This window comes from Periophthalmus magnuspinnatus, chromosome 21 (assembly GCF_009829125.3).
Source record: "Periophthalmus magnuspinnatus isolate fPerMag1 chromosome 21, fPerMag1.2.pri, whole genome shotgun sequence".
Taxonomy (NCBI): Eukaryota; Metazoa; Chordata; class Actinopteri; order Gobiiformes; family Gobiidae; genus Periophthalmus; species Periophthalmus magnuspinnatus.
Genome location: NC_047146.1, coordinates 9,918,880 through 9,990,968, shown reverse-complemented (window position 1 = coordinate 9,990,968; position 72,089 = coordinate 9,918,880). Strand labels below are relative to the sequence as shown.

Sequence of the window (72,089 nt, the reverse complement as noted above, 5' to 3'; positions counted from 1 at the left end):
TAAAGTCAGCTGATGGCCTCACCTGCTTGTCTTCATGGAAATAGGGAGACAGTAGCTCAGTTGGTAGGTTGTTTGTCCACTGATCAGAAGGTTTGCTGTTCGAATCCCACTCTCAACATCAACATCATTGGTAGCGCTATATAAAATGTGACCACTTAATGCCATATTGTTGAACATTCCAACATCTCCATGGGAACTAGCAGGTTGCACGCCCTCACCAGAAAAAGTTACTTAGAGTTTAAAGAAAGGTCAAAAGTGTTGAAATTTCTGGCTCCTAAAATGTCACCTACACCTTCAGATAACCAGAGATCTGTCTATGCAAATACAACGCATGAGTGAGTCTGTAAAATGGTAATAACAAGTGCTCATAAATCATTTATGAGCTCCCACGACATATAAACAGAGTCTATAGTGGTTGGAAAATGTACTCTGTGGTAAATACTTATTTGGCTAGAGTAACGGGATGCCATTGTTTCCAAATGCAATGTGTTGGGGACACGTTTTATCATTCATTTTGTGACCCACTTTTTACAAAAACTGTTATCTTACATTTTCAATCCACCTAGTTGCAAGAACCCTTAGTAAAGGCATCTGACATAAAACACATACAAAATCAGTATGTAATTCAAGCTAGAAGGTGACAGTGACGATCCCAGAAGATAAAACGAAATGATGTAGCTGTGACTTTTTCATACATGCATTTTCTGCTTCACCATTTCAATCATTTACAATCATCAAAGAATCTTTATGCTCCAAAAAGAGTGAAAATTTAAACTATATCCAACCTCTTCATGACCCACTTTGGAGTCCTTGGGGTCTGCAACTGAAAATCCCGTGTAGTCTGCTTAGCTCTTGGATCTGTCAGGGTTTATTGTGGTATTTTTATCACAGGACCAAATGACTAAAGCTTTTATTTGGGGACATGAGATGATGAAATCAAAATCGTATTGGTAGCAATCTTAATGTGCATGATTTATTTGTTGTTCCTGAAAGCAGCTGGCCTCTTCATCTTACGCTGTGCGCTTTAATCTGGTCACATGATTGGTGCATTGCATGTTGTATTTTGTCCAAATCTCCAGTGAACCGTACCAGTGTTCAGGGTAGCCCCACCTTTTCATGGGGTATTGGCGCCGATGTTTAGTGGACCATGATAACAGGGAAACCACGCCCCTGTCATTTCAACCCCATCCCTAAAACACTTGCTTTCTAAAGGTCAAGGCCTTATCCTTGAAATCAACATATTTCCGCTTGGTCAACTCAGACTGGCAGATATTGAGTGCTTAAACAGCTGTCTTTCATACTTACAAATGCCATATTCCATTATAAAGATTGTATGGCAACTGTATGGCATTCTGCAGTAACACATCACATGTACAAGCCACTATACATTCATAAATGTATTAATTCTGTATTCATATAGATAATTCTGACTATTATGTGTAATTAAGTGATGGAAGATGGTTAAACTGCTTCTTAACTTGCTAATGGCACATATAAGTGTGTTGATTAGAGGCCAGTATAAAAAGACGAAGAAATATATTTGGCTAATCTTCCTTATAGTAATTTTAATATTAATATTACTCACTGTTTTGCTTTATTAGGCCAGGCGAGTTGTGAGAAGTACTTAATGATACTTTTCTTATTGGTATGCCATTGGTAGTATTAAAAGTTGTACCAAAAAGTTTGAAAAAGACTTTCTTGGTATGGAAATTGTAGTTTCTTGTAGATAACAGCCTTTACCGCAAAAAGTATTTGTCAGAATTGAGACTAGAAATCAAAACAACCCAAAACATGTTATCTAGTGAGACATAAGGTCCAACTTTTTCATACTTAGAGGTGGGCGATATATGGTATTCTCTACTGGATAAAATCAAAATAGCTGTTTTGAAGGAGTAAAATACTGTAAGAATGCAAAAAAGCTGCAGAAATAGTTGATGAAAAATAAAATCCAAGCGTTATTTCTATATAGAGCATAAACAGAAGTATTTGCAGGACCATCTGAGCACATTTCTTATAGATGGATTGTATGTGCGATGTGATTATGATTGTAGTGAGAATACAAATGATATCATTCTTCATATTCATTCTTGTCAATATCGCCCTCCATCATTCTTAACATTCTTGCATTTTCTTATTGTACATATTCACACCCAGTTCCAGACACGGATTGGCCAAAATGTTAAGGCTAGTAACTATTTATACCCGCTACTTCTTTGCCACTGAGGTCAGATTGTATATACTCAACAACAGACATAGAGAAAAAAAACTTATCCAATAAATGCAGTATAAATTCAAAATTCAAACCACATTTGTCCTCGCGGTTAATGAGCTTCTGCCTACATTCGTATCCACTGTCACAACATCTATAATCACATTTTTTTCATAACCAGTGCCCTTTAACTGCGCTTCTCCAAAAGGCTCTATCAAAGCAACCTTGAGTCTATCATTAAGAGTTAGCTGTGCCTCTTCACATATCATAAACCTGGGTCTAGACATTAGCGATTACGTACCGCACCTTGTAATACTATTTGCTTCTACATTAGCGTGAGTCACAGCTGTGTTCCGATGGGCGACATGAAGGACCTGGTTGTGCAATAGCGAGATATTCGTCGAGGAGGATAAAAGGGTCCATTGGCTTAAGGTAGAATCTTCAAACATCTCATGTCTGATTTAACCATCAAAAGGCCCCCCTCATATGCATGCCAAAGTGTGCCTCCATCTGCCCGCCTTTTGATCATGTCTTTATTTGAACACCCCTTTTCGCCGCTACTCTAAGACGACTATGGCAAGACAAGGAAAAGCATGGCAGGCTCTTTGCGCAATGACAGGTATTTCTGGCTAGATACATGACACCAGATTTCCAAGCGTTTTGCCGCCGGTTGAAAATAGACAGGTTCGTTTTTTATTAATCACGGGATAGCTGTCAGTCAGATGCAAGACGCTAGCTGACCTGGCAGAGGCCTGTTATATTTAGCCTGCCTGGATATATAAAAAAAAACACTCTTGAAAGCATGTCTCTCAGGTATGATAAAAGATAATGGCAGGACTTGAGTGTGGAGTGGAGATGTCTTTCATTTCCGCGTGCGAGAATAGCTGTGGTCATCCAATCCCAGCGCGCTACTTTCCACACCATTTACATTGCTATGAAGTGTTTGTTTGTGGCTAGCTCTTGGGGAGGGCAGAGATGGGAACACTCTTGCAGTTTGCCAGAGAGGATGTGCGAATCGCGTGTGTCTGTGCCGCTAGGAATTATGGCAGACCAAACTTGACTCTGTAGGAGGTGTAAATTCAATCACTTCGTCTTCTTTTTTTTTTTTTTTCTTCCACTGCCGGCCAAACATTTTCAGAATGCAGGCCGAGTCTTTAAACGCCAATCACAAGGATAGATATTGAAAGCGATGTCTTGTAGCATGCAACAGTGAACATCCACATGGACGGATGGAGCGGGTGAGAGAAGGGAAAGAAGGAATGCGAGTTAATTTATAAACCTGCATTGGTAAGATAAGAAGAATGCAAAGACGACGTAGTGAGGCATTGCATTTAATATTAATGGGATGTGGTAATGCTTTGCCGTTCATTACATATGGGGACGGTAGTTAAAAATAAGTCCGATTGTATTGGATAGGAAATGGTGACAGCAATGTTGAAATCTACATTATGCACTGATGAGATAACCTTGCATCCCACGCAATCCTTCTGTTCACATGCAGATTATGAAAATTGATTAAAAAGTCACATTTTTAGATCTGCATTCAAGCTATTTGGATGGAAGTTCCACCGCTTTTATGTCTTTTTACCTTGCACTTCCTTCTAGTCTGTTGGCTGCTTTGATACAGGTAATGTATGCACCTGTGCAGCTTCCTCCATCACGCACATGGAATATTTATTTATTCTTGCAGACAACAGATGCACACACTGGGTTATGTTGCTAGGCTTTCTCCCTCTTTCAGTCTGTCTATAATGGGCAGACACACTTTGTATCCGCCAGTCCATAAGATCACAGCCATTATGTCAGATTGTCATGCTTCTTTCATGCTAATATGTAAATGCTGAGTTTAAGAGCTATTATTCCTGGAAATTGAAAATGGAAATGCAAAGCTAATGGCATTAACAATAACAGAAAGCTCTCATGCGTCGCTCCACTCCTACAGCTTTTGTTTTTATAATATTGTTTACTACGGAGCGCCTATAAGGAAAGCGCTTAACAAAATTCTACTCAGGAAATTGTTCTTTAACACAATATGTGATTACTGGGCTGTGTCAGACACCCACTAAGGTAACATACATGTTGTTCCTTGCAATCGTGGAAAATTGCACTTTATGTAAGCCCGTAGCCACAATGTTTAAATTACCCAGTGACACAGAATGGCAACAAAGGCAAAAATACCAAGTGTGTTTTCACTAGACCTTCTGAGACCCACGCATCTCTTTACATCAACATCACGAGCCGCTTCCTCTACGCCGGTGATAGGTACCATGGAAATGCATTCAACATCTCCACTGCTTCTCGCTTTTCCTGGATCCATTGTTCTGGTCTTGTTTAGCTTAAAAACGTACCCAGAATATAAAACACATATAACTGTAATCTGGGTGTAGATTCTTCAAAGCGCGACATTTTTAGTGTAATTCTGTATTACGTCCCTGCCAAATCAAAGCCGTCGTTTAGTTCCCCCTTCTTTTGATGTAAAATGCGTAGATTCTCTTGATCCTAGGCCTGACAAAGATAGCACAAAATGAGTTTATACAAGAATAGAAATGGTGTAAGTGTGCATAATAGGGAACATTACAGGAATAAATAGCAACAGCAAATTACGCTAGCAAAATACCAACCAATCTCACATCTTTTATCGGACTGTAATGGGTGAAGCTAAAAATGTAAATCACATCCTGGCTTTTTCGGTTGTTATTAGCAGACAGACTCATCAACTTATCAAATAAAAATAAAAAAAATCATGTAATCTAGTTTTCCTATGCAGCTCCATACTTCTTGCGTTGATATACAAAAGCGTATGCAAATATCTGAATCCTTGATAAGTTAATTGTGTCATTATCAAGATAGTAATTGTCATGCCTTTCTAATGATAGTGTTATCTTGAGACAACAAGCGTCCTTATCAGCAGATAGGAGGGAGTGATTGTCACATGAGACAAAACAGCAGGCCTCTTATCACATGTTTATCAGTGATACAGGGACACCGGCGTGCTGCTATATAAGGTCTGCGTGTACTGTATACGGGGCATGTGTTCAGGCCACATTCCAAAATCCATTCAGTGCAATCAATTATGTTTTGTTATTTGTCTCCTTTAAAAAACATTTCTTTATTAACTGGCATCAGAAGCTTGAGATTTTTTTTTGGAATAAGTTCAAAATCTATACTGTCAGAATAATTTTTTCACAGCCCACAAGCCTCTACATAGTTTTGGTCTTTCATTGTTTTATAGTGTATTGGTGAATTTGACAAAACAAGAATTTTAAAGCATGTAGTTAGGGTTAGGGGTTAGCGGTTAGGAAACAAACGGAAATACACAAATATCCCAAAGCCTCTCTTGTGAAAATATTAGTTTTCTAGTTTAAAGGTGCACTGAGTAGCTTACGCCTGGAATTTTCCTCAGACATATTACATTGCATTCATCTATCTTACATTTATTCAATTAAGTGTGTTTTATGCTCAAAAACATGCATTCTTACTGTAATTGTGACTCCACAGATCTGACCTGTAACTTGGCCCAGTGACAAACCCTTCATCATCAAATTTTGTTTTAACTTTAGGGTGCTCTTTGTTTGTGTGTGGTGACCTATATTTCACCTGACCAGTGGTGGCAGTGTTGCGTGACATGTTCTGTGGTGTATAGTGATGTTTGAGACAGTCTACAGGCTTTTGGAGTGACAGGGGGAGCTCGCTCTTTTTAGCACTGCTCCTTCACTCGTCTGTCTCACTGGATTCAAACACTTAGCCTATAAAGTACAAGTAAAGATGAGCCTTGTAACTCTTTGCTGCATTGAAAAGGATATGGACACTCAGCCAATACCGATATCCAATATTTGTCTTGCTACTATGGCTGATAACCAGTATTTGCAAATTCCGATATTAAGATTTTAAGATTTATATAGCAAGGCCAACACATTTATGGAAGTTTAAAGTTCAACGTTTACAAAATAACTTTTCACTTTTGTAATCATTAGTTGCTTGCGTAAACACACAAACATATTTGAATCCTAATTGTTCTTCTATTTTCATTTTTGTTCATTAGTTCAAAAAGACAAACTGGGAATGACACAAGGGGCAGCTTAGAAATGAAACCACTGCCAACTGTTGGCTGCATTTTCAAAATCAAACCAATGCCAGTATCTCTGAAGACCCTCCGATCTCACCGGCATCCATACTGGAGCCTCAACACCACAGCGAGTTGTAGCTTCCACTTGATGGAAAGTAACATGTATTTCATTGAAATTGAAGTGCAAATGTTGTTTTATTGATCAAATGTGCTGGCATTTTAGTTTGACACCAACTAGTTCATCATGTTTCATAACCAGCAGATCTGTAGAGATATCAATGGCTTCTCTCCATTTCTGTCAGTCTCTTGTTGCCTCTGAGTATTTCTTGATGTTTGCTTCACATATTTTCCTCTTTAATTAGCTGAAATATCCCCAAAACAGCAACCTTCCCAAAACAAACAAACAAACATAAAACTTGAATTCAAAAAGTACAACTAGATGTGTATCTGATATGAGCAGGAGTGGTTCAGTGACACAAAGTTCAATCCCAGCTCCGTCCAGGGCCTGTGTTGTTGTGTCCTTGGGCAATACACATTCCATTTTTCCTCCAGTATAGGAATGTGTAAATGTGCAAGTGAGTGGGTGAATGTTTCCTTGATGTAAAGCGCTTTGAGAAGTCCATGGAGGTAGAAAAGTGGTATATATAAGTGAGGCATTTTTTTACATACATTCACCTTTTAATGATTTCAAACACAAATGGCATTCAGCTGGAAAACACTTACCTGGTTGTGTGAATGCATTCTCTTCTTATGTGACCTTGTCTATATCTCGTTTTCTTTCACCATCTGAGCGTCGGACAAGGTCAAACTGCAGTGACTTGGGTATTGGAAGCTGGTCTATAGCAGAGTAATGTCAGGAAAGTGCAGCTAGCATAAACCCACCCCCTTTTGTCAGTATTTGCAGCAAATATGCTTGTCTATTACTGATATAAAAAGGGCTCATATGCAAAATTTACTTTTTTGAGCTTTTAACCATGTTAGAACATTTGCTACAGTCATGCTGGTTTCAGTAATCCTCTGTAAAAAACTATGTACTATGTACTATGTGGCTTGAATTTTCACAAAATTGTTACATCAGAGGTAAACTCTCTGGGCTGTTTTTAAGTCAGTAAATCATCGCTAGACTTGTTCAGATGATTTCTTTCAGATGATTTCTTTTCTTTTTCTCAAATCGCATTGATTACAACTGCTACTACTACTACTACTACTACTACTACTACTACTACTACTACATATGTCTGGGCATGTTGGTTATCAGCTGGTTTAAATTGTTTTACTATGGCAATTCCCTCTGCTGCCTATAGATGGCAAGTTGCACCAAGCTCCGAGCTGGGTTATAATATATGGTTATGTTCTAAAATATAAAATGCCAATACAATGCAATCCTTTATCCTTTAAATATTGTTAAAATGGCTCGCGGTTATTGAAAGGTTTGTCGGTGTCTGAAACATGACAACACTTTGAAACTTGATTGACTTAATGATATTTATTCACTTTTTAATAAACAGTTTTATCTGCTGACAGCTTCTGCTCTTGAAACACCAGCAATAACGTATACGGCACCACCTCGAGCCATTCTCCCCTCTCTGTATGTATCACGTGTATATAGTTTAAAACGAACAGGCAGCTTGAACTTGGGCCAGTCCAGTCGGGGAATAATTAACAGCGGCTGCGTGGCCCGTGGGTGTTTGTGTGGGCTGCGTGTTTATAGACTGGAGCAGCGGTTTGTAGATAGCAAACGCATCTATTTTACAAATGAACTACAAATGCGTCTCAGGGGGCTTGTGGCACGGAGAACTTTCTTTCTCCTCTCTCGCTCCTCGCACCGGGCGTCCTACATGATGCCTATTAGATGTTTGCACACAAGGGCTTTTCCTGGAAGAGTCTTGGTGTTCCCCATCATTGTTTCTCCGTGAGATAAAGTGTCTAGCTCCCTCAGTTCTGTTGTCTTTGATATGCCAATATGACACGATCCACACAAGCTTTTATTTATAGACCAAAGCTACGCTAGGATATTAGCCTAGTATCGAGTTGTGGAGTAATTGGACACATGTCTCCATAAATAACAGCTGTAATGGTAGTGGAAGGTGAGACGACAGAGCAGGGAGGTGATAATGCACTGCCGAATCCAGATTTGCAAGTTTTTGTGTCCTAATATTTTGAGAGAAGCATTTGTCACTAGGTAAAAAAAAGAACTGTCGCTAGGCTATGGCACAGCGGCAATAGATATGCAGCCCCTAAACAAATTACCAATTCCATTATTTCATTTGGTGCCATATCTAGGTAAAGAATGACATTACAAGCTGGTGTTGATGACAGCAGAGGAAGAAAACACATTTGTTAACAATGAAGGAGTCAAAAGCGCAAGAGAGAGATTACGTGGTGATAAATGGCACATATAAGGAATGCAAAGGGGCTCGTCATTTACAAGCAATTTGCAGGAGACAGTTTTGACATTTGGCGCTGTGCCCTTACACATTAAGTGCTTTAGTATAACTTTGTCACACTCGTTTTGATTGCGCGCAGTAATGATTTGGGAGAAAATAGGAAGTGGAAATTGGCTTGTACGTTTGGTATATTATGTGATGTATTAACACCCTGAAAAGCAGATGTAAGACTTGATGATGGAGGGCGATATAGGAGCAAATAGACATGTTTATGCACGCTTTTGTTTTTGGTATTTCTGTGTTTTTTGCCGTATCTAACAAGGTGTAAAGGGAGTATCAGATCTGGTTTATACTCGGCAAACTGTAATCTGAGCTGCTACAAGCTAAACAAGCCACATGCTCAAACGCAGACCATAGCTTAAAATATCTTCTGAGGATCCATACTACAGACCTGACACTGCTGGTATATTCTATCGGCACTAAATGCAATTAGAATCAGTTGCTAATAAACCCTGGTAGTCTTTGGAGATGTGCTAGTACTTGAGAGAAGAACATACCTTGAGCTGTTTTCTTACAAAAGCGGGAAAAGTAGTAAATTAGCAGCCCTATTGTTCAAAAAATGCCCTTCAATGCCTTTCAGATAAAAAAAAAGCAATTCTGCCCATGTAGTTTTGACAGTGAATAACATTACTGAGGTGTGTTCTCATACTGCATGCACTTACTGACTGAAATAAAAGGTGTGGTAATAAAAGCGATGAAAAACTATAGCGCTTTATCTTGGTATTCAATAGGATTCATGTTGCCTTTCTTAATACATTTTTAACTTAAGAGATTTCAGTAGCCTAATTCATGGGGCTACTTTTAGTCCTATTCTAGTTCTATTATCTTTTTTTGTTAACATAAAGCAGAAAATGACTTTATGTGCTTTTGATAATAATGGAACAGATAAAATCGGGGTTTGGAGGTGGGGGAGCGAAAAAATAGGTATTGTGAGTGGGTAGTGAAAAGAGAACATTGAAACATTGTTGCTAATACGAGTCTGTAAAGAGCTACAGGTTGAAGGCTCCAGTGGTCTATATGTACAAGGTCCTCTGACAATGGCCAAAGCAGAGCAAAGTGCCCATCAATCCTTTCAATCCTTCACAAAGAACCCCCCACCGCCAGCTCCTTACACCACTTACGCTGGACACGAGGGAGTTAACACAGTCTTACAATGTTAAAGTATCACTTTTAATAATGGCTTTTACAATATAAGCTTTAAACCAAGGGGATTACAAAGACTACAATCCTTTGCTCATTCTCACTGAGGAACACTGATCCGTGGCTAGTTTGTGCTGGAGATGTTTTGGGGGAGTGGTCCTGCTCCCAAACTTCCATTAACGTATTAACATCTTTAACTGAAGTTATGATAGCCTTAGCTTGGAGAAATATGACAATAATGCGATGTGATTTGGGTAAAGCATCCCACAAACTTTCAATACAACTCCATAATAATATTCTGTAAGATTTGAACATGTCAAATGTTAACACATCTATCAAGTGGGAAGATTATTTGGCAGAAGCCCTCACCACGAACTCCCTTCAGCAGCTATGTCTACCATTGCGCTCTCGCTCTGGACACATATCTGGCCTCTGAGCTCTTGTTTCTGTTGGTCCCATATTCTCCCTGTGTCATTCAACCCCTAGTCCACAGCAGCTGTACACTTGTGCATCAGTGAGTCATCATACATCCATCACACAGTAATGAGGGGTGCACTCCTGTCTCCTGTCCACGGCTTTATTAGTGCCATATTCTAGCTCCACTCCCTTCACCGCGTGCTGTGGCTGCTTCACTAACCAAACTGCAAGAAAAGCTCACCGCCTCGACTGTAAACAAGGTCCTCGGGTGGCAGGGACAGGCTCTTTTCACCAGTCGGGAACCCTTTTAGAACACCGTAAATCTTGGTTAATCTCTCCTACATAATGCATTAACTACCTGTTTTTAAACGCTGTAAGTGTGTGTTTCTCTGCTTTTAATTGGCACTGGGAAGAAGGAGATGTACCATATTGTGAGGAGTCTAACTGGCTTATATCTCTGCGCTCTAATCAAAAAAGCGTGAACATCTCACTTGTTTTGCTGTTTATTCCACACAAACTGCTGCTCGCTGCAGCAGCTACAAATGCAAAACACTTGTGCTTCCTCTGCACCAGATGATATTTTGCTGAAAACACCTACACAGGTTGTTGAGAATAGCAGAGGGGAAAGCAGGGTTTTATGAATAGGTTAACGCGTTGTTGTAATGCATTGACCACAGATTTAACTAAAGCAGAAAATGATCAGCTTCTCTGTGTGTGTTTTATTGTGGGCATTGCTGTGTGGTGATATTAAGGTTACGCCACGTGGAAGGCACGGACATACTCCCGAGGAACCAAAACAACACCGTTAAATTTACACTCTCTTGCTTGTTGAAAACGTGCTTGGTTCATCTTTTATTCTGAAGGTCCTGAGGATGCATAATAAATCTCTCCTTTCAGAGGGGGATAGAATCATTGGGTTTTTAAGGCAGGGGCCAAAATTGGAGTTTGTCTCATTACTGAAATGTGATTTACATCTTTTGTGCTGTGTATCTTTACACTGCCGCTGTCCAGGCCAATAACAAGTGTCATTTTGTGTTTTTTTGTAGAGCAAGACAAATCAGTCCACTGCACGGATGAATGTCGCGCACTGGGACATTCTGACAGATGCTGGATGCCAAAGTTACGGGTAGGAAGCCAAGCAGACAGCGGCGATAATCGCACCAACCTTTTCATCCCTGTGGGAATGGATGCCATGGTAGAGACAGAGATTTATGGCACCATCAGCTGCGGCAGCGGGAGCAGCGGCAGAAAAACCCTCAGCACGTTTGGGAAGGAGCAGCGGGACAGTACAATCCAAGTGGCCAATGTCAAACCATACTTCAAATCTCAGCGCGCTCTGAGCCCGCCGCTGCAGGAGACCCAGTCCAGTACTAGTCCTACTAAGACAGAGCCCTCTCCCCGGGACCATGAGGCCAAGCACGAGCCCAAAGAGGAGCGGGAGGGGGGTTCTGACAGCAGTGCCTATGGCCCTCCGGACGGCCAGTGCTCTCCTCTGCACACGGTGCTGGAGGAGCCGGCCTACGTCACCTCTGAGCTCAGGCCCAAGTCTCTGTCCAGCAATCTGATTCACAGCCCTGTCATCAGCCAGGAGTGCCCTGTGGACCCACGGGACTCCGGGAACTGACCAATCATGTGCAGCGCTGCCACCTGTGTGAAGTTATGACCACACATTGATGACCAACAAGTGTTTTCTTTTGTCCAGACACGCATTGTATAACCAAAAACCATCAGCTCTGTCTGTTTTCTTTACTCTGTGACTTGTCGTGTTTGGGTGAACCGTGTCCTTGACTGCTGTGACAGTGGGGGAGGGGAGAAAAAACAGTGCTTAAACTGGGCTTCAAGTGTGTTTCCATGGTGTACTGTACCTGTCAATTTAGATGTCTGTATTTTGCACATTTCAAGCTCCAACTTTGTGAGGCTGTTGAACAAATTGCTACTGTTAAGCTATTGAGTCCCGTCTGCTTTTGTACAGTGAAGCTTTCTGTCTCCACTTAGTGTATAAGGTCCATCTCTCCAGTCTCATGACCACACCGATACATATCAGTGACCATACAAAAGTGAAGTGTCTTATGAACTGTTTAACGGTGGTGCAACAGGGAATGTCCCTTTTCATAAACATGTTGAGTTTCTTACAAACGTTTTTTAAGAATGTATTTGTATTTTATTGTTGTCCTCCTCCCGCGGTTTCTGTGAAAATAAGCTGAGCTTACACGTGAATGTGGGCTACTGTAACTGTTGTGATTTTATTAAATTTGTATACACTGTGTGCATGGATGCTGTTCTTTTCACTAGACTTCACAAGCTGTCTGTTCATGTGTGAAAGAGGTACGTTTATGTCTACAGGTGCTTATTACATGTGATGAACAAAAGAAGCGCTAAAACCTTTAGCTCCACTGTAGACAGTAGAGAGTGGATTGTGGATCGCTATGCTGCTACAAAACATTTTAATTTCTACTTTTTCAAAATAACATTAAAGATGGAACTGTCTCCAGTCGATGTGTTAGCGCCATTTTTGACAACACACTGTGAAGCACACTGCGGGTGCTTCACGGGCTTAGCATCAATATCTACCATCAGCTAACATTGTCACGCTTCATTGTCCCTGCTCTGTGACCTGTGACCTTTATGACCTTTTGCACTCATCCAGCTAATGGCCACCAAGAATAGCATTCCCAAATTAAAAACAGCTTAAGGTTTCCAACCAATCTCTTCATCTGCATGAGTAGCCAGGAGTTTCCCAGGAGGCCATTTTATACTTTATGATGAAACAAGCTGAAATGATCTAAGTTGTAGTGCAAAAACGTCGGACTTAACATAAAAAAAAAACTATTTTCAATTGAAATAACTGTCCATTGCAGAGTTTAGTCTCATTTAAAATTGTAGCACCACCAAGTAAGGCAGATGTTGTGGAATTTGAAGTTCTGTAGTCAACAGGCAATACAGCATATGTGGGGAAAAGACTCCAAAATGTACCTAGTCAATCTGCATTCCTGTCATCAATTCATTCAATTTTGGCAGGATCAAGCATTCCTGGATGTTCTAAACCAAATATCATGTGTGAAAAGTACTACAAAATAAGCTGAGAAGAACATACTAAATACTAGAGAAGAAGAGATAAAACGTTGTGGTCTCTTGGCCGACTCGTTTTACTGTCTATAAAGTGCAGTAATGTAAACCAGCACGATTTCAAATTTCAAGGAGACGCCTCAAATCATACAAAAGACAAACCAGCTTATGCTTCCAACCAGTGACGCAAAAAGTAATTTAATTCTACAAAATGTTCAAATTTTTGAAACTTTAATGAATGTGATGCTGTGTTGTTCACTGCCAAATTGCAAGTTACAAATGCAATGCTACAAGGTTACAGAAGCGAAGGAAAAAAAAAAAAAATCACTGCCATTCTCCCAAGGTTGTGCGGCAGAGGGACTTAATAAAGTGGGAATTTTACAGCATTGCAACCTGCCCTCCTTTCTAATAACAGTCAGAAAGAGCCAAATGTGCTGCGTTTGCTTTGATTCAGCGCAGTGACACGGGGCAGACACATTAGAGTAGCGCACATCATTTTAGCGCCTTAATGTTTATTTATCCCAACCCAAGACGCACGCACAAATGTTGCAACCGCTGCGTAATAGAGTTCTGAAAAAATTTCCGTCCTATTTGCAAGACACAGTGTCATTTAGCATAACCACACATTTGCTTAATATGTATTTGCCATCTCAAAAACAATCACACTAAAGCTTTTCTTACTTTAGTTTCCCATTTTGGAGAGGCTGACTTCTGTGCCCTAGTCTTTGTTTTTTGTAGGCCTCTAACTGAACGCTGTCATCTACACAGAGCTGATTCTAGTGCGCGTGCAGTTCTTCCTCAGGGAAAACACATTAATTTGGATTTTGATTTGCATTTGTTTTGGTGGCAGTATTGACACAATTCCAGACCTAGATGTCTCATCTCAGCAGGCTGCTCTGATGAGCTCATCTGCATAAGTTGAAATACTCTTTGAGAGAGCGCAGGCTGCGTGGGTCACAGCCACTCATTCCATTCAAACGCACACACTAGAAACATCAGGATTTTACATGGGGATGTGTCCTTTAACAGCACCTGACATGGAGACGAGGCAGGTGACGAGACAGGCGAACACAATGTCAAGTACATCAGAGGAGGCCTAGTCACAGGTTCAGTTCCTTTAACACCACATCAATTAGACATGTAAAACATCTTACATTTGTGTCGCGGGTTGAAGCAAAAGTCTTGCTTAATTAACACTACAGTACGGCGGCACCACACAAAAAGTGCAGTGTTTTTGAATGCAGATTAAGGACTGGCAGCCCGTCGCATGAATATGACTTGTCTCTCCGAATGATTACAGTCACACTGAAAGGGAATTACAGACAATGAAAGTGATCTGCGTAATACCTCCATTCTTCTTGCATTTTACATACACAAATGATGTATTCAGATGAAAATGGAATGAGCAGTGTAGCATTCACTTGTGAAAAATTGACACGCTCACCCTGAGTACTTAAGCTTTTAATTCAATAATTCAATATTGCAGGCGATTAAGAGCTTGTCTTCCCTACCTCCGCCCCAGTGCTACGGGTTCTGCTCTGACAGTCCCCATCCAAGTCAAACAACAAGAGTAAACAACTGCACGGCAAAAAAGCATTGAGTTTGGAGATGTCATTGAACGCAGCGTCAAAGCCTTAAGGGCAGAAATATTAAAATTCAGCTCCCAGGTCTATTTGCATATTTGTTTATGGCTCTGGAAACAAGCGCTCATAAAAATACATAAACTGAAACCAATTAGCAAGGAGCAAACCTCAATACGTAGCTAAATACTCATTACTATTACATTCACCCGTAAATGTACTAGTTTCATTAAGGAATCTTAGAAAAACATGCTCAAACATGATACATCGAGCGGCTAAAAATGACTTTGCACCAATGCGTTTTTAAATAATTAAGTAATTACCAAAAGTATCACCCGAAGGCTACAAATTTAGCAGTGTTCCTTGGAGGTGTGGGTGATTTATCCTAACATAAACACAAAGCAAAGCGTGAATGAAGGAAACTACTTTGAAGTACAAAAACCTACAACGGCATGTCTAAATTAACGCTCCTAACTCATATTCAAATTATTCATTAAAGGCAAAGTCAATTTGTGCATGGAAGATTACACCGCAGTGACAATAAGACAATTTTAATGAAAAGTCAGAATTAAGGGTTTAAACATGCGCTTACAGAATGGAATAAGCTATGGTTGTGTTCAGTCAAGGGTAGCAATTGTGCTGTAACCAATATAGACAACCTGCCATTCAGTAGGTCGCAATTGTTGGTGGAGAATAAATTATACAATGAATGGGATTTGCATTCTCTGCTCCTATCCACCAGCCCATGACCTTTTTAACACTCGTCTTAACATCTAGAGAGAAGTAAATGAATGTTTAATCTATGCACAGGTCTATTATAGTTCATAAAAGAGAATAAAAGCACACTGATCATGATCGCGGCTGACCTTAAGGCAGATGATAAACAAATGGCCGTTTAAATATAGAAAAGTACTGTAATCTCAACAGCAGGGCATCGCTTTGTCTGCACTTTGTAGATTTGATTGGTCAGTACCGCAATGTCATTTCAGATTTCTTTATAGAAGCTTCAAAGTCTCTTGCAAAGTGCAGAATGTACTTTTATGAGCTCTTGACCATGCTGTAATTGTTCCTCTTCACCATTATGTTACTCAGAGGTGTATTTTTACTGACATATGTGTGTTTGAGTTAGGGCTGTGGTCGACTAAAGACAATCTGCCCATCGATTTGTGGATTAAAACAGAGGTGTGGCAAAAGCTTTCAAAACTATTACATATCTCGTGTGCCCGCACTCACAACTCACTACACTTGCACAAGAGTTCATGCGAAAACATTTTGTTATGCAGAAAAATGTACTAGAAAACAATGCATTTATATAAAGACAGATTAAACTTGTGAGTCATGAGTTGAATCTGCCTTTTCACATATAAATACCAAAAAATGTCAAGTTTTCAGCTAACTTCTCCTTTCTTCTTCTTCTCCTGTTGCCCCATCAACCGATTAATCGACTTAATGACTAAAGGCCTACAGCACTAGTTTGAGTAATCTTGTATTATCCTGAATTTGAGGCTTGGGTGTCCAGAAAAAAAACCTGTTTGCATTTCTGTCTCCATCCACATCCCTCACTCACATTATTTTTGTTTAAATCATTTCAGGTCATATACAAATGTTCAAAAACCTCAGAACATAATGCTAGTACACTTTGTTCTTATTCAGATTAACATTAATAGTGCCTTCGGTGTCGAAGCGCCAAAGCTTAGTCAGCAAGAATCATTTGATGTCTCCAAATGAAATAGCCCAATACAATTGTATGATTGTGCATCGTTAGAAATGATTCGCCGAGATAATTTCAACTCGGGGACAAAGGAAATTAAAACATTATTCATTGTCCACAAAATTATATACGCTACTTTGGCAACGACAAACATGAGCAAACTCTATAATCAACAAAGCCAGGCAGATGTACTTACTGAATGTTGTTTGTGCCTGTTACTTTTCAATATTTAAAGACTCTGTAATGAAGTTCAACAAATAGAACGTTGTTGATTCATTGGTCTGATAGACTCTTTAACTTCTTGCCAATTATGGTTGTGCTTAAGTCGTCTTAAAACCTTTTTAAACCTTCAAAACATGTTATACTGATTATAAATAAAACCAAAAATGTGCTTGAATGTTCTCAGACACTTCCAAAGCTTTGCAGTACAACCGTAACAACGTATGGAACATAAAACCAACAAGATCAAGTGGCACAATACGTGAACGCTAAACTTATAACCGTGTCATCCAAGCATCAATGTACGGAAAGATAGATGGTCCAAAAAGGCTTGCAGATGTCTACCAAGACGGATTCTCCAACCAACCAATGGAAGGATGATTGCCTCCATTACAAGAATATCTCCAAAGCCTTGAAATAAAAGCCGCAGTCATTGATCCAACAGCTTTGTCACAAAATATTTCAAAGTGACAACGACAGAAAATTGAATTATTACAACCCTCAAACCTTCAAAATTTCAATGTTTTAACTCTATGTCCAACCCGTAAACAGTTTGTATGCTAGACTCCGGCGCCGCAAGGTCGTCAGAAGCATTATTTAGATTACCATGCCAGGTTCTCCATAAATACTGGGTGTCATGTTTCCGTGGTGATAATGAGGTATAGTCGGATGGCCTCTTGTAGCATAGTATTCCCGTGCACGGCTTGAAAGCTTAGACGGGCTCCAGTGTGTTTTTTGAAAATGAAAACAGAGCCGTTGTATTGACTCACCTCAGAATACCCCGCCGGTCAAGAGAAGAGGGGGATGATGGCAAGAAGAAAGAAAAAAATCCCCCAAAACAAAAGACAGAAGAGAGTAAACGCTTTAACCAAATTGATTAATGTATTTTTAAATTCCAAGTGAGCACTGTGACATGGGAATAAATGTAAATGCCAGCTTTCACTTTTCAGTAATGATTTTCTTAATACGGACACAAAGTAGGACTGTAATGATATGCAATGGCACTTTCACAATTTATTCTTTCCTTTGTGACTGGAGACAGACTTGACAAGGCGTTAGTGGGAAGTCTTTTTTTGCGTCTCTTTAGTCAAACACTGGCCCTTTTTAAACATTGTTCTCGTTCTGTCGGCTTTGAAAAGTGCTATGCTGTTGACTGCGTTTACAACTCCCATTTCTGAAAAGTTGGGACATCACGTAAAATGAGAAAAAACGCAACTGGGATTATTCACAATATTACGCAGTAATTCACAACATAGTGGCAGTAACACACCTCAAATTGAAGGGAATTTGTTCCAAGCAGAGTAGAAAACTGTTAGTCATGTGAACCAAAATGTCAGAAATAGAATCCAAGTTGTTTCGAGAGAAGACAGCAATTTATATGGATCATGTTCACAAATTGATCTTTGGTGAATGATACAGCCATTCCAGAAAGAGAGACTTCACCAGACGCAGACAAGGTTCACAAGAATTGTTTATAGAATACAAAACTTTGGAGCTTCAACCTTTTGCAACAAGAGTTCAGCAAAGTTATTAGAGGAAAGAATGGATTTGTTATGAAAGGTATCAGAAACTCGGTATCAGAAACTCTGGGCCTGGGTTTAGTGAGGAAGGAAAGAAAATACGAGGGTGAGGAGGCTAAAGGTTTTACTGCTGGGGTTGAGGTTGAGGTGGGGGGAAGGAAGGAGATGAGGTTGACAAAACTGACATGGTACGATGGAGGTATGAGAAAGTGAAGTATATGGATTATTTTAGAAGTAGTCAGTTGAGAGGTAGTGAGCTGGCACTGGCTGACAGCAACAGATAGGCGTGGTCTTATGGATTGAATCAATAACTGTGTTCGAAACAAAGACTGGAGCAATTAGTTAAAGTCAAAGTTTTATGTAAAGGACTTCTGTGTTTTAAATTATCTCACCTTAAGGTCTTGACGATTCTTGGGACCAATCATCATACAGCTTACTTAAGTTACCAACTATTTTTCTTGGCGAACGTTGTTATTTTTGTCAGATGATCAGAGTCTTTTTTTCAGAACTTTTGCATTTGGGTCTGCTTTATAGTTATAATCTATGACACTCATGGATCAGTATGTTATAATTTCTATATTTTAACTCACAATATTGATGTAAAACGACTTAATAAAAGAGACAAGATGGCTGACTTCCGTGTTAGCAGACGGCGCCATAAATGTCAGCACAACAAAAAGCAACGCAGATCGCGTCATTTGTACCAAAATGACTATGCAACACTACCAAAACTCATGAGTATCACATATTAACAAAATAAAATTGGAAAGTAAAGTAAGTAGAGAGCAGTGGCAGTGAAAACAGGGGTTGATCTTAAAATGGCGTCTGGAACATAAGCGATTAAAGATTGCTCAAAACATGCACGAATCACTCCAAATACAACTTCGGGTGAGTAAATGTTGACGGGAAACAACTACGACATGGTTAAAAGCTCTGAAAAGTTGAGTTTGCGTAATAGGCCTGCTTTAACCCGGAGAGGAGCTAGCTACGAGCGACTGTACGAGCACAGAAACAAATAACCATTCATCCAACATAGTCAATATCAAACCAACAATTCACCAAAAACAGGCATGTTTTTGGATAGTGGGAGGAAGACAAATTACCAGGTTCGGATTCTCAGTAACGCAGTGAGGACACGCACAGACTCCAGTTAGATGGATTGTGTAACAGTGACCTAAATTCAAATGAGATATTCTTTTTCATGACAAAACTTCTCAACACCTGTTCAACACTTTGTAAACATGGATGGCACGGTTTCGGTTACTGTTTCCTTTCCAATTTATATAATACCCCAATATTTCTTCTTGGGGTTGAAGTTTCTGCAGGCCCACCGGAATTAACAGCTCTTTTGTTGACCTTCTCTTGATATCAAAACTTAGACAAGCGTCGGCGTGCTTGTTAAAAACATGTCACTTATGGCGCTCTCCGCTGGGACAGGTTCAAATGGGCTCCGATCTGTCAATCAAACTCATTCATGTGCGACGCAGAAACAAGAGATGATAGCACTGGCACCGAAAGAGGGGGCTTATCCGGCAGGACTTCACAGGTTTTCGCTACATGTTACTAGGTCATGACACACTTTCTTTCCTCTTTTGCATCGGGCAAAAATAGTCGTACTTTTTTCTGTTCTTTTCTCTCGTTTTTTTATAAGTGACAAAGTGGGCCAATAGCTGCATAAAGTGGCAAAGCTAATGTGGTCTGTCATGTGCTCTGAAAAGGTTTAAAAAGCGCTTCACCCTTTAAGTGCTTTTGTCTGCCGTTGCAAATAAGATGGAAAATTTGAAGGTGAGACGGAGCATAAAAGGGAACACAGGGGAGAGAGCGGGGGTATAAAAAACATAGCCGGCCTTTGAGGATCGATACAGAGTTTATTGAATCAATGCACAGTTTGGCGCGGCACAAAGGCAGGGCTCTTTATGAAATAGCACATGTTGGACAGGACGGGCCTATTATGTGTCATGTAGCCAGTGTGAGAACCTGCTATCCTTATGCCTTTCACACACGCGCCCAGACAGTTGAGTTGTCTGACTGTCTGAAGGTTATATGCTAACACCATTACATAGCTCCAAGTGAATGTTCCGCTTCGGGTTTGCACCTTGACTGAAGGATATCTGCTGTGTTTTTTTTCCTTCTTCTTTTTTAAGCACATAAGCTAGTAGGACCTTTGATTCCGCCTTCCTCTAGGCTTCAATCTATATCAATTCATTCCTCTAATCACTTTGCAAAGAGGCTCTCAGAAGATGAGTGGCAGAATTTCATTGTCATTGTCTGCAGACGTCGCTTCAAAACAATCCTTTGTTTACCATCTGCGGCTTCGATCCATGGAAGATGTACCGACATCAAGCACAACAGTATGCATGCTCCTTATAGCGAGGCCATTGTAATTAGACAGGACATGTGCAACAAAATCCACATGGTAAAAGCAGGAAAATATCAAAGGTCGAAGTATCTTCAGAAGGTCTCTTTTGATTGTGGTGAGGGATACGGACAGTCGGTACTTTTTTTATGACAAAAGTGGTTCAAGAAAGGAACAGTGTGAAATAATGATTCGACTATTGAACAGAAGCTTGTTGTTATGGTTTAATCCAAAGACCAAAAAGTCACCCAAATGCACCTCCATGATATCAAAATGAGGCTGTGTAGACACTTCACCTGCTCTGGTGCTGGTTGCCAACTTAGTTCTTTGTCACATTTTGATGGTTTGATAGGGTGTGTCCATGTGTGAACGTGGCCAATGTGTCACAGTTACTACGTCTTTGAAGATATATTTAATATGTTTGGCCTTTTAATTGAATTCAAAGTTTTGACATTTTACATAAACTTCTTTGTTTTTTAACCCTACTTTGAATTTAAAAATGTTAGATACGTGTTGGCATTCTTCTTCTGCAGCTCGTGTTCACTTTGCTGGATTTCTTACATTTTTTATACACTTAAATTATACTGTGTGAACTCATGCAATGCAGGTGGTTAAAAAATTCTAAGATATAATATAAAAAACATCCCCATGGATGGCAGTGCTTTGCCCTTATAGAGGCCTGACGCCCTCACACTCCACTTACCACCAATGCAGGTGTTGTTTTAGTAGATTAAAGCACTTTTCTGAGGACTGCGTGGGCCGTGTACAAACCATTGCTCAACTGACATCTCATCTTCACTCTCCCGTTTAGTTTTATTGCACCTGCTCGGGTCAGTCGATTTACACCTTGATGATTATTAGTACACGGAGTTTTGGGAACCCGAAAATGGCCGTTTGCTGTAAAACTCCAAAGTGTAAATACAAGCCAAGCAAACATGAGAAAGTGGAGGGGAGTGCTGAACCCTTTTAAATGTGAACTTGAATGGAGGCTCAGTTCTGCATAGGGAAGTGTAGGGCGCGTTCTCTTAAATTGCATCAGTGAGCACACGGTGTTTCCTTACCTGCTGCTTCTAATGAACTCAAGGTAAGAAGCAGGGAACAGCTTTAATGCCTTGTTGAGGATGGAGGCTGGAGGTAGCTCTCTTTTTAATATCACTCAGGAACACTGCCTTTTGCTGAGATTCCATATCTCAAAGGGAAGTAATATACATGTTTGGTTTACTGCGTTCAGGTCCAGTGAGTCATATAATGACTAGGCCTCCTAAAAAAAGCTCAGGTGTTTATTTGAACAAACAAAGAAATAATTACCTGGTGGGTTGTGTTAAAAAATGCCAACCAACTGTTCCAATATGAGCAGTTTCCTCTCGTTTAGGTCAATTCTATTTTAGTTTTGAAACAACACATACTTTTATTCTAAATCATAATTATAATCATTGAAGGAAATGTATATGGCTGATTGATTTGAAGATGTGCTTTGTACTTTTCTGGTGAGGGTTCCACCACCTGTCTGTGAAGATATTACTGCTTTGCATGAAATGCTCCACAGTATGGCATTAAACTAATCTTGCATTTATTTAAAAAATAAAATAAAATCATATATTCTTCATGTGAGCATTCCACAAATCTTTACCTGATGGTGTCACTTACCTGTCTCCATGAGATAAATGAGTTTAATGCCATACTATGGAATATTACAGGCAGAGCAATAACATTACACAGTTACATAGTGACATTGTACCTGCTTTTCTTATAAATATGGAACAGAAATAGTTAATTTTAAACAGTTTGCAGCAATTTACGTTTATTGCTTTCTTTCCATTTGCATTCTCAGCATCATAATTATTCACCACGATGAGTTTATAAGCACTTTTCACAACTTTCAAAGACCAGTGAGTAAAGTTTACCATCACGGTAAAACTAACAAACATTAGCATTCTAAGGGTGCCGTATTAGATGCACACACTGGTCTTATTTTCACCCTACTTTTACAGTAGAGTTGCACCGAGGCACAACACAGTTTACTGTATTTCATTAATTTTAAGACACACCCACTGATTTAATCAGAAACTGAGTGCTGCTCAAGTAGGAAGCAGATCAGATGTATAGTTTTCAAAAACAACCTTGTGAAGAGGCATCATTACTGGGAACTACAGACATGTTCCATAGGAGTTTGACTATGGCGCTATATTGGGGTGATACATTATCTTGTTATCGTATTAGCTTCACTCTGCATTAATTTGCCATCAGTCAGTCTCAGCAGTTCATTATTCACATCAACATCAAATCCTGAATATCTAATGTAGTCCTCTGGGTCTGTCATAACCATCAGAAAGCAAAGGTGTAATTTATGTAAGTGGCAGAAAAGTAACCCGGTTGTACAGAAGTGCATATTGTCTCACACTGCGACTGGGTTTGTGCTCATATAATGTGTCTGTTAGAGATATGCCGCCTCGGGTACCCAGGTTAAGCTGTTTTCACGCAACTTTGATATCCCCCCAAATGAGTCGAGCAGTCGCATCCTACATAAATGAAGCCATAATAACCGTATCCACCTATGGTTGTGCTGCTGTAGATATAAACAACCCTTTTGGCATGTGAGGAATATGAAAAGCAGCTGCCAGCAACAGCTACCCCCCTTAACCATATGTATCCAGCCCCTACCCCCCTCATACTAGCGAAAAGTAGGTTAACATAACACCGTGCCAGAAAATATTCATACAAGTCAAGTCTCTTAACCTCATAATGATAGAATTTGGCTATTTAAATGATTATGGCCCTGTTGACACCACAAGGCAGGTTACGCAAAAACATAAGGAGAAGTCAAACAGCACTCTGGCATTGGCCCACATTTAAATATATGGCCGATGCTAATAAAGTAGAGCATTTTTAATGGGCCGGGACTCGTGTTGTAGCTGCTCAGCTTTCCCAGGCGCAGGGCACTCAGGAGTCTAAACCTGACAGGACAACAACTGTTTAAACATCAATATGGTTGATTAGATGGCGGGAACATTGGACAGAAGGAACATTGCTCATTTCTACTCTAGGTGTTGGGCATAGTTTTTGGCTTTCGGCAGCCTGGCACTGGGATAAGAAAAATGACAAATAAAAATGTGTGCTACTTAAGTTTAAGTGGATGTACCTCATCACTCAAGCGTGCACAACAAAGGTTTAACAGCAGAATAGTGGAAGAAGATTAGACATCCAACCACCAACCGAAGAGTCAGAGGTTCAAACAGATACGTTCTTTGTGGCTCGAGGCAAGACACTTCACTCCCACCGCCTACTGAATTATTGCATCTGACATAATGAACTGTAAAAATCACAGCATGACTTGGTTAGTATGGAATCTGCCAGGAAAAAGAAAAACTGCATTAATGAATAAATAATAATAATACAGTGCGCTATAATTCTATACTATGGCTTTGGATGCTGGTGTCAATATTGTGAGGTGACAGTAGCTCAGTTGGTCGTGTTTGTCACTGTTCAAAAGGTTGATGGTTCAAATCCCGCTGTCGACATAAACATCATTGGTTGGTTGTGCGATTCCAGCTCCCACAGATGAATGCTATCGTTGCTGTGTTCTTGGGCATGACGCTTAAACCACCTCACCCCCAGTGTTTGCATACACTGTTGTAAGAATGAGTGAGGTTTGATATAAAGCGCTTTGACTGCCTTTAACGTTGAAAAGCGCTATATAAAAATGTGACCATGATTACTACCACTTTTACCGTCATTGCAAATTATGGGTTGTGTTAGTTTATGGTGTTTTCCTATGTGTGTCTATGAGCAAAACCTGGTGTAAAAACCTGGATAGAAACTTCAAATGGTTATTTTAGTCATATCTGGATGTAACTACTGAAAAAACACTGGTCAAATGTTTGTCCGCAGCTAAGGACCTACTTCACCAGCACTACCACTCTATCCTTGAAGTTCTCAATAGCCATTAGGAGCTCTCTTGTCTTTGTTTCCTGCACTTTTTAACAAATGCGTTCTCACCAATCAACATTTTGTATTGCCTCAAGAGCCCATGTAATTACACCCGTCTGTTGTCCATCATACGCTTGTGTTTTAGTCATGTCTGCGCCAGCCCAGAATTGATGTGCATGTATTGATGGATGCGTTCATTGACCACGCTTTTTTCCTACCCTTCTCTCTTCATTTTTAAACAGCTCCTTAATTACGACCTCTTGCAAAATACATTCATCAACTTCCAGCGTCTTCCTTAGCGCGCCTAGCCTTAATAATGCTTGTGTTGTGCTTTTGCAAACATTTATGCCCGGATTGATTACAAATGCATTGTGAGTGATTGTGGCCAGGCCTGTGAGAGGTATACCAACAATGCAAGCAACAAAACAGCTATTGCATACAAACACTACGACCTTAGCGGCATATAAAATTATGATTTGTTTAAAGAAGTGCGTGACAAGGTGCTATGCTTCTTCACTGGATTAGTGTACCCCTCCTGGGAAATCAGCCATTTTCAGCTCTTGTATTGGTCCCTGTCTAATTGCGTGCCATGTTATTATATCTTTCTCTCCTTTGTCATTCTATCATCAACCCAAAAGCATTGAGGACAGATTTTTTTTTTGTTATCAAACTTGAGTGCCCTTGGAATGAGACGATAGTGGGCAGTGAATACAGAGTCTGAGTTTCTCTTTATTGCATTCATTTTGCTCCATGGTCTAATATTTAATAGCAGCGAGACAATGCAAGGTGTGGCGATAGGAAAGATACTTAGAACAAATTCTCCGTGGATATAAAAAGAGACAGGCGAATGAAGACAAATTGTGTGGGGGCAGAGATTTGGTGACCTTAGTGTTTATCTAAAATGGTAATAATAGCTGATAATTAAACTCAGGGCCCAGAGTGCTTATGCAATGCTACATTTATTCTGATAGGAGGTTAAAAAGGTCTCATTTGTGACCTGCATCTACAATGAGCTGGCAGCAGATAGAATAAAATTACAGTATCGACAGGAATGCTTAATAAATGCTACCTGATCAATAGCACGAGAAGCTTCACAGTGCCTCGTCCCAGCTGGTGGTTGGTTGGGGCCATCTTTTTCGGCGGGGACAGGAAGTGAATGCGGTTAAGTAAATGTTTGGATCAGTGGGAGCGCTCGGATCAAAATTGTTTGTGTTAGAGTGGAGGCCTTGTTTGCATTATTGACCTCCAGAGCCGTGACTACAGTGAGAAGCAGCGCGGACACTTCCTCAGCAGAGCACAAGGGCCGAGTCTGGACAAACACTTCTTTCTAGAACAACAGGGATGTAACGATATGAAACGGGATGTACCGATATCAAATTCAACAATTATTTACAATTAGTGGAATTATAACAGTGACATTTTTAATACTTACTTTCATTCACATTAGCATTGCACCAGCTTTATGAAATCCAACTTTCTAAATGTTAAAGTAGAACTAATGTGACAAAAACAGATAAAAAGCACTGCACATTTTGGAGTACAATTAATATTAAAATGGCTCTTTAACATTCTCATGAATATAATTTTTTTAGTTTTCGCAAATTTTTAACCAAATAATCTTGATGACGGGATGCATTTTGCTTAAGTTTAAGTTATGCAAATCAGTCTTGGTCATTTTAGCACAACCTTTGTAATAGTAAAAAAAGCACATTTTTGCCATATATTCAAGGTTTTCGGTGATGATGTCATACTCCCAGATTGAGGGCAAGAGTCAGTTTAGTTTTCCCTTTTTGATTACATTTTACCCTCATCAAGCTGATCATTTCTATCAGTAACCTCCGTGTGGTAAAACCTCTTTGTCAAAGCTTCGTCGGCTCTCAGAAGCTATGCAGGGTTGGGCCTTGTTAGTACTTGGATGGATGACCGCTGGGAGTACTAGGTGCCATTATGGAGCATCAGAGGCAAAATCTCTTCACTCCTACATTGCCTAGTGTGAAAGTGACGTTTGCATGAGTGCAGGGAGGGACCGATGGCGCAGATTGGCAGTTTCACTTCCATCATTCTACCCCAGGGCAGCTGTGGAATTGTCAGGATTCCTGTTTTTTTTCCCTTGTGTTCTCCTGTCCTTTCTCTCCTTTTTCATCTGTGTCTTTGTGCCTGGAGCTGGGCGGAGAGTCTGACACCACCCTCACCGATGGTTTCCACCCACTCTTCACCTGCAGCTCATTGCCAATCAGCTACAACCTTTGCGGTACAAAGACTCGGCTCATTCACCCACACGTTGTCAGATCCATCATGGTTTTGTACTGCTTGGCCTAGTTCACCTCTTTACATTTATCCAACTACTTTGTTTGTTTTTTTCATGTTTTCTTCAGACCCGGTTTTTGGACTTGGACCAGAACCACACCCACAAAGCACCTCAGCCTCCGACCCAGCTCCCAGCACCTGCTTTTGTCTTTTGATAATAAACCCTGTTAATTTTTTAGTTCACTTGTCTGCACTTTTTTTGATTCACCAGTCATTTGAACAGGAATGAAAGAACAATGCATTATAAGAATCACTATATCACAACAGAAATCCGCAATAACAACACATATCTGCAAAACTATTCATTTGACCCGCCCCCCATCTGTATAATCTAAACATCATTGGTCTACAAAATGTTCTGATGCCATCTCAAATCCAGCAATTGTGTGTTGTAATGAAACAAAACATAACTCAGATGACAAAACCTCGCAACAAGCAATGACAGAATTCCATTTCAATACCAATTCCATTTGACTGCAGTTCCGGTGAAGAAAATGGAAGCAGAGGGTGAACAGTTTTGTGGTTGGAGGGAAAATGGGCAGCTTGAGTCTGAGCTTGATTTATGGCACATCAGTTTGAAGACACTTTTGGACATATGGCTGGTTATATTTAAAATAGCCAACAGAGGAATTCTACAGTCTCAAAATCTTAGACATTTCATAGTTTCATTTTTGGTCTCTGGTCTTTTTGCTTCCATAAATACCTAACTTTTTTGAGAGCTTTGAGGCGTGAAGAAGAAAAAATGATCTAAAACCAACTTTACTTGTTTGAAAAATGTGTTTTTTTTTTAAATATATATATATATGAATAGAATACACTGCTAACAAGGTGTTTTTGTGTCAAGACTTGAATAAATGATACAACTTGTGCATGCATCCATTAATGATCAAAAACACAATCTGTCATTGCTCACTAATCACAATAGGTTGCGTTCATATGACTTCACACCATTCAAAACTGTCCATAGTTTGAAGGTGAGCTAGAGGGCACATTTTTAACTTTTACTATTCAGAGACAAACACACGATTGTTGTCAATTGAAGGGTCTTTAAAGAGCACATATTATGCATTCCTGTGGGTTTAAATCTCTTTGAACATGCTTTGGGTCACCTTGGCAAAAGTATTTCAATTTTCGAACTTATGGAAAATGCACTTCATAACCTTCACCGCAGATCTGACCGCAGAGCAAGTACAGTAATGGTTATTTGTGGGCTTAAGACAATGGGTTTTATCTATGACGTAACAAAATGACCAATATGTGAACAGAGCGTTTTTGAATGCTCAGAGAAGACGACTTTGGATTAATGAAAAAGCGTAAACTAAAAATACAACTCCAGGTAAGGCGAGGCAAGTGTATTTGTACAGCACAATTCATACACAAAGAAATTCAAAGTGCTTTACTTAATAAGAAAGGCATTAAAATCACAATACAGTAAATCAAAACATAAATAATCATCATAAAAACAACATTAAAAGCGAAGACTGCAGAATAAAAACCTTTCAGTCATATGCACAGCTAAATAGAAGCATTTTGAGCCTGATTTAAACATTGTCAAAGTCGACACTTTTAGCTGCATAAAACTGAAACGCTGATTTTTCATGTTTAGTCCTGACTCTGGCACCAGCTGGAGGCCGGTCCCTGAAGTCCTGAAAGTCCGAGAAGGTTCAGATGGCACTAACATGTCGGAGGTATATTTTTGATGAAGGGACAACATTGCCCATAGAGTTTTGTGGGCTCACCCTCTCTTTCTGAAATTAAAACATAATTGAACTGTATAGAATTTACATTAATTTTAGGTGTTAAAAAAATGAGATTGCTTGAAAGTTCCAAAATACTTTCACACTTGCTCACCTTGGAAGAATTTTTTCGTCAGGTTCTGTTCTCATTAGATTTAACCAACGTGAGATTCGGGTTGTTTTAGCAATCAGCCTTCAAATCAGTGCTAACAACTTGATGGTGTTAGAATGAATAAATAACCTTGCTAACTCATCAGTCAGTCTGTGAACAGTCAAATGAACAGCCACACTTTGGGAACAAAACGCACACGCACACACACACTCTCCACGTTTCCCGTCTCCCGGCTCCAGCCAAGTGAAAATGATTAAAAGTGAGATATTTACTTAAAGTCTCAACAAAGCCTTGCGTAAAAAAATCAGCGTCAGACCCATGTGCTTAAACTGCCGGTGACTAGCGACTCCACCTAACTCCGTGATGCAATATCCCTCCTGCCCGTTCCTCTTCTCATTTCAATTCTCATCGCAGCCTGTCTGCAACAAGGACGCAGCCACTACCCCACAAAAACACCACCTCCCCGGCTCCTCTCTCTCACTGCTACCGCTTATAATTAGACAACTGCCAATTCAAGGTCATTTATTTCGACAGATGGAAAAAAAATCCCTCCAAAATTCGTATCATCTGAATCACAATGGAAAGATTTAGCGTGCTTTCGACCAGCTAGCACCTATTTCCTTGTGTATCAAACTCCACGTGTGCTAGAGGAAATTGCAGCCAAAGTGGAGTTTCATTCTGGCTTAGAGGAGGTGAGAGAGCATTTACATTCCCTTGATCCCAGTATTTTTTCTCTATTTTTTTCTGTCTCTGCGAGTGAGGGGTATCCGTGCTGCATGACGTGGTTTGAAATCCCACATCCAAACAGTTCTGGCCGGTAATCTCCACAAACAAATGGCAGCATTGATTAAAACCAAATGGAAAGATATTAATACAGGACAAATTAAAAAGTATAATTATTCCAAGTTTAATTACATGGGAAGGCCTTGGTAGCAAAGAGGCAGCAATTACAGTGAGCCATGCTGCAGACCTGTTTCCCGGTATGTGATTGGTGTTGGAAGTGCACCCATGGTACAATAAATGAGAAAGAGAACAGCCTTGAACAAATTGAATGTTTATGAGCAAGTTTCCTTTGGGGATTTAGTTCTTGCACCAGAGGGTGGAGTGATTGCGTGGGCTTGCGTGATCTTTTATTTTTTTTCTCCAATTCAATATAAAGACCTCTCCGTCATACGTGATCTGTCGGCCATGCGGTCATCTTGGAAAAAGAAAAGATTAGAGTCAGGATCTGAATTTGGCCGTGTCCTTGTTGTTGTTGTTGTTTTATAGCAAGGGGAATCTTCTTCTTCTTCTTCTTCTTCTTGACCTTGACGGGAATGACACTCGGGAGGTCAAGAAACACGGAAAGACATGGCAACAGGAGCGTAGAAATTACCGAGATAAATGAAGGATGTGCACGTAATGTGACATTGTGTGTGATGATACATGAATGTCAAACCTGCATAGACTTTCAAAACAGTCATGGAAGGACATACTGCTCAAGTCTTGACCGCTTTTTATTATAAGCAAATAGATGTGTGCTTTGATAATATTTCAGACATAACATTGCCACCAGCAGATGAAGGGCATTGGTTTCTTTCTTCCATCACATCAGTCCTTAGTGGGTTCATTAATATATCGACAGAAAATGCATTTATTTTTGAATAGCACAAAATCACAACAGCAGCCGCCTCACAGGACTTATTTTTATATAGCGCTTTTCCACCTTCAAGGCACTCAAATTGCTTTATGCTTTTACATGCACATTTATACACCGGTGTACTTGGACACAATGACAGAATTCATCTGTGGGAGCTTGAATCACACCTGTTGGTCTGTGGATGTTTATGTTGAGAGCGAGATTCGAACCGTCAACCTGACCAGTGGACAAACTAACTGTTGTTTATTTAAAAGTCCTATATCACACAAAATGTACTCTTGTGAGCTTTAAACCATGTTATAATGTAGTTACCTCATAAAAACATACCCGGAGTTACGTTTTGTTTCATTCACACCTGTTTGAGTAACCCTTTATTTTTAGTCTGACTACATCTCCAAAGCTCAAAATGCTCTGTTCGACTTTGTGATGTCATGTAGTGGTAGTTTTCAAGATAACAGCTATTTTTTTTAACCTTTTGTTCAGTAGAGATTGGAAGTTTCAGGGAAGAAATTGTCCAAAAAAACACAGTGGAGCACTTCCTGTATCACCACATGACATCACAAGGTGGAACAGAGTGTTTTCTCAGCCTAAATATGCCGGGTTTGTGTGTTAAAAATGTGTGAATGAAACAAAAAAAAAAAAAACTCTGTGTATATTTTTGATGAGGAAACAACATTATAACATAAATCAGAAAATTGGTCAATAACAGATTAACGAACAGTCACAGTAAACAAGCAGATGGATAAGTGTCCCAGGCCCTCCCCTGTCCTTGGACCCTGCTTCTCGGCAAGAAAAAGCTTGACGAGAATCACAGTGAAAGGCTGTAAATGTGACTGCCACGCATACGAAAGCGAACATGTATACTCAAAGTTCATGTTAGAAGATAAATTACAGCAGTAAGAGGATTTGAGAACCTCTGATGAAGGTCAAATTGTTGTGGCTAGACGAGGGGTCAAAGGAGAGCACCTGCCTCTTCAGTGGTCGGGATCTATGGTCCAAGAGCAGAGGGGAACAGTCGATGGGTGAGCCCTGAGTGGATCAAAGGCTGGCTTTTGTTCAAGATGCAAATTCAATAGACATACTGCAGCTGAAATGCTAAAGAATATAAAGCTGGTTCTGACAGAAAGGTGTCAGAATGCACGGCGCACTGCAGTTTATAGTGTGCAGGGCAGCATTTTGAGCAGGCAGTCATATATAACATTATACTGCCGTCTATACTAGTCATAGTGCAGTGCCTGATTGATGTAAAGGGCTGCACTGATTTTTACTTCAATAAAGCTTCAAAAAGCCACCTTAAGAACTTTATCTGAAGGCAGTTTAGCATGGAGTACAGAAGTCCCAGCTTTGCCTCAGCCCCGTAATCCATTTTCTTTTATCGGCTTTCGGAAAAAATAAAAAGGGGCGCAATGTGATACTGCTGTTTCTCTGTCAAATATTCCACTCTGAATTTAGTCTTAGCCCCGATTGCATCACTTCATCTCGGTAACTCAACAATAAAGCAGTGATTATTTTGTCAGCGTTCAACAAATGGTTCTCCCATGAGGCTTTGATCGCGGAGCAGTCCTTGACGCGTGCAACTCTCCTCCCCCTCCCTCCCTCCCTCCCTATAGACCACAAACGTATATCAGCAACACACTTAAATTGCCATTCCAGTGGATAGAAATATCATTTATTTGCGTCACTAGATTCACTCTAACCAGATCTGTCAATCTACGGCAAAAGCATACTGTTATAACCCTCACGTTGATAGCTGGCTGCTCTGAGAATTCCATTTTTAAGCACTAACGGTTATGGTAGTGTAAATGCTGACCTGAAAATATCAGATAAAACTGGCCAATTTTATGAAAAAGATTACTCATCTCAGCTGTTAAATAAAAAGGGCCATATGGAACAAGAAATAGCCAGGTATCGATGACAGGTTCGCGCACATAGAAATATTTTAGATACCGGTACTGTTATGTAGATTGAAGCAGCACAGAAGAACACACTGTACTATTTATTTCAGAATGAGCTGGTTAGAGTCTGAGAGAGTGCAAGAAACCAGCCTGGAGATGGACAGTGTTTCTCTCTAGCCAGAAAATTCACACTAGAAAACTCAAGATATTTCAAGTTGGAAAATTTGGAGAAGTTGGACTTTTTTTGGTGTTTTGGTCTTTTGCAAAAATCCTTATCTTCAAAAATCCTCATCTCCAAATCTGTGGGATGAGTGATTGCTTTTGAGTGTTAACACGTGGTTAGGTTCATAAAAATAAAGTGTTTTGTGTGTCCATGCAGGGAAAATGTGCTATAAATAACTGTAGGAAACACCATGTATTGGACATTTTATCGTATTTAACTGCTAATGTTAATGATGAACTGATAACTTATAATGTAACTGTAATGAAATGTGTATTTTTAATGTGTGTTCACCTGCCCATGGACTGCAGGTGGAAAGTAGCAGTAGCTAATCTGGTACAAATCAGCTTTTCTTTTGTAAGACTAATGAATTTGCACATGGTCCCTGACAAATAAAGAATAAAGAAAGAAAGAAATGTGGCTCCCGTTTTAACGTGAAAAACTCTTCATTTAGGTTCCAGCGCTGATTGGAACATTGACCAGTAATATTCAGAAGCTACACCTCAATGTCATTTCACAGAGCACATAAGCCGTGTGTGGGTTGAATATGGATTTATATAATGTCCATGATGTTTATTATATATTTTACCTTAATCTTGGCTTATAGGCTTTTGAGATATTTTTGCAAACCAGTGAGTCCTCAGATCAAATTTACTGCAAAATACTCTTTTCTGCCTATATACCACCGTCTCTTTGTATAGGAATGGGGATGCATGTTGATGTAGTTTTGCGTGAGTTTTGGTAAAGTGAAAGTGAAGTTTTTTATTTGTCATTTGCACAATAAAATGACTTGGAGCAGATGGGTGTTTAGTCCTGAGCTGCTGTGACTCTGCGTGCCTCTACTGCGGGCCAGCACTGCCTCTACCAGCCTGACCGGCAACTTTTTAACTCACTGCTTATGTTGCTGTAACAAGAGCATACTGCATTTTGATACTGAAATAGCCTCTCCACAGATCTGACTTGTAACTTGCCTCATTGGAAATAGATACGAAACATTTCAGGCAAAGCAGTAACAAGTAGGTGATGAACCCAGCACCATAAAAATTACAGGGCACAGCTTTAAAAATCTAGCACACTGTTTTGTTGTTGTTTTATATTTTAAAAAATAATAAAAATTTCACGTTTTGCCAATGTTTTCCCATGTTCCAACAAAAGACAGATACGAAAACACATTGACTGAAAATTTCCAAATATAATTTTCAACACTTCACCAAATCCAAAAAGTCATTGTAATTAAAAGTGTGTCTTAAAAGCAATATAATTAAACTGAGACTTTCATACACTCTGCATGATCCGCAGCGGCACACGACAGAACCAACATTTTCAGCACTAAAACGCGACATCACTCCCTCCTCATTAAGACCACCCAATCCCCACATTACACTTGTAGTACACTGCACTATTAGCCATGTTAAAAGACTGTATATGTGAGGATTATATATGTGAGCTGTAACATCTTTAATTCTGCATCAAATGTAGATGAATGCCATGCAACGTTGATCTCCTTTGATTGCAATGTCATGTGATGGATGATCCAGCTCTCCACTTGGGCTGTTTGCGTTTCCTTTTCCCTGGTGAAGTGCAGGAAACAACAGAGAATAAATTAGCCGCAGTTCAGAGACAAGATCTTTGCTGAATTGTACTCTATTTATCTGTCATGCTTCGTGTGAGAATTCCCGAGCTCCTCTTTGAAACACAGTCGCAAAATAAAGGCATAAAGGAGTACTTCAAACCTTATATGTCAAAGTTATTGTGTTTGACAGTGGTTAATGGACCAACATGCGGCATAAGTCAGCAGCAGTTTCGACGACAATTTTATGTACTTTGGAAATCTTTACGTATAGCCTAAAGTCAAAATGATTAAAAGGTGTAGCGCTTGAGGAGTCCGGATGCTACTGTTACCGTCTGCCATTGCTGCACAAAATATGGCACAGTCCGCACTGCACTGTGAATAGAGCAGAAAGTTTCGCCGCGACCCGATCTCTCTGATGTGTGACCTTGGCCCGTCTGAACGATCTTTGCTGACAAACCCGATATGACATTTTGAGTGTCTTGGCTTATTCTGTGAATTAGAGTTCAATCATCACATCATTAATAGCTTTGGAGTGGGGCCAGTCATTCATGACACTGTGCTTTATAGCGCGGCCAGAAAATTCCTCCGTCGAAATGAGAAGGTTGTAGATATTTTTTTCTATGGAGCTATTTCCTGACCAGAGGGGGGCTTTGATTAATGGCTTTTTCTCACCAAAGCCATTTAAGTAATCCAGAAGAATAATCTTCTCATGTCGCGTGAGTGGAAATGGAGCAGGTTGACCAGGGCTGGCCATCCCCTCCTGGTTAATTACTGGGCTAATTAGCTGTTTTTGTCATTTCCAGTTAATTATTTAGTCTTTTGAGTCTCTTGAAGCTCTTTCCAACACAAGCCACATATGAAGCGATAACCGCTCGACGCCAGAGATGAGCCAGAGCAAAATGTTCTGGGGGTGTATGCCGCAAAGCAATTTACATGCATAATAACAATAACGGTTACGGAAAGTATAAAACTCTATGGTTTCTATCTCACCAATGATGACAAACAGCAGCATATTCACTTTATAGTCGTTTCTAAAGTAGGTTCTTATGATACAAGAATGTTTAGAGGAAGTCTGTGGTCGTAACCTGCCAAAAGTTGGATATCATTTCAAGAAACTCAGTCATACATTTGATTTATAGTAGAACTATAGTGAATTTGAACTTTATATTTTATTATAATGCCAAATAATTTACGAGTTTTACCAGATTTGATCTGATAAAATATTGTTTAACTGTGAGAATGTATTTTGGTCTTTTAAACTGACCGATTTGACCTCTCAGTTGTATGGCTTGTCTACAACTGGGACTTGGGTTTGTTTAAAAATGTATTTATCCCCATAAGGAAGATAAAACTTTTAACAGCGAGCTGTCCTGTGTGTTCACTACATCTCAACACTGCTCTCACCCACTAATATTTTAGGGCAGGAGTTCCCAAAATGTGGGCCAAGACCTAAAAGAAGGTTGTGAGGATTCAAGCGTAAAATTGCGTGTCAGAATCCGATGAGATGAAACCACTGTTCTAGAGTAATAGTCACAGAAGTCAGCTGGAATATTGTCTGGCAAGCTGTGTGACATCAGCTTTGCTTATTCCATTCTCATTAAAACAGATCTCAACTAACAAACTGGCACCTTCAGGCCACGAGGTGTTGATTCTGAAACATATAAATCTAATTAGCTAGTTAATGTTACTTTCCAAGCAACTTAATGATGATGTTAAGTCAAAAGGGGAATGTTGTCAATAATACAATTTCTACAGCTCTTCTACACTTTGCAATGATATTACACTGGAAAACTCTTTACCACTGATTAACGCTGCACAATATATTGGAATCAAATCAAAATCTCAATTGGCTTCGTGCACGATAGCGCCCGGCAACCTCACTGTTAGCGTCACTACTTCCTGTCTAATTTGATCTCTATGAGGTTTTTGCTGAATCATATAAATAATTAAAGATCAGGCAGCCGACACGGAAGCTGTGTATGGATGTCATTGACAACATGTTAAACAGCACACAAATAAACTCAATATTTCACTGGAGGACACTTGTGTTTAGAAAGAATGATGTTTGTGTCTCAATGCTAAGGCTAATGCTAATTTTTGGGCATAATACATATCAAAACATCACAAACTGAAGTATTCTACATTTAAAAACAGTCGGGTAGTTTTTATTTTAACTAATTTGAATGCGAATAAGTTGTTTATTTTATATTTTACTCTTATAATAAAAGTTAGCATTAGAGATGGGACTTTCGGCTTGTTTATGGTATCTGAATCTTTTGGATCTGTTCATTTCAAAGAGCAGTTCAAAGGCTTTTTTTAACTATTTATTTATATGAGAGAAGCCAATGTGAGAACTCATTTTATCTGCAAACTAATCACAGAGAGAAATGACCAAGGCAAAGATTGGTTTAAAATGGTTCAACTGTTATTATGATGGGGTTTTTTTTTGCACAAAGCTCTCATTCGTGTCGCCTGCTCTGCTTCTGTGATGATTCTTGTGTTGATTCAGCGTTAATCAGGATAAAAACGCGTAAAAATTAGAAAGAAAAGATCCGGTTCCAACAGTTTGCGTTAAAGAACCGTTCAAAAGAGCCGACTCACTCATCACTAGTTTACATAAGCTTTGAGACACAGCGAGCTAGCTACTGTGCACAGCGCCAATTTGAGTTGCTACAATTATCAAATCGCAAAGGCATCAACTATTTCAATAATATGTTCTCTGTGAGGAACAAACTATCCTGTATTTTAATTAAAAAATCTTGCTGTGCCTGTTTAGACTTCGACAAATATGTTCTGAAATTCATGGTGTTCAGTACTTATTGTCTCAAATTTACAACTTACACTCTGAATCAAACTGAATCCTACTTTTTTAAACGTAAACCGCAAATCAAATTACAAAACTTGTCAGAAAAATCATGCAGCTCTACCTCATAATATCTCTTTTGAGTATGGCACATTCTGTAGTCCAAGTGTTGACGGATCCGGAGAAGTATTTATACCGTCGCTTGGATCTTTCCTGTAGTCCATGGCTGCTATCACTCTCCAAATTGCTCGGAGGCCTTTATCGGACTAGGGCGCCCCTCCCCCCAAACCCCATCTGGGTAAGTAAACACAACTGCTTCCCTTCAAAGCCTGTTGAGTGGCTTCTCTTGACTCGTACTGATCGGACTGGTGCCTGCGAGATCCTTACAGAGCGGACCACTGTTAACGCCAATTAAACCCACCGGCACTCTGGCCCTGTCACTCCGCACGCTGGGAGACATATGAGTGATACCACGCACACACACACAAACACACACCTTTTCCCCTCATCTGACGCACATTAAATGGCATTGGACCCGTACGTTTCCTGACATTTTGCACCAATCGATTGCAATTTAATCAGTGTTGAGCGCGTGCTGCGTGGAGCCGTGCACACACCAGCTGCTTTTTACTGTTTGGCTCTGGACGGTTTTAGATTGATCAAATTTAACCAAAATGAATTTCTCATTAAGTAAAACCCTGAAAAAACGTCAAGATCGCTGCGTCAAACTTGATCATAGTAATCCCACATTTGATGTTCTTTTGAAAGCGCATTTCCATTCAATTTGCACGCTATTAGATTTATTGTCTACTTTGAGTGCTCATTACTCCCCTCTCTTTGCTTCTATTTTCCCGGTTCACTGTCTCTTCCCCTCTGGTGGTAAGTGCAATAATTATCCTATTATTCTTTGAAGTCTCAGTAAAAAAACGATCAAAAATTCCCCCTGCAACGATCCCTAAACATTTGAATTCAAGGAGGTTTTGAGTGTAGCAAGTCTGTGAGGTAGCCCACAGCTGCAGTCTTTGATAGCGCCAGGTCAAAAAGGAATACAATGTTTCTAAGGGAGGGTTCTCGCCTTGCTAATGATACACACCTCGTTATAGAGCAAAGGGTGTTTTAAAAGACATCTATTTGAACAAGAAACGTCGTCTCTTTGTGCGTCACATCACAAACAACCCAACATGCCCTTATCCTTGTCGAGTGCGCGCAGACGCCTTAAGCTAAGCATGAATTACTAAGAAAAGAAACAAGCTAGTATATGGAGTTCCGATGAGGAAGTTTGCATTTCTAAATGACTTAATGGGCTCATAAAGTGCTCAAATTAAAAATCTCTGTCTCTATTTTTGGAAGGCCTTGACGAGGATTGCTTACACTTTTGCACACGCAGTTTCATCCCTGCTTACGCGTTTGGCAATCAGGCATGCGGCACCGTTTCAAAGTGTTTTCGGCCTCACATCCAAACGCACGCGGCGGCTATGTCTGCTCAGGTGTGATGCTATGAATATCCAAATGAACTATTGATTATGAGCAGCAGAAAGAAAACCCAGACTTATTACCTTAAATAACGGTCGGGCAAAACGCACTCTGGCCCTAATTGAGCGGGGTCCATTAATACTGCAGTGATGTACAGGCATGTGGGTCCTGTCTGCCACTAGGTATTACAGCGAGTTAGCGCCGAAGGCTATACAAATATGAGCAGAAAATGAAAAGCATAACAGTTTGGATGGAGGATGGACTGGTAAACGTGAGAGAAATACTAGTGATGTTGTTAAGGCCACATTAGACCAGACTGGAGCCAAAACTTCAGGGTTATGCAGTGAGGAAACGTGGTACACAGTAAACTGTTTACGGGTGAGCTAGGGTGAAAGTGAGTGAAAGTAGTGTGGCCAAGTAAAATATGTCAAGTAAAAGTAAAAGTACTGCTAGTGGTAAACGTGAGAGAAATACTAGTGTTGTTGTTAAGGCCACGTTAGACCAGACTGGAGCCAAAACAGAACGTGGTACCCAGGAACTTGTTTACAGGTTAGCTAGGGTGAAAGTGAGTCAAACTAGGGTGGAAAAGTAAAATATGTCAAGTAGAAGTAAGAGTACTGCTACAAAAAATACATCCACATATTACACCTATGGTCATGAGCTTTGGGTAATGACCTAAAGGACGAGATCACAGATACAAGTGGCCGAAATGGGCTTCCTCCTCAAGGTGGCTGGGCACTCCCTAGGTAGGGTGAGGAGCTCGGTCACACAGGAAGAGCTCAGAGTAGAGTCTCTGCTCCTTCACGTCGAGAGGGGCCAGCTGAGGTGACCCGGATGCCTCCCTACAGAGGTGTTCCAGGCATGTCCCACCGGGAGGAGGCCCCAGGGAAGACCGAGGACACGCTGGAGGGTCTATGTCTCTTGGCTGGCTTGGGAACGCCTTGGGGTCCCGTCGGAAGAGCTGGAGGGCGCGTCTGGGGTGAGGGAAGTCTGAGAGTCTCTGCTTAGACTGCTGCCCTCACAACCTGGCCCTGGATAAGCGGAAGGAAATGGATGGATGGATGGATATGTAACTACCAAGCATATTGTGTCTGAGATGTGTTGGGGGGCTGCTTTATGTGTCTCCATGGAGATAAGAAATAAGTTCCATGTTAAATTTTGCATTCACTTAATTACAGGTATTGTTGTCAGAGATGGAAGAAGTACTCAGTTTTGTTGCTTAAGCAGAGGTACAAATACTTGAAAATGAAAAAAAAAAAACAAACAACAATAAAAGTATTAAAGTACCTGTTTAAAAATGTACTTAAAGTGTAAAACATAAAAGCATTTTGCGCAGATTTTGTAGAGTTATAATGAAGCTTCAAATGCAGAGGTTTTGATACAGGCTTGTGCTGAATATTGTTCAACAGAAACAACTGAATCAATAGTTTTTTGTATATTTTGTTTGCTCAAACAATGAACTTGATAAAAATAAACCCGCAGCCTTTTCAGCAGGTCTCACACAATCATGAAAAATACTTTTATTTTCCAACCCTGTTCAAAACTGTAGCGGAGTAGAAAGTACAGATACTGCTCTCAAATGTAGCGAAGTAAAAGTAAAACTACAGATAGCTAAACTTTCAACCCAGGCTCAAAACAGTTCTGATTAGCCGTGCATATGACTGAACGGTTGTTATTCTGCATTGTTCTCGTTTAATGTTAATTTTATGATGATTATTTATGCTTTGATTTGTTTGTATTGTGATTTTAATGCTTTTTCTTATTCTGTAAAGCACTTTGAATCACAGCACCGATATACAAATAAACTTGCCTTGCCTACACCCTCCACCAGAAATACTATTCACCTTATTCCAGAAGTTGCCGTGGGCGCCGCCATCGTCATTTGGTTTGTATTATTTCGTATGGGGCTGGCGATTTTGACAGCAAATAAGTTCTGTTCGGACTACAAAGACATTTTAAAGCCTCCAGAGAATCGGTGAGGTGTTGACTTGTTGGCGCACATGAGCGTACAACATTTTACACAAATCAACCCTACTTTATATCATATTTTTGAGTTGGCATGTAGCGATGGCCAGCTGCTTAGTATTAGATAGAATTCTCAACTATTGTAATGCATCCAATTTGATCTCTGACAACAGTTATTAGATACAAGAATCCAGGAAATGAAAGCCTATTTTATTTGATCTGATAATACGCACAGTTTTTCCTTTTCTGGTCAAAACGTAAGAGCTCATGTAATTGTAATTCAAGGTAACACAATCTTTTTCAATTTTTAATTTCATTTTTGATCACACAAAAATAAAAACAAACCACGGCCTTATGAGAGGTATTCATTCAGTGTTGTAGACATGGATGCTAAATCATATCTTCAGACAATTCAATTCACCAAACTTTATTTATCCTTGAGGGAAAATTCAATATTTTCAACAGCATTGTTTGTGTGTGCCACATCGTCGGCCAAAGTGGACCAAGGCCAAAACTGGGCTGAGGGGCTGACTCAAAAGAAACAGTAAATAAATAAAATATGTGCTGTTGCCGGGTAAGATATCCCGGTTAGTTATATGGGTTTTCACGAGCCAACTAATCTAACAATGGTAGACATGACGAACTTTTAATCAGCACTGACTTTGAACGTGATAATTATTTTTCAGTATTTTTCTTTTGAAGGTTATCTGTTGAGAGGAATCTAAATAATCAAAATAATAGTTCCAGATATGCATGATCACACAGGAGCACATGGACAAGTGCTTTCATTAAAACCTGGTAAGTGCTGGATGGATGCAGTCAGTTTCTCCAAGTGTGTTATTGGGTAAATGTGGTGCAGTCTGCTAGTGTTTGCCCACCACCACCTGGCTCAGACCTTACCTGTCAAAAGACATTAACCACAAAGCCAACTCATGCAGTATGTGAGTTGACGTAACAAGAAGGGTACATGGCATCAAACCCTGTTGCCTATAAGGATATACTCAAATATTTGACACCTCTCCTCATTAAATGTTTATGTTCAGTATTTATGTATTTTGTTTTTTTTATTTCACACTTGTTAAAAGTACTTCCCTTGCAAATCCAGACTGATATCTAGCAAACTGTAGCAAACTATGACTTGTATTTTTTTGTACAACCTGATATCAGTCTGGTCTCCACACCCTCTGTTGCATCTCAAGCCCGGTCAAACGCAATTGTACAATCAGATCGTTTTTGTCAGTGACACATGTGAAACGAAGGAGCTCATTGGTCGCCTTTGATTTACAAATAAATCAAATTGATCTCACTTCAAATTAAGAGAGTTTAGTGCTTTGCTCATTGATTTTGCAGAAAATTGTGATCTTTTTCAGCTCCCTGTGATATTTATTTTTTCTTTATCATTTCTGATACAGACAGACCATGCCTGTCCCTGATTGGCTAATCCAGCTGTCAATCACACCCATCTGAAAACGGGTAGATTCACCGGTGACCAGACACATCTTTGTAAAGTGTTGAAGAGTGTATTCTGGATCCCAGGCATAGACTGTATAAAGAAGTGGACTAAGTGAGTGTGACGTCACCTATAACGTTTGGCTCCAGTCAAATGAAGCTCATGGAGGTTAGCAGTTATAGGGGCCAATTTGGAGCCAAGTTCCACATTTGGGATGTATCATAGCAACCAAAGAGCCAATCTAAAGTGAAGCTATTGATGGTAACACCCCCACCACTGGTTTAGCAGGAAGCGGGCACTTAGCAAGGCTGTCAAGTAAACCTGCTGCTAACGCCAGCGGGAGCGACCTCAGGGAAAGAAGGTGCCTGATTTGTTTGTTATTAATGTTCATATTTTGATTTACAGACACAATATTGAAATAAAACAACAGGATCATGTAGAGTGGTTTAATATGAACATTTTAAGACCAACATAACGAGACTCATTGCAGCATTTACAGAGAGAGGGGCAACAACTTTTCAATTTAGAGTGAATTGGAGCCAGAGTCGATGGAGCCGGAAGCGCAGCCCATGATCACGTCCAATTTGCCAAGTCAAAAGCCAAAAGTGCATCTGAAGACTCTGATTTCAGAAATGATTATATGCAGACATCAAACAAACACAAAATCTGTAGAATAAAAAAAAAGTCTTCCACACGCAATATTATATCATTTGAAATAGAGACCAATACAACGCACCAGATGCCTTACCTATTCTTATAAAATCATTTTCAGTATTCTCTTTATAGCCCAGTGCATCATCAGCCCACACACCTCTATCTTCATCACTAAAGTACATTACAACTGAATCACAAATATTTTCTATTTCCAGCAAACAGTAAGTGGAAATAAGTGAATATGTTTTAAAGGTGGAATTACAAGCAAAATCCGCACTGGACGAATGATTTCAGAAGTGTATTTACAAATAACAGCACCGATCTCCACGGTCAAGCATGGCCCCAAACTGCACAACTGCTCCTCCATTGATTGAAAACATCAGCAGTACTAGTCACGGGAAAATTACAAAACTCTCAGAAGGACAAGATGGAGATTTGCGAGATTGTGAACAGATGCCGCACAAGGTAATCAAAAATTACAATTACACTGATGAAAAGGAAGCAAACTATGACTTGAAATGAACAAAGCTACAAAAGATTACAGTAATAGCATGATTCAGTACAGCAGAAGTTAGAGATGGGGTCATATTGCGTTGAGGAAGGCGTCTGGGTTAAAAATCTACAATATGTACACTAAAAACCCCTGTGGCACTTTCATGGTAAGGGCTATATCTTGTTATAGCTGTAGTAAGCTAACAACTGCCACTTTCCAGAAACCCACTGCTTGTGAAATTTTAGTGCTGCTTTGGCAATTTATATCTTTAACTAGGCTCGCTCACATACAGTACTGTGCAGTGCAGCGCTGGTCTTATGCAGCAATCATATAGAACGGAATATTCTTGTTCAGGGGTAAACCAACAACTGATCTGACTTTTACAGATTGATTTTAGACTTGAAAACACTAGACCTTTTCAGTGAGATGGAAAAATAAAGTTCAACTAAATTAAAAATTGTAATATTTTGTCTCTTCTAATTAAACACGCATTCATAGCGCTGTAATTTTGCAGTGGGGTGCATTTATATAAAAAAAGAAGACAAAGAAAAAAAAACTTTACCCTTTGAAAGTATGACTCAGGATTCATGTAATAGTGTTAATGAATATTTCATAATAATCCATCTCACAGCTGCACAACCTTGAACGAAAACTGTTGATTCCTTATAGAATTCCAGGAAGGATGGACTCTGGGAATGGTTGTCTTAAAAGAAAGGTACTAAGATACTGACTGATGGTATCAAGACAATATACTATCTATAACAGGTATTGATAATAAAATAAATAAATAATAATAATACAATATAAATGAATAAAATATAAAAATAAATAAATAAATATAAATATATATATATATATATATATATATATATATATATATATATATATATATATATATATATATATATATATATATATATATATATATATATATATATATATATATAATATATATATACATACACTCACCTAAAGGATTATTAGGAACACCTGTTCAATTTCTCCTTAATGCAATTATCTAATCAACCAATCACATGGCAGTTGCTTCAATGCATTTAGGGGTGTGGTCCTGGCCAAGACAATCTCCTGAACTCCAAACTGAATGTCAGAATGGGAAAGAAAGGCGATTTAAGCAATTTTGAGCGTGGCATGGTTGTTGGTGCCAGACGGGCCGGTCTGAGTATTTCACAATCTGCTCAGTTACTGGGATTTTCACGCACAACCATTTCTAGGGTTTACAAAAATGGTGTGAAAAGGGAAAAAACATCCAGTATGCGGCAGTCCTGTGGGCGAAAATGCCTTGTTGATGCTAGAGGTCAGAGGAGAATGGGCCGAGTGATTCAAGCTGATAGAAGAGCAACGTTGACTGAAATAACCACTCGTTACAACCGAAGAATGCAGCAAAGCATTTGTGAGGCCACAACACGCACAACCTTGAGGCGGATGGGCTACAACAGCAGAAGACCCCACCGGGTACCACTTATCTCCACTACAAATAGGAAAAAGAGGCTACAATTTGCACGAGCTCACCAAAATTGGACAGTTGAAGACTGGAAAAATGTTGCCTGGTCTGATGAGTCTCGATTTCTGTTGAGACATTCAAATGGTAGAGTCAGAATTTGGCGTAAACAGAATGAGAACATGGATCCATCATGCCTTGTTACCACTGTGCAGGCTGGTGGTGGTGGTGTAATGGTGTGAGGGATGTTTTATTGGCACACTTTAGGTCCCTTAGTGCCAATTGGGCATCGTTTAAATGCCACGGGCTACCTGAACATTGTTTCTGACCATGTCCATCCCTTCATGACCACCATGTACCCATCCTCTGATGGCTACTTCCAGCAGGATAATGCACCATGTCATAAAGCTCGAATCATTTCAAATTGGTTTCTTGAACATGACAATGAGTTCACTGTACTACAATGGCCCCACAGTCACCAGATCTCAACCCGATAGAGCATCTTTGGGATGTGGTGGAACGGGAGCTTCGTGCCCTGGATGTGCATCCCACAAAACTCCATCAACTGCAAGATGCTCCTATCAATATGGGCCAACATTTCTAAAGAATGCTTTCAGCACCTTGTTGAATCAATGCCATGTAGATTTAAGGCAGTTCTGAAGGCGAAAGGGGGTCAAACACCATATTAGTATGGTGTTCCTAATAATCCTGCAGGTGAGTGTAAATAATAAAAATAAATAAATAAAAGTTCAGGCTTTCCAGATATGTTTCAGAATGATGCCTGGTAATATTAGCTGTATGTAAGATTTAAAACTTCATAAAAAACGGCCTGTGTGTGTCCCAAGATCAGAAGTAGAACAAATCAAATAGAGCTTTTAGCACTAACAGTGGTCGTTTAATATAATTTTTTTTTGTTTTGGTTCTCTTTGGTTTTGACTATCCAATCAGAAAGCAGAATGAGCCTCAAACGAGCCTCTCATTTGGGGCCAGTTTCAAAGGACACTTTCTGATCTGCCTACCTACAGCCAATCATGAATCAGTGCTAGTGAAGCCTCTGCAGCTCAGTGAGTGAATTCTGGAGGTTTTGAGCTTTCACCTGAGCCATAGTGTGTTCATATATTGAGAAAAATGTGTACGTGCCCTCTATCTGCAGGTCAAGGCTCTGGCAACCTAGGTTCAGCTGCGATTGAACCTTCCATTTTTAATCCAGTGAGCACACAAGCTACATACAGTTACTTTAAAGAACCGATTTGAGTTGAGAATGACAAATTATTCCTCCTTATCGATATCGAGTGTCAAAATGGGAGTGTGAAATGTTAGCAGTGTGATTCGTGACCACGCTTCTCTGGGGGGGTGATGTGCAGTGGCTACGAATAGGTACAAAACAAACCACGTGAAGAGCACACATGTTCAGAAATCAAGCAAAACACGTTAGCCTTAAAGACACCGCGGCACAGCGTGACTAACACTCGGGCTTACAGATCACACCCCGGGAGCTAATTAGCATACATAAACAAGTAAATGATAAATCAACATATGCAGCCCCTATTGTTTGGCTGATACGGTGGAGAGCAGGAAGTTGGCTGCAAATGATCACCCTAAAAAGATGTGAGGCGAGGCTGTCATTAAAGGCACAATGTGTGTTACCGTGGCAACATCACAGAGCTCTGTTTTTTTATTTTTTTTTGCATGGTTGTGAACAATCAGAGTTGCACCCAATTCCTGCGTGAATTAAAAGCTAGTGCTAAGTAAAGCTCAAGTACCCCCGCCTTTGCCACACAACACACCTTTAGTATTTATTTATTTTTTTATTTTTTAAACAATGCACTGTTTGTCCCATCTCGGTGGGGAATTCTCTTACAACCTGTTCCCACCAGGAGAACGTGTGCCTAAAACACTTCAGTACTTGACAATCAAAGCAGTGTGCACTTCAATTTGGAAACAATTTTGAGACACGCCCAAGCAAAGTGCCACACATGTAGGTCACAGTAATAGCTACCAAACAAGCCTATTCAACTTTCAAACATTTGTGGCCATAAATTCACTCTTTCACTTGTATTTTTCACGTGTTTTGCTTTGATTAACATTGCGAGACCGGACTTATTGCGGAAATCATTTTTGACGACTGAGATGAATGAAAATACTGAAACTCATGTCTAGACAAACCTCTAGGAAGGACAAAAATACAGGAAACTTTACCTACATCTTGATCACATTCCATCCATAGACTGTATATATAAATGGACATTGCGAAACTGCCAGCCACCGCGTTTCAAATAGAAAATGATCATGGGCGCACATCGAGTCTGGCTCCAATTCACTTCTTTTCTCTGTTACTTCTTCATTATTTTGGTCTTAAAATGTTCATATTAACGCGCTCTACATGATCCTGATGTTTGTATTTCGTTATTTTGTCCGTGATTCAGGATATGAACATTAATAATAAACCAATCAGGCGCCTTCTTTCACCGAGGTCGCTCCTGTTAGTGTTAGCAACAGGTTTGATTGACAGCGTTGCTAAACATCCGCTCCGTGCTAAACCAGTGATGTGAGCGGGAAGGAACGTTTTCTTCAACAGCTTTGATCCGGATTGGCTCTTTGGTTGCTATGATACTCGCGGTCGGAATTGGCCCCCGTAACCGCTAGCCTCGATGAGCTTCTTTTGACTGGAGTCGAACGCTATGGGTGACGTTCACTTCTTTATACAGTCTATGGTCCTAGCTGAAAATCTTTACTGACTTCTTCATAACTTTTCATAAAAATTTCACCAAAATTATTATATGATTGCTGCCAATAAACAAAAACAATGTTAGGAACGGGATCAAGGGCAACAAGGGGTTAGAAAGGGCTAACCAGACACGAGTTCACTCTGAGGATCTCCATCTGGTTCCTTAGCTGTTCATAGCTATTTATGTCTGTCATTTCAATAGCGACCAATCAAATCAGTTTATCCGCTGTGTTGCCAGATTGAAGCCCCGGCTGAAACGGCACATTGCGTTACTGCAAGTTTGTGCAGTTCAGACGATTTAACTTGGTAATTTCACACATTTCACAGGTAAATATTAAATTTGCTGTCACAGATTTTTACTATCTTAAAAACAGTAAAAACAGTCAAAGTTTTTTTTAAATGTTTGGCACTGGTGGAAAGTTAAACCTCACTTATTTTATGCATAACGAGCATCCTAATTATTTACCACGATGAGTTTATAAGTGCTTTTCACAACTCTCAAAGACCAGAGTGGTGTTTTGCATCACGCTACAGCTAACAACAACAACTAGCATGCAAACACACACACACAGGTGACATATTTTGACCTCAAGAACTCGGACAAGACACATTTACAACAAACACGTAGGACAAACAGCTGCAGGAGTGTATTTTAAGTGTATTTTAACGTATCAGACTGCCAGGATTCTTTATTTCATAGCATTTTTGTATCGACTTTCTAGAGCCATAATCACGCCCGTTGGGGTAATTGTTTATACAAAGCACTATCAGACCCAATATTTCACTTTTGCCGTACCCCTCTTATGACTCAACCTTTTCCATTTACCCCTGGCCTGGATCGGTACAAGATCTATGGTTTGTCACTACTTTTCACTTGACTACATCATTATATAAAGAATCACATTTACTCCTACAAGTGCCACACACGCATGTCTCCATAATAGCTATATAATATCCGGCCTTTTTTTTTTTTTTACACACTGCCATGTTATTCCTGGCTTTCAATTCTCTGTAACCCTGACTCCCCACGCAGTTCCTTTTCCATTATGTTCCAGCACAACCTTCTCTGACCAAGGTAATTACCTCAGCTCTTGAGCCATCCCGGTCAGAAGATAAACCCACTGAGATCCTCCTGCATCAGATTAGCGTTGTGGTTTTTCGCTGTCCTCTTGAGATCCCCATGCTACTTATTTTTTCTTGTTTGTTTATTCATTTGCTCTGGCAGGGAAACAAAAACACAATACGTCTTTACTTTGCCAGTCTCTAAGCGGACATGTTGTATTTAATTAAGTGGCTTTAGATGCTCTCTTGGTATCAGGCCATGCCGCTATTGACCCTTAGTCTGAGCGTGTCAGGATTTTATCTGTCTAATCTAAAGCAGGGGTGTGATTGGGAAGACAGGAAACACAATCAGCCATAACATTCTGACCACCTATTTGTCAAAAGTTTCAAAAGTCAGACACTAATCGATACTAAAACCAGAATTGAAAATAGATTTAATTTACAGTTTAGAGCAATCCTGAACTTTATTAACCCCACGTGGCAACTTAGTTTTTTTTTTATTTTAAATTAAAGTATTTTTTTAGGTACTATTATGTTCATTCTATCTTGTAAGTGTTTTGTTTTTGTTTCTGTTTTTGGTTTTTTTCATCATTGTTGTATCGAAATCAGTATCGAGCATAAAGTCAAGTTTGAGATTTTATTATTGTGACACTTCCACCTATGTAATCTGCCACATGTTGGTAGTTTTCAGATTGACAAGTTTCTCTGGGGTGACAGCGGTGGTACCTGACAGCCGCACAGTTGGAGCGTTTGATCGAAATGTTGCCGGTTCGAATCCCGCTCTCGACATAAACATCGTCAGTAGAGCGCTCAGATCCACTGCCCCACAGGTTGGTGTTGCGATTCCAACTCCCACAGATGACTGTTGATTGAACAGTCACACTTCACATACACTGGTGTATGAATGTGTGTGTGAATGGGTGAGTGATTCCTTGATCTTGACTTGAAGGTGGAAAAAAAGCATGACCATTTACTGTTTACCTGTCAAATGATACTTCTAGGAAAAATCATAATTGCTCCATGTTTTCATTGTTTTATTATTATTATTATTTTATTTATTTACATTTATTTTACATTACATTTGGTTACATTTACATCTGGCCCTTTGAGAGCAACCATTTCGCTGATGTGGCCCTTTGTGAAAATGAGTCTGACACCCCTGGTCTATATGCTTAAAGGTTAATGTTATGTTTCACTTATTTCATGAAAAAATAAGAAATATTTGTATTATATTCAAAAAAAAAAAAAAAAAAACAATTTTAGTTGTATCTCTTCTGAATTGTGCAAACAAATGGCAATCTCTGAAAAAAAATTAATTAAAAAATGATAAATAAATCTACAACGTTCATTTTTTTCCTGTAGGGCCATGCACGTCTTGATCCTGTTGCATGTCTGGCCTGGTGAATAGGACCACACTGACTCCTCATATGCATCACCTGTTGCCAGGCTAACCGCTGCTCCACTGCACCCCTTATAAAAGACTCTCCAGAGAGGTTTTGGAGCCGGTAACATTTTGACAATCACATTCTTACATTTTATCAATGGCTCTTTCTTGTAGCACATCAACTTTTAGCACAAAATGTTCATTTGTGGCACAATACATTCCACCCACCAGCAGGTGCCATGCTGAATAAACAATCAGCAGTATTCACATCATCTGTCAGTGCTCATAATGTTATGCCTGATCGAGGATTCTCTTAGACTACAGACAGAGAGCTTTGCTTTTTCACAGCTCATTTTAAGTTGATCCTTCCACTGTTTGAATACGAAGCATCATTATCATTTGTCATAATGTTGTATTTCGAGATGACGAGCTATGACACAATACAAGAATAATGTGCTGGATAGAATTAAGAGCTGAATACATTTCTCTACTTTGGCACTACGTGGGGAAGGATCTCTCCATAATGTACAGTGTTATTATCTTCCAACTAAAACTGTGTCTAGACTGCCAATCAAAGCCTTCTGATTTGCATATAATGACTGATGTTTGCAGACTTGCCGTCCACCTGCACTTAAGAACTGCTTAGTAAATATGGATATGTGAGCTAATTTCATTTCAGAGCTGTTGTATAAGTTGTGTTGCTGCTCATCCTAAACGTGGTGCCCTCTCTGTGACAGGGAGAGGCGGAACAAAGGGAGAAAAGAGTCAATATGAACCAAACAAGGCATTCGTAGGTCTGCAGTGACACCAACAGGATGTCTGGAGAACTGCATGTCATTGTCTACATTTCAGGACCACTGAGCATGGAATACAAATGATCTGTGAGAAATGCATAGATGTATTACATTTGTTCTGTTACTGTGACATTAAAATAAGTGCAAATTACATGAATGTGCATTTCAGATAGATCACATTGCAAATTGAAAAGAATATAATTATTGATAGGGAAATAATTGATAGAGTTTAAAGGGTCACATAGGCCTAGGTCTGTAGTCGCCTGAAGAAATTCTTGGTTGTCTGAAGAAATGCCTTGCCAATTGATGTATTTAGATTAAGACATGCTTTTAATCTGCCTTTTTAAATGGTAAATGGTCACATTTTTATATCACACTTCTCCACCTTCGAGGCACTTTGCATCTTTACACCTTTAAGTGCTTTACATCAAGGAACCACTCACCCATGCACACACCTAGAATTAATTAATTTTATTTTGGTTGACAAAAAACATAACATTTTCTTCATTAATTAAAATAATTAAAAAAAACAACGGATTGGACATTCACACGGATATTCATACACCGGTGTAAACAGACACTGGGGGTGGGTTAAGTGTCCTGCCCAAGGATACAACAACAGTATTCATCTGTGGGAGCTGGAATCTGTCCAAGCTGTACCAGTGTTGTTAATGTTGAGAGCTGCCAACCTTCAGATCAGTCGACAAACGTTCTACCCACTGAGCTACTGTCGCTTTTATATTTACCTGTAAGTACAAAAAAATACTCACTAACGTCTCCTTACTGTACTGTGCTGTTGTCCCATACAAGTCATTATAATCTAAATAACATGATTCGTCAGATAAATACTCACTAACGTCTCCTTACTGTACTGTGCTGTTGTCCCATACAAGTCATTATAATCTAAATAACATGATTCGTCAGATAATTAAAAATGGGTCAACAAAGACATCATCAACAGATGAACACAGTCTTACATAGATCTGTGTCTTTTTTTTCCATCCGGGTTGCGTACATTCAACGCAAAACCACATCAGGCTATGATTTAAACATGTAGCCTACCCAACAACAACCTGAACTGCTGAAAAAAACCTCCCAAGCGGATAAGATATCATGCACAAAACAGCCTATAATGCTATCAAACCTTACGCAGCCTATAGCCCATCATTTATTTTCCAATGGCAGCCTAATTCACACTCTGCTAAATCAACCAGAACATTATTTCAGCTTGACCCCTGTTTGATGAAATGTAAATCTAAAACTATTACAACTGCTATCAAATTAATGGTCCCCTCACTTTCCTGATTTATCTTTGTTTTTGTATTAAAGCTCCGTGACCAGTAGATGGAACCATAGGAGCTTTTAGAAACAAAGGGCAAGCACAAAAGGCTGCTGCTTGTTGAGGATAGACTGCATGGGACACACAGCTGGAAAACTGGAAACTTTTGGCGGGTCTATCTAAAAGCTTTTTTTTCTAGCTTGGGAAAAAGAAAAGTTTAGATGTAGCCATAAAAGTAGCCTATATTACTTGATAAAATAGTGGTGGGTGCATGTTGGATAGTGACTGGCTGGTCATATAAATGTCCATGTCCAATTCTATCTCCCAGTTTCGTTGATATGAAGTTGTCGGATCTGGCAGCTTCACGTCAAACTGAAGGGTTACTGCAGTGTTCTAGGAATCATTTTAGTGGATATTTTTTATGGATACTGGAAGAGGGATACTCTATTTGCCACAATTAAAATAAACAAATGTGCAGATTTAACGTGGAATATCTCAAAAGACATGAAAGAAACGCTTGGGATAACAACGGCATTCCCTCACACTGACACGGCCTTACATTTTTCATTAATGCTTCTTTTTTTAAATTGCAGAATGACATGCACCTAAAAGAAAATGAAATGGAAATGAAATGAATGAAAAGCAGTAACAATCCTTGGTTCAACACATAAATTGCAAGTTTAATTAGAGACAGAAATGCTGCCTGGAAAACTGCATACACAAGTAGATCAGATCTGGATTTGGGGTTTTTCCATAAATAAAGAAATAGATCTTTATAAACAGAAAGGTAAAAACGTCTTGCTTCATGTTTCTACTGATAGACAAGCACAGAAATCTGGCAAAGTTCTGGAGGACAGCCAAACCCCTCTCAGAACCTTGTATTCAAACATTACCAACCAATATTTTATTAGATTCAGCGATTGTAAATTCTAAAGAGGAAATATGATGCTTTTAATGGGCATTTTTATCTCTGCAGGTGATGTTTTGGATGGTGATACTTTGAGCAGATAATCAGATTTTCTCTTTAAGACCTTTCGCTTACATGGAGGTTTTAAATGCACTCTGCTCCATAGACCCAAAAAAGTCCAGCCAGTAAAACTTTTATTACTATCTGCCTCATATTTAATTCAGCTTCTATTACATATTTTTAATTTGTCAATTCAAATGGAAGTTATACCAGAATTATGGAAAAGAGAACATATTTTGCCTTGGGTGGGGCTATTAAAATGTAAATAATTTTTGGCCAGTATCTAAATGACCTTGTCTGGCAAAAGTTTTTAAAAGTTAGTTTCAAATCACATTACAATTTATTTATATAAATGCTGCATTTTGAAGTCTTATCAATCGGGTTTCAGAAAAGGCCATAATACTGTAATTGCAACCACAAAAGTTTTAAATGACATTTTCACAGCCCTTGATGACAAACAAGATTGTGTAGCTCTGTTTATTGATTAAACTAAAGCTTTTGATTCAGTAGATCATAAAATCCTCTTGAAGCGCCTGAAGCATATTGGATTTGACAATGCATGTAATTGGTTCAAAAATTATATTTCAAAAGGAACCAAGGCATTAGCATCCAATGGGTTTAAATCTTTATTTTTTAACTTAAAGTAAAAGAGTGCCCCAAGGCTCAATTTTGGGCCCGCCAGTTTTTGCTATATTTATAATTCTATTGGTTGAGATTTAAGAAAAAGCTTAATAAATGTTTAGGCAGATGCTGTTTTGCTCCCTCAAAAATCTTAAATTATCATTGAATATAAATAAAAAACATTATTCTGATTATGTAACAGTATAAAATAAAAATAAAAAATAATAATCATTGTATCCTATTGAATTACAGAAAAGAAATTCAAGCAACCTTTCCTTCTGTAATGGATTAGGATTATGGAGACAAAATCCAGGCAGACTTCAGCCTCTACTATGAAACGCTTGGACTCACTCTTTCACTCAGCCCTTCGTTTCATAACAAGTGATGAATTTAAAACCCATCACTGTTCACTCTGTGCAAAAATAGACTGGCCATCGCATCTGTCAGAAGAGAACAACACTGTTTAAAATGTATTTATAAGAGACTACATGACAGACTGACAGAATATGTATGTCACTTGTTTGTCGAACTTTGATACAGGAACTTTTAATACAAGCTCTCATGATTGTCTAGGTCTAAAAACTGGCTGCACTAGAACTGAAATTATAAAAAGAAGAAGAAAAAAAAAAAAGAAGCTTTGGTCACTTTGCTTCCCCAAAATGAAACACATTTCAAGGACATGCAGGAGCCACTGCTGCACTTTAATAATGTGGTGATGAACATTTATCCTCACAGCTGCTCCTGTTTTTAATGTTTTAAATTGACCTATTAAGTCATTTGTTGTGTTTGTATTGTACTATATTTTAACAGGACACTCAATAAAAACAGTCTGATAGGCTAGTCTCATTGGATTCTCCCTGTATAAATAAAGAATCTGAATAAAATTACATTGCTGGGGGGTCCCTATGTCAGCGTATCATTGAAATGTATAAATTACCCCTAACAGCTCTGAGAATGTTACGTCCTACTGAGTGAAGGTTATTATTCCTCCCTCGGAACACCGCAGACTGTCACATGCCTCTTTGCCTCCGCAGTAAGACATTTTATTCGACGCGCTGTAGCCTGTGTTTGCTGTGCGCCCTGGGCATGTATAGACACGTATAGGGATCCATGTGGCGCTAATAACGCACACGTCATGTTTTCCTCCCTCTACTCTGCTGTTGCCCAATGCTCATGCCGTATTCAGAGACATCCTCAGTGCATTCAGCTCACTAGATTTGCGGTTCACTCCTACACACACCATCTTTTGTCACTGCTGCGCGTCAAGGGGGGAATCCTGGATCTCCTTGTTACTCGTGGTGCTTTCAAAGATTATGGAGATGATGTATTGTGTCATGATGCGTAGTGTCAGGCCGCCCGTGAGTGTGTCTTTCTCTCGGACTCCTCCACGCCGCGCTTCCTCTGGTCCCTCCAGAGCTGTCAGTGGCCATCGCTTCACTGCCCTTCTGGCCATGGCTTGGGGAACAAAGGACAGCACTTCCCGGCCTTTATATATAGAGCCAAGGCCTGTGTTGGAATATAATATGTAGTGTTAGATGGACAGTTACACCGGCTTTGAAGATGCAATATGTAGGAGCTGGGAGTGATGGCCTCTCAACACCCACATTCTCTCTGTTGTGAGAGCACTTCACTCTTTTAGTTTTCTTTTTGGATGCAGGGTTTGCACTAGCTTGGGGGAACTCCGTGTGTATATGTAGAACAGTGTCCAAATATACTGTATGTCAAGGCCAATGTCAACAGTAGACCTATACATTTAAGAAAAAAAAAAAGAAAAAAAACACATGAGCAGACTGATACAATAAACCGATATTGGCCTTGACAGATGGATAAAAATGTATATTGCTGTGAATGTGTTTCCAATAAGTAGAGGAAGAAACAAACAAGCAGAACGTTACTTACAGTTCAGCCATAAGGGATCATGAGCAATCTTGGTTATGGGTCAGTTCCCGGGAATGGATAGCTGCAGAACGGGCATCTGACGTAAAACCTATGGTAAATCAACGTGCAAGTTACTACACTAGAAGAAAGAAAAGAAAATCATAATAACTTTAGTATATGTCTCGAATTCATCTTTAAAAAGTTGTGATAAAGTGCTTTGTTAGCCACTTTTATAATGCGTAGAATAGCAAGCAATCCTGATATTCTTCTGCAGGCAAAAGAGGTTTTGAACTTTGTCTACTTATATATCTCCCACCTACGCAAATTATTCTGTCTGTGTAGGTTTATATCTCGACCTATACAATGCTCCTTAGGCCTTGAAGATAAATTAAAAGCTTGTGTTTGCATTACTTCAGTTTAATCCTCCATGTCTAAAATCAGTGCTGCGGCTGTTCCATAACATACATATCGGCACAGCAGTAAACTTGTCATCAGACAGTAACAAGCCTGTTTCCAGACACTGCCTCCGTGCTCTCCAGCTGGAAACAGATGACAAAGCAATATGCGCCATCTGCAAGCAACATATATCACAAGCTCGGCTCTCATCCTCCACTGCACTGTGACCCCGAATCCATTTGAGCGTTGGTGACCTTGGAGCACATGATTGTTAGTCACCATCATTGTCTCTCGCTCATTTGCGATGCAGAATTTGTCCATGAGCACGTAGGCAGCGAGAGTGTCTTCTCATGTTCCCAGTTGGCCGAGATTATGTTCAGTGTCATGGAAGACTTAGAAGAGTGGCTAAATGAGGCCGCTATCGTGCATTGCCTGTGAAATCCCTTGTTGCTTTATGAACATCACAAAGTAAATTATAATATGGCAAAAGGCTGTAAAAAGTGTTTGTGGTAGGATGGGACTGTAGTTCATAAAGAAGTACTTCTGTTTAGTTTTATGTCATTTCATTAACAACAGAAAATGTAAACGTACGTAAATATTATTGCAGGTTGTATATATTGTGTAAACTCAATTTGGCAGGGTTTCTTTTTTGTGTTTCAAATGAGGTTTGCACTGGCCATCTTCTGTACTGAAGGCAAATAAACACGCATAAACAAGCACTATGGGTTAAGTCCTCCAGCTGGTCCTGCCTGAGCAGCTCAACATCTGGGGACGAGCCTCTAGGCGCCACCCTGTGGTTGCCCACTGCTCCTGACAGGTTGGCACAGTGGCACTCAGGGATGGGTCAAATGCAGGGGACTAAACTTCCCACTGGTACAACAAAGAGTACCTTAATCTTAACTTAGCAAGAGTTGCACTGCCAACATTATCAGTGATAATGCATTATCTGTGTCTTATATTGGGCTTTTCCAGACGCTCAAAGTGGCTTTACAATTTCATGCATGTGTGCTTTATTTATTCACTCCATACTACATGATGGTGAGCTACTATTGTAGCCACAGCTGTCCTGAAACAGACTGATGGATGCAAGGCTGCCAATCTGCGTCCCCACCAACACATGCACAAACCACTTTCATACTAGGCGATGTGGGTGAAGTGTCATGCCTAAGGACACAATGGCCCAGCCCTGCTTAGCTTTAGAGATCTGACGAGATGAAGCTTTGACAAGGAGGTATGGCCCATTATCAGTCTGGGATGATTCCCATTATGAGGGATTGGAAAAAGGCAAAACCTTCAGACAAATATGAAAACAGTAGAGAAAAAGCAGAGCTATATCTTCCATGGACATATAATGGTAAATCTGTGGTCCTTTTAGTACAATAATAAAACTCTGCCTGTCTCTGTCTGGACATTTTTTTCTCTGAATAATGAAAATGCATATTCACCCTAAAAACCTGGCATTGGTCTACATTTTATGCAGAATGAAACTATGTTTGTGCATCAGTCCACCACATGGACACAACCATTAATAATTATTATGTTTACTTCACATCTATTACTTTAAAGAATAATGTATTACCTAAAATGAAAACTATTTTTGTACACATTAGTTTGGTAGAGCATGAGCATTAGATAACGCAGCTCCCTAACAGTTTGTATAAGTTCTTTCTTATAACTCTACAGTCACAACATGTCTCCTGGAACTGGACATTCTTTTCTATAGGTTACCATGGCGATGATCACTCTAGTTCCTTATTTATAACGCATTGATGATGAAGTAAGTGTTTCTGCATTTTTAAAACAACTAAACTAAATGTTTCAGTTGAATTTTGTCAGTTTACATCTGTCTGCATTTCCATGGTTTGTTTTGGTTTGTTTGGGCCCTTCACCTTTGACTTCTGCCTAAACCACAATTCTGTCCTGTGATTGGTCAATAATTCTTAAGAAACCTAAAACTGGCACAGTACTGTATGCAGTACAAATAATCTTCCTTTACATAGTAAAACATACTAATCTACGTAGAAGCTATTTTTATCATAATAACATTTAGCCAGCTGCTCAGTCCGCTCATTACCCTGGGACCACGATGAATGCTAATTTATGCAAGCATAGTAGAGTAATGGGGGTAGTCCAGGCCGGTGTGTGAAATGTGAGCGTGTTCTGACTAAGGCAGAGTAAGAGAAAACACATAAGAAACCCATCTCTTTAATATGGGCCATGGGTACTGTCCCTCATGCAATCCATTCCCATGTGAGCACGAGCCAAGTGCACAAGATGATGGATACAGCCCCACCCGGACACAGCAGTAAACAATGATACTTGACATCTTTCCACACGAGTGCCACTGCATCAGCCACAGAAGGGCAGAGCACAAAGCACAGAGCCAATACCTCCACCTCGAACGAGGTAAACAAACAAAATAAGTTCAACCTGGAAGTGGGAGTTCAGGGCTGACAATAACAGGAGTGGAAAATGTGCTTGCTAAAACGTAAAATTACCAAGAATGTTTTGTTCAAACAATTCAGTGAAAGGGAGTAGAAGAAATAGTAAAAGTCATAATAGGACAAAAAAACTATCATATCCAAGAGTTAAGATCAGAGTGGCATTAGTTTTTCTTTTTTTTCTTTTTTTTTTAACCAAAGTGCCTGTTATATAGTTATAATGTATGACACCCATGGAAAACGGGAGCTGATCAGCAAAATTGTGTCTTCAAAACAAGCAATTAAAGATTGTGCAAACATGCACATATTTATTCATTTATTTGATTGGGACAACAGACATGATACAACATGAATGTAAACACACCAGATTATAGCCAAAGGCTAATTTCCATTCGTTGTCCCAAAAGGCTGGGGTCACAAAAGGGACAAAATAAAAACTGCACACTACACTCATTGCACAGAATCACTCCAAAAACAACTTCAAACTGGTAAATGAGAAGGAAACAACTATAACATGGTTAAACGCTCTGAAAGGTTGATCTTGCAGAATAGGTCTGCTTTAATAAAGTAGTACAGTGTGGCATTACAGTGGTGGCATTAGATTGCTTCAATTACAATCAATAGTAGTATAGTTTTCATAGCAATTACTAGTTTCTCTATTTACTAATACACAATAGATAGAATTTTCCAGAAAAGTACTTATTCATTTGCACAGACTTAGAGCACATCTTCCCCCTCTGAGCATTACGCCAAATGTTAGGTCTCATTGTTTTTTCGTTAATAAAAGGCCACAGTCCACACACAATGAGTCAGACTGTGCATGACTGATTTACTAATTAACTTTAATAAGCCAAGCAGAGCTGCACCTCGCCACCAGGATTACTTTTCATTGAGTGCTAGTGTGGAGGCTGCTCACAGGTGTTGGTCCACACACAGAGACAACAGACGCTTTCTGCAGATGCTGTCTGCAGAGTCTACGTCAGAGTATAATTATCAATCATTTGCACTAGCCAAGAGCTGAGATGCTACTAGCTGTGAAAAACAACACAAATAAACAATAATTTCTTTACAAGCTTTGACCTTGATGGTATGTGGGAGCAGTAACTTTATTTGAGCTTGTTAAAGTCCTGTTGTGTGAGTATCAGTTGCATAGCAGTGGTGTCTTATTTCTAGCGTAAGTATTTTGATATTTTGCACTTTGAAATATAGAATAAATTATCACATTGCTAAAAAACAACAATTTAATTACACATGCTTATCACAACAAACTGTGTATTAAAAGAAACACATTTCAATAGTGTTTCATGGTCTGGTCTGTCATGTTATTACTTATTCTTGTATTTGTGCACATCCAACTCTTTCCAATAAAGTCCAATTGTACGGCTGCCCTGAGGGTACATGTTTCTATCTATAAATAAACCAGCTCTGTTGATTGCTGCCATTAAACATTTACAAATCCATTTAACGCCTTAAACCTGCTTCCAATTGTTTGTCCTCTACCGGCATCTGTAGAGACAAGAGCAATGGTTGGTTGTCACTACTATTACCACCATTATTGCTACTATTACTACTACTACTACTGCAGCTGTAACAACAACAACTACTACTATGAGGCTACAACTACTACACTTCAAATGCAGCTACAACCATTACTACTACTCCCACTACTACTGGTGCAAACGCCATTATTTCCGCTATACTTTTATACACTTTCACCAACAAGACAAAAAACTTTAAAAATGAGCTTCTTTTTTATTGCTCCATGCTGTCAGCTCTCCTCAATACCCCCATTTATAAGCTACCTTTGAGTTACCTCTAGGCTTTTATATACTAAATAATAAATGACAACCTGTAGGTCTATGTGTGGACGGTTCAATGGAGGCAGACAGGAAATCTCCCATATAATCTTGGAAACACCTGCAGGAGAGCCCCACATTGAGGAAACCCCTTCCAAGACAGATGGAGAGCGTGATGGAGGCTGTCAGGCCTGATAAAGTGAACTTTGAATACTGTCATTTTTCATTCCATACCATGAAATAACAGGACGCCATGACTGGGTAGCAACGGTAACCTCTTGTGTCACCTGCATGGGTCATGTTAGCTCAGGTGAAGATTGTGTTGAAAAATGCATCCAAAATAAATATAATAGAGTCACAAAAAGATAACACAATAATACATTTTTATTCAGTTCATTTTATTTCCATTGTATGCATGGATGTTGTTATTATTATTATTATTGCTGTGATTATTATTATTATTATTATTATCATTATTATTATTATTATTATTATTTATTTGTATTTTTTTTTTTTATCCATTTAATCCATTTTGTTCTATGCAGCCTTCACTGTTTTCTAACTTAAAGCAGGACTGTCCAAACTACGGCCCAGGGGCCAAATGCAGCCCTCAGACCAATTTTTGTTGGCTGTCATGCCTCTTCCTAAACTGGCCCAATTGATCAAGATGTATTTTTTTATTACAAACTGAAGAGATTCTACCTCTAAAACCTGAATAACATCACATTGCATTGTGACACAGACCTAAAAATAATCTCACAAGTCTTATTAAAGGTACGATGTCTCTGTCAAAACTGTGTTAAATGCACCATTTGACTCACTGTATCGACTCTGGTCTGTGGCCCTCCGCTTCAAATATGTTTCGGTATGCAGCGAAAAAAGTTTGGAAAGAAAAAGAAGGGGGGAAGGAAAGAGAAAAGAAAAAAAGGGAGAAAGGAAAAGGACAAAAGGGAAGAAAGGAAAAGGAAAAAATAAATAAAAGAGAATGAAGACCCAACCCTGAAACTGAATGCCAAAACTAGTTTTAACTTCATAACTATACTCACTCTTTTATTCATTTTACCTGCTCAATAATAAAACATTAGCTCATTGCAAGCCCCCAGCCCGCCCCCTCAACAATCCGCCCCCTCAACAACCCGCCCCCTCAACAACCCACCCCCTCAACAATCCGCCCCCTCAACCCACCCCAAGCTCTGATCATTGTTTTATTTCTGTTTCTTGTCCTATGCTTTGTACCAGGTTTATCATTTTCTTGCCTGTTTCTTTGTCTCCTTTGCATGTTTCTAACTTTTATCAAGTCCTGTTATGTTTTGTACTGCACTGTTTGTTTTTGTTTTTTGTTTTTTTTTTATTCATTTATTTTGTTTGTTTGCTTGTTTGTTTGTTTGTTTGTTTGTTTTCTTATTTTTTTGTTTTTGTTTTTTTTTTTTTTTTTTTTTTTTTGCATAAATAAAATTACCACCTCTGACCTAAGGCATATTTGGGTTTACACTGAAATAGCCAATTGGAAAACTTTTTTTTTTTTTTTTTTCATGTCCAGTCTTTACTGATGGATCCTGCTTAAACTCAAGTGAGAGTCACCCTAATGTATGTCCCTAATCAAACTTACAGTAAGTAGCCCACAGCTGGAATATTTGTACATCTCTGGTGCAAAGTCGTGGCACAGCGGCTGCTTATGGCTTGATTCAAATGGAATCTGTCTGCTGTAAAGTGTGATATAATACGCTTCACAACAGATTTAAGGTTCTGTCTGTCACACCCACTTCGCCTGCGCACGATTCACACTCAACTATGGATATTCTAGAGGATAACAAACTTCTGGTGCCTGATTGGACAAACTTTATACATTAGAGGAGTAAGCAGTAGCACCTTACGAGCATCTGGCGTGTGAACCTGCAGCACGGGCTTCTGGGGGAGAGCCGCTCTTCCTGTCAGGAGGAATACGCATCACTTTGAACTTTCAGAGCCGTTTAAAGGTACGTCTGGATTGTGCGCTTTGGTTTTTCACAGAGCAGAATATTATTAACGCCTCGCGCGCAACTCTCCTTTTGGTTTTACACCGAATCATTCAATTAACAAACGGCTCGAGCGCAGGGGAGACGCGTCCACAGCGATGAAATATTGATATGTGATTTTCTCTTTAAATGGGGCGCTTTTTCCGTAGGTAGGTCAAACATCTTTTTGGCTTCTCTATCTTGTCGCGACGCGCCAGTGAGCTGATTTTTGTGCCTGAGATGACTTGACATCCTCCCGACCGCCACCAACACCAGCGTGTCCGTGTGCGTGCGCGCGTACACAGAGGCGGAGAGACAGCGCGAGTGGAGAGGAGAGGAGAGGAGAGGAGAGAAGAGAAGAGGGAGGAACTTTGTTAGGCTACCAGGCTTCGCTGTGTCTCCCCCGGCAGTGCGCGCTCAAAGCAGAAGCGTTTGGCAGTTATGGTTGATCAGCGCTTCTTTTCATCCACGGTGACGCCTTCAAAAGCTCCCATTTGGAGAGAATAAGCAGTGTTTATCAATGTGCGTGAGGTATGTAGCCTCTGTGTGGCTGTGTTGCGTGAGTTGAAATGATGTAGGTTATTGTATGTGACGGGGGAGACGCAGGATGTAAAGTCCTCCCAGTGTGACATGGCTGCTCTTAACAGCACGCTTACTCTGTTGTTTTGGTTCTTTGACCTTGCTTTTTGAATGTTATTTGCATAGCTCGGGGGAGCTACTTTTTTATAGCCTGTTTTGTATTTGAAATCAGCAGCCAGAAGTTACCTCTGGGAGACGAGCATCCAGGCATTTGCTTTTGCCGCTACACAGAGCCTCCTCTTGTTCTCAGAGTTGCCAGTTTTAACACTATTATCTGTCTTTTATTCTTAGATGACACTGTGGATACCTTTGCGGAATCCTATACTGTGAGCTTGGCCGTCATTGCTGGTGGAAAATGCCTCTTTGGATTTGGTATGTTCTCTTAAGTGCTGCATCAACGTGCACGGCTCAGACGTTTGACACTTATGGGGAGATATGTCAAAAAATGTGTGCCTGTGACGAGAAAGAGGGAATACTGACTGTGAGCTGTGAAAACAGAGGAATCTCAGCCATCTCAGACATAAGCCCTCCGTTTTACCCCCTCTATCACCTCCTACTTACTGGGAACCAACTCCATAAGCTCTCCGCCAACGACTTTGTCGAGTACAGAGGAGTGACAATTTTACATCTGGGGAATAACGACATCTCGGAGGTGGAGGCGGGCGCGTTTAACGGACTTCAGGGATTAAGACGATTGCATCTCAACAACAACAAGATAGACGCCTTGAGGGAAGAGCTTTTCTTTGGCCTGGAAAGTCTGGAGTACCTGCAAATTGATTATAATTACATCACTCAAGTGGCACCGAACACTTTCAACAGACTCAGACATCTGGAGGTGCTAATCCTAAATGACAACCTCATCTCCAGCCTGCCCATCAACATTTTCCAGTATGTTCCGCTGACCCATTTGGACTTAAGGGGCAATCAGCTCAAAGTGCTTCCTTACTCCGGTCTACTGGAGCACATGAACAGTGTGGTGGAGCTGCAGCTGGAGGAGAACCCTTGGAACTGCTCTTGTGAACTTATTGCACTCAAAACTTGGCTGGAGAGCATATCGTACACGGCTTTAGTTGGGGATGTTGTTTGCGAGTTTCCGTTTCGCCTCCACGGAAGAGATCTCGACGAGGTCTCGAAACAGGAGTTGTGCCCGAGGAGAGCCATTGCTGAATATGAGATGCCGCCCCTGCCTCATTTGAGCACTGATGCATACTATAGGACTACTCCGCCGCTGGTCACATCCTCCTTAACATCATCTGGGATTGCGCGCTCGTCATCAAGACCCACTAAGGGGCCGCGCCAGTCAGGCAAGTTAAAAACAAGGCCAACTGCTCGTCTCCCGTCAAATAAGCCACAAAACTATGGACAGATTGTTTCATATCAGACTAAATCACCCGTGCCTTTAGACTGTCCCACAGCTTGTACATGTAACCTACAAATATCAGACCTGGGCCTAAATGTGAACTGCCAGGAACGAAAGATAGAGCAGATATCAGACTTAGAGCCCAAACCATACAATCCCAAAAAGATGTATCTCACTGGGAACTATATCACAGAGGTGGAACAAGCAAACTTTATTGAGGCTACTGCACTAGACTTGCTTCACCTTGGTAACAACAGAATAGCACGTATACATGACAGAGCTTTTGGAGACCTAACCAATCTCAGAAGACTTTACCTGAATGGGAACTTGATAGATCGCCTCACTGCTGGCATGTTGTATGGTTTAGAAAGCTTGCAGTTCTTGTATCTCGAGTACAATGTTATAAAGGAGGTCACGACAGATGCATTTCAGCATGTGCCAAAACTCCAGCTCCTTTTCCTTAATAACAACCTCTTAAAAACCTTACCAGCAGGAACGTTTTATGGGCTCACATTAGCTCGCCTTAATCTGCGCAACAACCATTTGCGATATCTGCCAGTCAGCGGTGTCCTGGATCAGCTTACAGCCCTGGTGCAAGTGGACTTGTTTGAGAATCCCTGGGATTGCTCTTGTAGCATTCTGGAGCTGAAGTCGTGGCTAGAGCAGCTTAGCACAGGCACAGTTGTAAACAATGTCATCTGTGGCTCTCCTAAGAAGCTAGCGGGGGAGGATATGAGATACATTAAGGCTTCCCATTTCTGCCCCAATAACTCGGAGGTGTTAGCTTCCATGATCCCGCCATCCGAAGAAACCTTCCCAGGCAGCACCATCACCATAGAAACGTCTCTAGAGTCGGACATGCACAACAACGCCATCCCTCTGTCTGTCATGATACTTGCCCTCCTTCTCATATTTATCATGTCGGTTTTCGTGGCGGCCGGCCTGTTCGTAGCCATGAAAAAGCGCAAACAGAAGAACCAACACGAGCAGAATGAATCCATGAACGCCTGCATCAGTTCCCTCAACATGGAATACGGGCTGTACAAAAAGGGCGCCATTCCGAAAGTGCGGACATCTGCCGGACACGTTTACGAGTACATCCCACCGCCGACGGAACCGACAAGCCGAACGACAGTACAAACGCCGACCGATAACAAATCCGTGAATGGATATAGAGACTTTGACGAGATCAGCGGTCCGTTTTTGGCTAATTCAGATGAGGAAGCTGCTAGTAACGTTCTGAGTTCTGAGTACAGCGCCACCACTCCCGAACCTCTGAACAAGCCAACTACTCCCCATCGAGAAGAGCCATGCTACTACCGGGACGCACTTGATCCCAACAAACGCTATAACAATACTTTATCGTGTAGGCATGCGGCGCACTCATCAAGTCAGTATTCTTCTGCAGACTTTGAAAATAGACAGCAATACGTGCCACCAGAACAAATACACCAGACAATTTTGTACTGTACAGCTCCAAGTACTGTTTATGTTGAACCTAACCGGAGCGAGTACTGGGAGCTAAAAGCAAAACTCCACATTGATCCAGATTACTTGGAAGTTCTGGAAAAACGGACTACTTTTACACAGTTTTGAAAGCCACCAGACGCTATTCAATGTGTTAAGAATTTTACAGACTCAGAGACAATTGTTTTTATCATCTGTGTTATTGCACATTTCTCAGCTGTGCAGGGTTTAGCAACAGGGACACTATTTGTTTTAAAGTATCACTTCACACTATGTCCCCGTGGTACTTAACAGTTTAAAATGTGTAAATACGATTATGAACAGGCTCGTGGAGATTCAGGGTTGCTATGATTCACTCGCATAGAAAAAAAACATCCATCCTGGAGCTATTTCGTTGGCGACAATGGGAGACTAAGCTTTTAGGCCTAAATTAGCTGCGTTTTAGGATGATGGGTTAATGAGGTGTGCAGCAATGTTCCCAGTCCAAAAATATTCAATGTTTTTTTTTTTTTGGTTGCAGAGATATCAATGTCTCCCAGTTGTACACTCGCAAATTGATCTGTAATGAAGCTAAATCCAATCGAGGGGAAAGTGATGCCAAGTCCAGTGTCGAACAGAAGTCATATTTTTGGACATGGTTTTACATGTGGGTGGAGGACAGGTCTACAATATACATCCATCACTCTGTTTTTTTCCCCTTGCTTTTGATAAGGCCTGGGACCAAACTGACTGATTTAAGTGACATTATGTAGACCCGGGCCTGTTTTTGACCTATTTACAGGGATTTCCATAGATACATTATTCACAGAGATGTATTTAAAATGCAAACTATAATCTTTTTTACATTTTTTTTTCTATGAACAGATAAAATATAAACATTATATTATATTAGATCATTTTAAAAAGAAATATAAGGTAACTACGATATCATTTTTATAATCAAATGAAAATTAATAAGGTACCCAGGCCTGGCATTAATAAATCAAACGTACCAAGTGAGTCTTAAACACCATTCAAAAATAGGTCAGACCGGATGAACTGATACACAGATGTATGAAAATATATCTGTTCCTATTTGTTGATTGGTTAAAACACACAAACAACTGGACTTTTGCAGTACTGTCAACTGTCAGCTGTTTTTCCAAATATATTTTTTTTCTCAGCTTTTTCTTGCTTGGTACACTACTTGCAGATTTAATATTTAAACCAAATTAAATTTCCTTGCATATTAAGATGATTTTCTGACAAGCAAACTAAGCACCCAGCTGTTTATTTAAAACGTAGTAGTCTTTGAGGTAAGATTCATGCGTCTGATTCTATTAAACTATGAGGAAGTTTATTCTATGTCCACTGGTACTGCCCCGTTCTCTGATTGGTTATGTCTATCCAACTGTGACCAGCGCTGAGAAATTCTACTCCCATCCACAGAGAGCAGATTAAGTCATTGTATAGAATAGAACCAAATTGTGGTTGACCAGGCTTAGTTGAATCGGATTAAGTTTATGTACTATATCAATTGTACAATACGTAGCCTTTGGAGTTAAAAATGGTCGCACTCATGTGAAGCACTTGAAGAAAATTGGCACAAATATCCTAAACTATGGCACACGCACATACATTCATTGTGTTTGATGGCAGTTTATCCTTTAATCATAAGAGAGTAGTCTTTGTACATTCAAAATGCCTTAAAGGTCAGTTATGATGTCAGTGTTTTGAAATTCATAACCATGTAGCGTAGGTTTATCACATGCAAATTCTTTCCCTATGCATAAATTACAGTGTAAACATAGACAACGCGTTTGAAGAGACCACCTCACATTTCTTTAGGCACATGCCACAGTCTCCATATTAATTAATATTAAATTGAATTAACATGCAGTATTCATGTCCCATATGTGTGAGTCAGAACACATCAATATTTACAGGTACTATTTTGATCATTCATATTGCCTATAAATTACATTCATTATACAGCTCATTTTGGCTTCGCATTGTCCTGGAAATGGACGTTCTTGGAAGTCTTCATAGATTGCGTGTAGATATGACAGCTTTGAGAATAATTGCCCGAAAGGATTGTCAATGTGCATTGGAAACACTCAGGCAAAGAGAGACATCCTTCATAATCACTCAACTTACTTGTTCCACCGATCGATAACCCAAGTCGATAACCGCGAGGGTTCAGAGGCAGAGGAGTGCACACAGTACGCTATGGTCAACCTCTGTCATCTTCGCTCAACTAATTAGGGCCCACATTGTATCTGGACGCTGTCAGCAAGTCACCACGCATTATACATCTGCGCTAGTCAGCCGTGCTCCATACTGATGCTGGGGTCTGAGTGCGGCTGCCTCATGTAGGAAGTATTTTCCTCTTTTGACCTGACCGAACTCCTAGGAAAATCCTCATTTGCGCAGTGAAGCATAGCATTTCATCATGTTTGAAATGGAACATACGTTGTCTTATTATTGCATTTAAAATAAGGCTTTTATGTGAAAGCTCTAACCATGACTACTCAGAATGTCTAGAAATAACCATTTGAAAGCCATTTGAGAACCCCATTCATATTACCCAAAATGCAAAACAAAAGGGGTATTATTTTTCCTATTCTTTGTAATCATAAGCCATGTGGGACATTTATGTAGGACAGACACTCTCGAAAATCTGTCCACAAAAAATCCATGTACAATTTTTAGAAAACAAATGCCCAACCGGATTCTGATGTCTCTACTCGGCCTTTTTATTAATTATTTTTTATTTTATTCTGTAGTTTTTTGCTTTGATTCAGTCATTCAGTACGTCAGATTTGTAAATAGAACATGGTGCCATCAGCATAAACTTTTGCAAGGCTCTGAAAAAGCAAAAAAAACTGTCTCTTATTGCAAAAACACAGTCCGACCAGAGAATATGTGGAGGTAAATATAACTAGAGTGTGCTGTTTCTTTAGTTGTTAGCTGATGAATAAAAGATTTGCATTCATTTGGTATATGTTTGTTTGTTTGTGTGAGTGTGTGTGAGTGGGATGCACAGTAAGTCAGGCCTATTGAGGACTGAATATTAAACACTGACAAAGTTGCGGTGAGATCAAAACCTGAAATGATATAACACTGGTGCAACGTTGGCAATGTTATTATAATGAAAACAGCCAAATGAGGTACCTGGCTTATTTTGAGCTCTCACAAGTCTGGATAGATGGACTGGGTTGAATCAGTAAGGCAGTCTGATATTTAAAAAATTTATGATTTAAAATAAAAAAGTTGTTGCACTGGCAAAGGAGTAGGGAAAAATTAAAAGTAATATAGCACAAATTTGCAATTCATGTGATTGTCCAACACTCAGAAACGTAAAATCAAACAATATAGTACGATATTTATATACTTCATGGCAACGATAAAGTATACCTTTACCTTAAGGTTCACTATGTACCTTTTCTGGTGGGAGGTCTGCCATCTGCTTGTCTCCATGGAGACATTATTGCATTGCCTATAAAGATCTACAGTCTGGAATTAAACATATCTTGCATTTATTCCATTGCTGTTTTATTGCTTAAAAATACAGAGAGGAACATGCATCTTACTGTGAGTGGGGTCACCTTTGCACAGATCAGACTAGTAACTTGTCACAAGTGTGTCTCCATTGATAAGTTTAATGCCATACTATGTAACAATGCAATAAATTCATTTTTGTATTGCCCCAATTCAGAACAGCAGTCACCTCACCGGGCTTAACAAAATTGTTGATTTAACCAACAGAAAGTTAGAAAATTAAACAGTGAGACAGTCATTGGTCAATAACAGACAAGCAGATTAACTAACTTCACAAACAAAGGCAAAAAACATTCCAGGCAAAGCCAAACCATTACCATGGAGACAGGTAGGTGGTACATGCTCCACCTGTGCATCACCTTTAAAGCAGCGTTTGTCAGACTGTAGAGGAAATTCTTGTGCATTTGACTCATCCTGTAATATCACTGGAGCAGCAGCAACAAAACAATGAGCAACCATACTGCAATCACACTACTGTCCTGACCTAGGTTCATGGTAATGAGTACCTGTCTCGCATCTGCTGAATATCAAGGCAAATATACTAAAAATATATTGTGTACTGAGTCTGGGAAAGTTAAGAAGAAGAATCCAAACTGTAGAACTATTTTGAGTTTTGTATGACACATCAATTGGGCTTGTTTGTACTGACAGACACTGACTAATTAGTTCTCTCATGTAGAAATGCAAAGATGATGCCATGCCCCGAGTGGTCCAACAGCTGCACTCTATGTAGCGGCTGCACTGAAGGCCTGGGGCAAATCGTAAAATGTACTGATGCCAAGAGTGTCCTTCTCTCCTCAAATTAAAATAAAAATATTAGTCATAACAAAAAGACAAAAATTTAGCATTCAAAGATCTGGAAACAAAATGATTTGATTTGACCCTAATCTAACTATACTAAAAGAACAAAAGCTACATCTGCATGAGAACAGGGGACCAGACTGTATTCTTAGCCGCTTTCTGGAAGCAGCCCGTATCCATGGAAACATCCAATTACCTGACACGGAAGAAAGCAAAAGGGTATATGCTGACATAGGGTGCCAACTCATTTGCAACTTTTGACAGGTATGACATTACTCGAGCCTCTTTTTCAAACGTACACAAGGCGGCCCGGGGAGATTAAAGGTTACTTTTTCAATTTCCTGCTTGTGTTTTTTAATTTTCCTGACAAACACAGCTCCATGTCATTCATAATAGGACAGCACACCATGTCACATTACCTTTGACTTATGCATTTGTCAAATTGATGGTGTCACTTTGCTTAGTTTAGCTCCAAGACCTCTCGTTGTTGCTAGTGCAGAAAGAGAGGGGTAGAAATTGGGGCAGAACTGCATTATGTAAGCTTGAAGTGATGTGTCAGGCAATGTTGGAGACAGCATATGACTGTAAGCATTTAACCCCAAAGCAGCTAAAGCTAACATTACCATCGACTTACATCAGGCAAGTCAACGCAGCCCAGATACCAGCTTCAACGCTATCCCAGTTTCTCGCATCTGGCAACATACGTGTGGTGTCTAGTTGTTAGATTTTGTCCCTGAAGCGCCGGGAGTCCTGTGCGGCGCTCCCTCCAAAGCTGTGTGTTTTTCGACGTGTGTGTGTGTGAGTGTAAGGCTGTGGATGCATAAATTATTGACTCACAGTGTATTCATGCTTCCCTCCAGGACCTGAGCCAACCGGCGCAGAGTTACCTTTATCCTCTCCTCTCACTGGATTCCAACACGAGGATTCAGAAGCTCTCCTAACTCGCTAAACAGGGAAAGCAGTGAAGTCAGAACAGATGCACAGCCGTGGCGCTTGGTAGTGACAGTCTGTTCTTCCAAAATGAAAATGTAGGTTATAGTGATCTTTAAAACAGAATATAGGCCTATTTATTATGGATTAAGAAAATATTCATAGTGAAGCTGGGAACATCTGTTATCGGTCATGTGCAACTGCCAAAACTCTTTTCAGTTGAGACTAGCTTATTTCTACTAAGTTTTTGACGAGTAAACTGATTATTTCTAATGTGGATCGAAGATTTATTTTAAGTAAAGTAAGTATTTAACTAGTTTAATCATATAACAAGTGTTTTTAGAGTAAATATGCTGCTATCTGTATAGTTCTGCACCAATTTAGATACGAAAGAATAGATTCAATACTCCAATTACCAATTCTGATACCACAATGATAATTAAAAACACATTTTCTTCAGACCGTAGAATCAGATTTTCATCATTAAACCATAGTACTTTCTTTCATATTCCATGTGGCTTTATATCTGTGTTATAATAATAATAATAATAATAATACATTTTATTTGTTAGGCGCCTTTCAAGGCTCTCAAGGTCGCCGTACATACATACATACACAATACAAATTGAGCAATGTAAAATGATTAAAAATGCATTTAAAATCCCTCAGTCATCCAGGTCGGTTCCATATTGATCCATGGGTGTATACTCGTCTATATGATCTTATATTTGTTCTGATACAGCTCAAGATCAGTCTAAAGCTATTCAGGAAAGGTTCATTTCTGTCCTGCGAATGTGACTTTTTTTTAGAAATTGATACTTCCTCAAATGAGTATCTAGTGTCTGATTTTGCTATACTTTTTCCAAACCAACTGTATGTTACATGTTGTATTGCCACCGGCATGTTTCACAGTCTGTTTATATTCCAGATAATGATTAATGATTATTATAATGTTTGAATTATTAATCGTTGTAGCTCCAGACTACAGTTTACTATGGGTTAAATGTATGGGAAATGCTGACTGTTGAACTGAGAATTATAAATCAGCCTCATTCATATTCTTATTCATTCACAAATCTTGCATATTGCTCAGATAGCAGTACCAAAGGTCACACTGAGTGCGGTTCAGCAGTGGATACTTTGCAAATACTTAATATAAAGTCCTATTTTACATATTTTCATACAATGTTTTGACAGGGACAGTGTACATTAGTCAACATTACTGTACCAGAATTAGCCAAAAGTCAGGTACATTTCATCCCTTGTCTCTGGACAGATGTTAAAAGACCACATAGTAGAACAGCGAGAGCAGGTCAAGTCAAGTCAAGTCAAATTTATTTATAAAGCACATTAAAAATCAATCACAGCTGCCCAAAGTGCTGCACAAAGGCGATATAATGTACAATCTTATAAAACAAATGTAAAAACCATGCAAAAACATGATAGAACAATACAAATAGTAAAAGAAAAATATAAAATCTGTCAACTGGACAAAACGTTTCGCTGCTCATCCAAGTCGCTTCGTCAGTTCTGGTCAGACTTCTGGTGGACACTGCCTTATATCTGTCTCAAAGGAGGAGCTGACTACACTGAAACTAAAAACACCTTTTGTTTACAGTTTCTGCTTGTAGGCTC

The 72,089-nt window shown here is 39.7% G+C and overlaps 2 protein-coding genes across 2 annotated transcripts in view; both read left to right on the top strand.

The window, feature by feature from the left end:
• Positions 1 to 12,700, top strand: part of LOC117389714 (protocadherin-17-like) — a 17,597-nt gene extending 4,897 nt beyond the window's left edge. Inside the window, exon 4 of the mRNA XM_033987428.2 lies at positions 11,326 to 12,700. Within this exon, the coding sequence (XP_033843319.1) occupies positions 11,326 to 11,903 (578 nt within the window). The 3' untranslated portion in view covers positions 11,904 to 12,700. The remainder of the gene's footprint in view (positions 1 to 11,325) is intronic.
• A 49,999-nt stretch (positions 12,701 to 62,699) lies between these two features.
• slitrk5b (SLIT and NTRK-like family, member 5b) lies at positions 62,700 to 65,779 on the top strand. The gene has a single exon (XM_033986332.2). The coding sequence runs from the start codon at positions 62,712 to 62,714 to the stop codon at positions 65,310 to 65,312; it is 2,601 nt and encodes an 866-aa protein (XP_033842223.1). The 5' UTR covers positions 62,700 to 62,711; the 3' UTR covers positions 65,313 to 65,779.
• Positions 65,780 to 72,089: the final 6,310 nt, after the last annotated feature.

Coding starts and splice junctions, on each gene's coding strand:
- slitrk5b (XM_033986332.2), top strand. CDS start 62,712: ATGCCTCTTTGGATTTGGTATGTTCTCTTAAGTGCTGCATCAACGTGC.